Source organism: Spea bombifrons, chromosome 12 (genome assembly GCF_027358695.1).
Source record: "Spea bombifrons isolate aSpeBom1 chromosome 12, aSpeBom1.2.pri, whole genome shotgun sequence".
Classification (NCBI taxonomy): Eukaryota; Metazoa; Chordata; class Amphibia; order Anura; family Pelobatidae; genus Spea; species Spea bombifrons.
In genome coordinates, this window is record NC_071098.1 from 19,478,720 (window position 1) to 19,550,808 (window position 72,089).

General features: G+C 43.5%; 1 protein-coding gene across 1 annotated transcript; it reads left to right on the forward strand.

The window, feature by feature from the left end:
• Positions 1 to 21,276: 21,276 nt before the first annotated feature.
• C12H19orf85 (chromosome 12 C19orf85 homolog) lies at positions 21,277 to 29,451 on the forward strand. The gene is made up of 2 exons (XM_053452586.1): positions 21,277 to 21,487; positions 28,207 to 29,451. Exons 1-2 carry the CDS (start codon positions 21,288 to 21,290, stop codon positions 29,093 to 29,095), a joined length of 1,089 nt encoding a protein of 362 aa, XP_053308561.1. The 5' UTR covers positions 21,277 to 21,287; the 3' UTR covers positions 29,096 to 29,451.
• The last annotated feature ends 42,638 nt before the right edge of the window (positions 29,452 to 72,089 follow it).

A 72,089-nucleotide genomic window follows, 5' to 3' on the forward strand; every position in this document is an offset into this window, starting at 1 on the left:
AAAAAAAAGTTCAATAAGGCATACAGATGGATTTTGCTGTATTGACAACAATACGACAATATGTCACTCAAGTAAGAATGTTTGATGTAATTTGCCACATAAATATTTACTTTTCACCCTGCATCATCTGTGTGGATCAATCTGTGCTATGTTCCGATCTCCAAGTGGCCTCAGGTCATGAGAACTAACATCTCAAATACCAGAAGATCATGGATAGCATGCATGAAATAGATGATATTAAACAGAAACTTTGCTATATTGTTTCCTAAATGGACTGTTAAGCTTAGTGTATAGGAACTTTGGAAGCATGATGAAATACATTTTTGTAATTTAGGGAATAACTACAATTTGAAGCCACTGTTGCATTTTCTGTTAGTTTACACAGATGTCCTAGTAATTATTTACAGTATTTGCTTGATTATAAAATGATCCTGATAAGATAGCCCCCAAACTTTGGATCTTAATGAAAGAAACAAGAAAAGGCCTGGTTTAAAGGCAATCCTATCAAAACCACTGTTTTTTGTGCTCACACTCTCACTCATTTTCTCTCACTCTTAATATCTCCCTATCTTCTCCGTAGACTGCTTCTATGTCCTTATCTCCTTTCCCACAGCTCTACGTCTTCTGCCTCTTTTTGTTCTTCTGCCTTGTTTCTTTGCATCACCCTGGTATCAAGTCTGTTATTCAGATATTTTCAATAAAAGTGCACAACCTCACTCCCCCGATCGGAGGAACAGGTGAGAGGCGGTCATACTTCAAGAGGTTAGAATATTGCACATGGATTAGCAGAGGAAGAGAAGCATTTCTCCATCTGTCTGCATATTATTCTTGCCTTTTAGAGCACGGAACCACGGGAAAGCCCCCCTCCTGTTCATCCAATCATGGAATAGGGTGTGCCTGGAGGCTCAGCCCTTTGGCAGAAGTGCTCTAGGAAGCTGAGTTCATAGAGAGGGGGATGAAAAAAAGTGACAGGGTGAGAAATAGACAAAAGATAGAAGTGTGGAGTGTGGACAAGGTAGGGTGACATTCAGAGAGAGCGACAGAGATTGTGATTAAGAGTGTCAGAGAGTATTTAATATCAGGAGACAGAGCATCATAGTATGAGAGAGGACTGAAGAAAAGACAATCTCAATTATAAGACAAGGTCATATTTTTCACATGATTTTTATGGTTATTAGTGTGGAAAGTTACCGTATTTGCTCAATTATAAGATGACCCTGATTATAAGATGACTTATAATACCTGAATATAAGACTACCTTATAGGAAAAACATTTTACTAGTAAATATTAATCCACAAGTAAACTATTTTTTAATATTCAATAAAAACTATGATTGAGAAACATGCATTTCTGTTTTTATTTCCTTGTATCTGCCAACCTGCCCCCCAGTTATGCACATCTGCCCCCAGATATGCCTCATACCCCCTAAATGCCACTCTGCCCCCCAGATATGCCCTATATGCATTTATATGCCACTCTTCCCCCAGAAATGCCTTATACCCCTATATGCCACTCTACCCCCCAAATATGTCTTATACCCTCTATATGCCAATCTGCCTCCCTGATATGCCATTCTGCCCCTGATGTGCCTTATACCCCCTATATGCCACGCTGCCCCCCTGACTTACTAGTGCATCCCGAGCCTTGTCCCCTGTGCTTCAGACTCCTTGGTGTCTAGTGGGGGCAGCCGGTTGACATCTGTGTGATTTCCATAGACAACCTCCGCTGCTACCTGGTGCTTCCGCCAGGACTCCTGCCCCAGTGGAAGTGCTGGGCAGAAGCGGAGTTGTATGCGTGCATAGCGCAGACGTTCTCCAGCTGCCAGAGAGGAGGATCCAGGTCCCCTGCAGCTCTGCAGGAAATTCTCCTCTGTGACAGGCGGTGAATGTTTGCGCGATGCGCCCACACAACCTCCGCACCGGGTGCCGCTCATCAGGGGGGTGCCAACTTGCAACAGCTGTTGCCGCGGGAATCGCAAGGTTCAAGGATCTCCCTTGAACCCGGCTTAAAATCACTCAAGGGAGCCGGAGGTCTGTTAAAGACCTCCGATACCGCTCCCTTGCGATTCCCGCGGCAACAGCTGTTGTGCGCCGGGGTTTGTTGTCAGATCCCGGCGCACAGCACTGAAGCCGCGCCCACCGCTGTCCGTGCCCTCTGAACCCCGTGCCCTCGGAAGAAGACAGAAGAACTGAAGAAGAAGAGGAGCGAAGAGCAGGAAAAGGAGCTGTAAGGAGAAAAGAGGAAAGGTAGGAAAGCATACAGTGAGAGTGGATTGGTGTATGTGTGTGGATTGGTGTATGTGTGTGGATTGGTGTATGTGTGTGGATTGGTATGTATGTGGATTGGTATGTGTGTGGATTGGTATGTGTGTGGATTGGTGTATGTGTGTGGATTGGTATGTGTGTGGATTGGTATGTGTGTGGATTGGTATGTGTCACGGACTAGGTCCAAGCTGGTGACTGGAAGGACCCAGCGCGCCCGATGGTTGTTTGCAGGAGTCACGATGCAGCAGTGGAGACTGGGGCAGGGCCTGGTGCAGGGTGACCACACTCACCCAGGCGATGAGCACCTAGGAAGTGCAGCCAAACACCAGCGCCCTGATATGGCAGCAGATGGAGTCCAGAACAAAACGAATCCTGCAGGCACCCTGGAGCAGGCATGAAGCATAGCACACGGATCACGAGCAGGATGCTGCAGGCTGGGAGAATGAAAGCTAGGCAAAGGGTTAATGTAGCAGACACATAACACAGCAAGGGAAAGGGAGACCAGGCAAGAAACATGATATAGGATATACATGAGAAGTGGCTAGAAACAGGACATGAATAGCGTAAAGTATAAACAGGCACCGGACAAGGAATAAACATAACCTGACAAGACATACATGGTACAGGGCACAACAAAGGACAGGGAAGAAGGCAAGGAACACAGGGGAAGGAGTGAGGAGCCGGAACCCTCGGACGCTTCTTCCTTTAAGCAAGGATAGGAAATCTTAACTGGGACATGGGGAGAGGAGAGAGGAACCGGAATCCTCAGATGATTCAAGGAAGAAGGGCAAAGGTACATAAAAGACACACAAACATGAATACAGAAACTAGCCTAGGACTACAAGATAACTATTGGAGATTCCGTCACATGATATGGCCATAGTATGCTTAGCCCACCACTACGCCAAAGTACTCCAATGACGGTGGGTCCTAACGCTAATCCCTGCAGACAAGATACAAAACAAACCACACATGTAAACCAAACACAGCACAGAGACATACCTTAGACTGCAGACTGTAGACTGAGACAAACAGAACACAGGTGGGGCACACCTAATAAAGGAAGCAGAGCTGAAGCAAAGAGCCGGAGCAGAAGCAAGGAATGGAAAATAGAACAAAGCAAAAGGAAATCCAGGAATGGATCAAAGCAAAGCAGAGAAACTAAAGCAGAACAGATATGCAGCTCCGCAGCCAGGGCAGAACGTGACACAATCCCCCTCCGAAAGAGCGGCCTCTGGACGCGAACAGAAACATCAACAGAAGGAAGCCCAGCTCTCTAACGGAAGACTGAAGACACAAGGCAACCCAGGAACCAGCATACGGAGTCTGAAAAACGTAGGAGTCCTTCGATGACCAGCACTGCCGCTAGTAGACCAATCTCCTCCAAAAACAGGAATCAGAATGTCTGAACAGGAGTGAGGAAGTAGTCTCTAGCTGACATTTAGGTCCAGACGAAGGCAAAGTAGATAAGCCACTTGACAAGGCAGACACGGCAGGTAACCCACTTGCTGGGCAGACATGACAGGTAGCCCACTTGCTGGGCAGACATGACAGGTAGCCCACTTGCTGGGCAGACACGAAAGGCACGGGTTCAGGCATGGGTACGGGTTCAGGCACAGGCACGGGTTCAGGTTCAGACAACAGGTTGCCCACTTGCTGGGCAGACACGAAAGGCACGGGTTCAGGCATGGGTACGGGTTCAGGCACAGGCATGGGTTCAGGCACAGGTTCAGACAACAGGTTGCCCACTTGCAGGGCACACGGCAGGTTGCCCACTTGCAGGGTACTTGACCAGGGTAGCCCGGATTCAGGCACTCTTCCTGGGAGTCCACAGTGGGGCACTGACCGCAACTCAGGAAACCCTCTTTCAGGGTACACGGCAGGTTGCCCACTTACAGGGTACTCGACTTAGGAGTCCACTTACTGGGGCGCTGGCCGCAACTCAGGAAACCCTCTTTCAGGGTACACGGCAGGTTGCCCACTTACAGGGTACTCAACTTAGGAGTCCACTTACTGGGGCGTTGGCCGCAACTCAGGAACAAGGCAGGTACTGGAACAAGGCAGGTTTCTGGAACAAGGCAGGTACTGGAACAAGGCAGGTACTGGAACAAGGCAGGTACTGGAACAAGGCAGGTACTGGAACAAGGAGAAGCCCTCTTGCGGGGCACACGACTAGAAGCCCTCTTGCGGGGCACACGACTAGAAGCCCTCTTCCAGGGCACACGGCATGGCTAGAAGCCCTCTTGCAGGGCACACGACTAGAAGCCCTCTTGCGGGGCACACGACTAGAAGCCCTCTTGCGGGGCACACGACTAGAAGCCCTCTTGCGGGGCACACGACTAGAAGCCCTCTTGCGGGGCACACGACATGGCTAGAAGCCCTCTTTCAGGGCGGACGAGAACGGAGTACCACCGGGCCAGGCACGTGTACTGGATCAAGCATGGGTACAGGCATAAGCTCAGATACTATGTCATGCATGCGTACCGGCTCAGGCATGGGTACAGGAACGGAGGCCCACTGGAAGGGCGGACGAGAACGGAGTACCACCGGGCCAGGCACATGTACTGGTTCATGCAAGGGTACCGGCATAAGCTCAGGTAGTGGATCATGCATGCGTACAGGCTCAGGCACGGGTACGGGAACGGACACAGGCTCAGGCTCAGGCAAGCGGGTACGGAGGCCCACTGGAAGGGCTGACGGGTACGGAGGCCCACTGGAAGGGCTGACGGGTACGGAGGCCCACTGGAAGGGCTGACGGGTACGGAGGCCCACTGGAAGGGCAGACGCTGCAAACTCCACTCCGCGAACTCCTGACCATTTACCTGCGGCCATGTGTCACGGACTGGGTCCAAGCTGGTGGCTGGAAGGACCCAGCGCGCCCGATGGTTGTTTGCAGGAGTCACGATGCAGCAGTGGAGTCAGGGGCAGGGCCTGGTTGCAGGGTGACCACACTCACCCAGGCGATGAGCACCTAGGAAGTGCAGCCAAACACCAGCGCCCTGATATGGCAGCAGATGGAGTCCAGAACAAAACGAATCCTGCAGGCACCCTGGAGCAGGCATGAAGCATAGCACACGGATCACGAGCAGGATGCTGCCGGCTGGGAGAATGAAAGCTAGGCAAAGGGTTAATGTAGCAGACACATAACACAGCAAGGGAAAGGGAGACCAGGCAAGAAACATGATATAGGATATACATGAGAAGTGGCTAGAAACAGGACATGAATAGCGTAAAGTATAAACAGGCACCGGACAAGGAATAAACATAACCTGACAAGACATACATGGTACAGGGCACAACAAAGGACAGGGAAGAAGGCAAGGAACACAGGGGAAGGAGTGAGGAGCCGGAACCCTCGGACGCTTCTTCCTTTAAGCAAGGATAGGAAATCTTAACTGGGACATGGGGAGAGGAGAGAGGAACCGGAATCCTCAGATGATTCAAGGAAGAAGGGCAAAGGTACATAAAAGACACACAAACATGAATACAGAAACTAGCCTAGGACTACAAGATAACTATTGGAGATTCCGTCACATGATATGGCCATAGTATGCTTAGCCCACCACTACGCCAAAGTACTCCAATGACGGTGGGTCCTAACGCTAATCCCTGCAGACAAGATACAAAACAAACCACACATGTAAACCAAACACAGCACAGAGACATACCTTAGACTGCAGACTGTAGACTGAGACAAACAGAACACAGGTGGGGCACACCTAATAAAGGAAGCAGAGCTGAAGCAAAGAGCCGGAGCAGAAGCAAGGAATGGAAAATAGAACAAAGCAAAAGGAAATCCAGGAATGGATCAAAGCAAAGCAGAGAAACTAAAGCAGAACAGATATGCAGCTCCGCAGCCAGGGCAGAACGTGACAGTATGTGTGTGGATTGGTGTATGTGTGTGGATTGGTATGTGTGTGGATTGGTGTATGTGTGTGGATTGGTGTATGTGTGTGGATTGGTATATGTGTGGATTGGTATGTGTGTGGATTGGTATGTGTGTGTGGATTGGTATGTGTGTGTGGATTGGTATGTGTGTGTGTGGATTGGTGTATGTGTGTGGATTGGTGTATGTGTGTGGATTGGTGTATGTGTGTGGATTGGTATGTGTGTGGATATTGGTATGTGTGTGGATTGGTATATGTGTGGATTGGTATGTGTGTGGATTGGTATGTGTGTGTGGATTGGTGTATGTGTGTGGATTGGTGTATGTGTGTGGATTGGTGTATGTGTGTGGATTGGTATGTGTGTGTGGATTGGTGTATGTGTGTGGATTGGTGTATGTGTGTGGATTGGTGTATGTGTGTGGATTAGTATATGTGTGTGGATTGGTGTATGTGTGTGGATTGGTATGTGTGTGGATTGGTGTATGTGTGTGGATTGGTGTATGTGTGTGGATTGGTATGTGTGGATTGGTATGTGTGTGGATTAGTATATGTGTGTGGATTGGTATGCGTGTGGATTGGTATGCGTGTGGATTGGTAAATGCGGATTGGTAAGTGTGTGAGAGTGATGGGTGTTATGCTGTACCATTTCCAATGATTTTTTCATAATATAATTATGCTCTAAAGTACATCATAACTCCCATCACTCTATACTGTTCCATACAGTGGCAGAGCTGGGAGACAGAGGCCTTGCACCCCCACCGCAGGACTCCTGAAAGGTAAGTAGTTACTAAGCAGGTATGTTAAATAATTTGTTTTTGGTTTATTAAATACAATTATATATTGCAATTATACATTTTTGTAGTTTAAACTATAAATTGCGCAAAATTATGTTTTTTTGTCGAAGTGACACACCACGCGAGTTATGCTCGATTTTTTGCCGATTTTTGACACACTACGCCAAAAAGGTTGCCCATCACTAGTCTAGGGCATCACAAATACAAAGCGCCACGTGTTAAACCTAGGGGTAGGCAGAGTAAGTGAAGGATGTGTTTGAATGCATGTCTGGGTGTGATAGTGTATGTTTGTGGGTATGTTATTGTGCACATCTGTTTTTATGGGTATGTTAGTATGTTTCCAGGTGTGTTATGGTGGGCATGTGTCTAGGTATATTAGGGTGGGAATGTTTTGGGGTGTATTATTGTGTGGATATGTTCCTCTGTGCATGACGTATTAAGAGTCTTAGATGGTTCCTTCAATACATCATAGTAGTCTCTGTGGCCGTGTCCAGTGGGGTCCAACTGGGGTTTCTGTGGGAATTTTCTCCCATTCATCTAGTAGAACGTTTTATGAGCTGAAGGTGATATATACATTTTGGACAACACTATGCTTCTAACTTTGTGGGAACAGTTTTGGGGAAGGTCCTTTTCTATTCCATCATGACTGTGCCCCAGTGTACAAAACAAGGTCCATAAAGGCATGGTTGCAAAATTCCCCACAGAAACACTCCAAAATCTTGTGGAAATCGTTCCCAGAAGAGTGGAAGCCGTTATAGCTGCAAAGGGGGGCCAACTACATATTATTGTCTATGTATTTATAATGCAATGTCATAAAAGTCCCTGTTGGTGAAATGGTCAGGTATACCCTACCAGTAAAACTGCTATCCCCCCCCCCAGATTTTTAGGGGTTCCTATGCCCATGGGGAATACATTCATTTATTTCAATAGTTTTTTTACTGTAAGAATAAGAAAAGAATTGCAACAATCTGTACAGGCATATTCCATCAGTTCATCAATAAAGGGTACCATCAATTGGGACATATTATACATGTGTGCTATGTGCATTGACTTCAAATAATTGTCCCTACTTCCATCTTATTGTGAAGCCAATGTAAAACCAAAACATAAAACTAAAGAGCTCCAGGGTGATGCAGATTTTCTCAGTCACACAGTTGGCCAAAAGAACGTTGTACCAATACTCTAACCCCTCCCTCTGTTTCATTCTAAATGAAAGAATCCCAAAGGGAACAAGTGATTTTTATGTATATTTAAGAGTCCTTAAAAACGGAACCCATGAACTTGAAATTATGCACCCATGCACCCCACAATTGCTTAAACTCCTCTTTTTAGAAAGTGGTATGTTTCCATGATATGTTTTTTTAAATCTATATAAAGTCTATATAAGTAAGTCTATATAAATCAATACCAATATCTCATATTTTATATATATTTATATATATATATATATATTTTATTTTATTTTTTGAATGATACTTAGTGTTTGGCAGGTTCCAGGATTTAATTTGTTTATTTCTGAGCAGTTTTTCAGGGTCAGAACATACAGCACTAAAAGGCATAAACCAGATTGGCTTTCAAAAAATTTACCAAATGTATAGGGTTTATAGAAAAGATGGGAGGAGCTTGTTCTGAGCTTGTTCTGAGCTTGTTGAAGCATCATCGTTTTAGCAACATTTTGCCTGCCAGATACACGGGTTCTTACAAGCTGGGACACTGCATGTGGACATTCACAAGGTAAGAGAAAGCAAAATAATCCAACATTTATCATAGTACGGAAATAGATATTTAGCATTATCAAATCTATAAAGTCTTATTAAAATTGCCACATTTTTGAATAGTAAAATAAAACACAGAGACCACATCGTTATGGAAACAAATAACTTACTATATTCTGAAAATGAATGCCACGATGTAAATTACTTTTAAATATTGGAAGTAATATATTTGTAAATATCTGCTGCTATTGCCTGTATCTGGTTCTGAGCTTATTTTTATATTTAAATACTTATAGAACAAAAAAAACAAAGATTTTAGAAAACTAATGCCGCTTTCTATCTAGCTTGTCCCCTATTTATACTTATTTGTACTCATTCTTTTAAGCTTATAGACTCAGTGTTCTTTAGATCTCTTAAAGCCACTCATGGTTATCAAAGTGTTTATATTATTCTAGTAGCTGTTCTATATTAGGGACGTACATAACAGCATATTGGGATTTTGGGATGATGGGATGATTGGCTGCAATGCTCAGCACTCTCACTAGGTGTCAGTACACATTTTACACTCATGGTAAATCAAAGTATGTTCTTTTAGGTAATTCTTGATACTAAGTTGCAACGAATACATTGCAAAAAGAAGCTGCAAATGTTTAACTATTTACTTGCTGAAATATATACAGTTTTATAACTGAATTATAGTAAATTCTATAGAAATAATAGAAAAATGTTATGTAATCAAAATATTGATTTAATATGGTACATGTATGTGCAAACACCATATGTTACCTGTTTTGATTGGCACAATATGGGAATATATTTTTTAAACATGGGGATTATGGGTGGAATATTATAGTTACACATGCTAAGTAACACATTTGACCTGTTTCTTATAAGAATATGGCTATAAATATTTTTTACATGGGGATTATGGGTGGAATATCATAGTTTCTGATGCCAAAGAACACATTTGACCTGTTTCTAATAAGAATATGGGCATTTTATTATTTTTACATGGGGATTATGGGTGCTAAGTAACACATTTGACCCATTTCTGATAAGAATATGGAAATATTATGTTTACATGAGGATTATGGGTGCTAAGTAACACATTTGACCCATTTCTGATAAGAATATGGGTATTATATTTTTTTTTACATGGGGATTATGGGTGGAATATCATGGTTACAGATGCCAAGGAACAAATTTGACCTGTTTCTGATAAGAATATGGGAATTTTATTATTTTTACATGGTGATTATGGGTGGAATATTATAGTTACACATGCTAAGTAACATATCTGACCTTTTTCTGATAAGAATATGGAAATATTATTTTTTCACATGAGGGTTATGTGTGGAATATCATGGTTACAGATGCCAAGGAACAAATTTGACCTGTTTCTGATAGGAATATGGGAATATTATTTTTTTTACATGGGGATTATGGGTGGAATATTATAGTTACACACAGAGCCGGCCTTAGGTGTTCTGGCGCCCTGTGCGGACTACTCCTCTGGCGCCCACCCATCCCAAAAAAAGAAAGGAATAAAAACTTGTAACAAAACCCCAATCACTATATACTACGCCAAACATTGATGTGGTGTAGGCCTACCACTTCATTGTCTGGCTTAGTAGTAGGGATGCACCGAAACGAATTCTGGACTGAAATGGAAAGTGCAGCATTTACCTGGCCAAAACCGAATATGACCCCCCCACACCATAAAAAAATCTAACACTTTTATTTAAAGTAAGTAACACACCAAAATAGGACAAAACAATTAAATAACAATATTATATATATATATATATATATATATATATAAAATTAACAGCAATCACATTCCTATCATGCCCAGCCATACCCAGATTCCAGAATGTACTCGCAGACTTGGCATGATAGGAGTATGATTGCCCTATCTACCCCTTCTCACGCCCTTCTCCCTATCTACCCCCTTTCCCCTGTCTCACTCCCTTCTCCCTATCTACCCCTTCCTAACTATCTACCCTTTCCCTCTTTGAAGTTCACTTACCTTTCAGGAGTCCTGCGGTGGGGATGCAAGGCCTCTGCCTCCCAGCTCTGCCACTGTATGGAACAGTATTGAGTGATGGGAGTTATGATGTACTTTTAGAGCATAATTAGATCATGAAAAAGACATTGGAAATGGTACAGCATAACACCCATCACTCTCACACACTTAACAATCCACACATATACTAATCCACACGTATACCAATCCACACATATACCAATCCACACTAATCCACACGTATACCAATCCACATGTATACCAATCCACACGTATACACCAATCCACTAATCCACACATATATACCAATCCACACATATATACCAATCCACACACATACCAATCCACACATACTAATCCACACATACACCAATCCACACATATACCAATCCACACATATACCAATCCACACACATACCAATCCACACACATACCAATCCACACATACACTAATCCACACATACACTAATCCACACATATACCAATCCACACATATACCAATCCACACATATACACTAATCCACACATATATACCAATCCACACATACCAATCCACACATACTAATCCACACATATACCAATCCACACACATACCAATCCACACATACTAATCCACACATATACCAATCCACATATATACCAATCCACACATACACTAATCCACACATATACCAATCCACACATACACTAATCCACACATATACCAATCCACTCTCACTCTCACTGAATGCTTTCCTACCTTTCCTCTTTTCTCCTTACAGCTCCATTTCCTTCTCTTCGCTCCTCTTCTTCAGTTCTTCTATCTTCTTCCGGGTCAGAGGGCACGGACAGCGGTGGGCGCGGCTTCAGTGTTGTGCGCCGGGATCTGACAACAAACCCCGGCGCACAGCAGCTCTTGCCGCGCGGATCACAAGGGAGCGGTATTGGAGGTCTTTAACAGACCTCCGGCTCCCTTGAGTGATTTTAAGCCGGGTTCAAGGGAGATCCTTGAACCGGCTTAAAATCACTCAAGGGAGCCGGAGGTCTGTTAAAGACCTCCGATACCGCTCCCTTGCGAGCCTGCTCCTCCAGCGGCCCAGTGCTGACCGCCCCCCCCCCGCTAGGTACGCTACTGGCGGCGGCGGCGCCCCCTGGAGTGTGGCGCCCTGTGCGGTCGCACAGGTTGCACACCCCAAAGGCCGGCCCTGGTTACACATGCTAAGTAACATATTTGCCCTGTTTCTGATAAGAATATGGGTATAATATTTTGTTTGCATGGGGATTATGGGTGGAATAACATGGTTACAGATGCCAAAGAATACGTTTGCTCTGTTTCGGATAAGAATATGGGAATTTTATTATTTTTACATTGGGATTATGGGTGGTATATTATAGTTACACATGCCAAGGAACATATTTGACCCCTTTCTGATAAGGATATGGGTATAATCTTTTTTTACATGGTGATTATGGGTGTAATATTATAGTTACACATGCTAAATAACACATTTGACCTGTTTCTGATAAGAATATGACTATAAATATTTTTTACATGTGGATTATGGGTGGAATATCTTGGTTACAGATGCCAAAGAACACATTTGACCTGTTTCTGATAAGAATATGGGAATTTGATTATTTTTACATGGGGATTATGGGTGGCATATTATAGTTACACATGCTAAGGAATAGACTTGGGCACCAGGGGGCTCTTCGTGTTCGTCTTCATGCTCGTCTTCGGCAAAAAAAAAACTTCGTATTCCGCGAATATTCGCCTGGTCCTGTCTTCTCTTCGGGCGAATATTCGCGGACATTCTTCGTGTTCGGGTTTTCTTCGTTTTCCCCGGTTAAGGGGTTAAAACGGGGTTAAAGCCGCTCTGGCGCCAGGAGTTTAAATGTCCGTATGAGCAACTCTATTGGTCGTCAGCAGGGGGTTCATCTGCCATTGGTTGATGGTAGACGAGCCCCCTGCTGGCGACCAATAGGGTCGCTCGTACAGACTGTTAAACTCCTGGTGCCGTAATTGTCCGGCAGATCCCGCTGGTCTCCCTGTTCTATCTCCCTGTTCTATCATTTAATTAATTGAACAGGGAGGGAGACCAGTGGGATGTGCCGGGTAAGTTGCAGCATTGAGGTTTTAAAAGTCTGCACGAGCGACCAACAGAGTCGCTCGTGCAGACTTTTAAAACCCCAATGCTGCAACTTACCCGGCACATCCCACTGGTCTCCCTGTTCTATCAGTTAAATGTCCGTACGAACGACTTTATTGGTCGCTCGTACGGGCATTTAACTGATAGAACAGGGAGACCAGTGGGATCTGCAGGGTAAGTTGCAGCATTGGGATTCTAAAAGTCTTACGAGCGACTCTGTTGGTCGCTCGTACAGACTTTTAGGCTCCTGGTGCTGTAACTTACCCGGCACATCCCACTGGTCTCCCTGTTCTATCAGTTAAATGCCCGTACGAGCGACCAATAAAGTCGTTCGTACGGACATTTAACTGATAGAACAGGGAGACCAGTGGGATGTGCCGGGTAAGTTGCAGCATTGGGGTTTTAAAAGTCTGCACGAGCGACTCTGTTGGTCGCTCGTGCAGACTTTTAAAACCTCAATGCTGCAACTTACCCGGCACATCCCACTGGTCTCCCTCCCTGTTCAATTAATTAAATGTCCGTACGAGCGAACAATAAAGTCGCTCGTACGGACATTTAACTAATTGAACAGGATGGGAGACCAGTGGCATCGGCAGGGTAAGTTGCAGCATTGAGGTTTTAAAACCCCAATGCTGCAACTTGCCCTGCAGATGCCACTGGTCTTTAACTAATTGAACAGGGAGAGAGACCAGTGGCATCTGCAGGGTAAGTGCAACTTGACGGCACATCCCACTGGTCTCCCTCCCTGTTCAATTAATTAAATGTCCGTACGAGCGAACAATAAAGTCGCTCGTACGGACATTTAACTAATTGAACAGGGAGGGAGATCAGTGGCATCGGCAGGGTAAGTTGCAGCATTGGGGTTTTAAAACCTCAATGCTGCAACTTACCCGGCAGATCCCACTGGTCTCCCTCCCTGTTCAATTAATTAAATGTCCGTACGAGCGAACAATAAAGTCGCTCGTACGGACATTTAACTAATTGAACAGGGAGGGAGACCAGTGGCATCGGCAGGGTAAGTTGCAGCATTGAGGTTTTAAAACCCCAATGCTGCAACTTGCCCTGCAGATGCCACTGGTCTTTAACTAATTTAACAGGGAGGGAGACCAGTGGCATCTGCAGGGTAAGTTGCAGCATTGGGGTTTTAAAACCCCAATGCTGCAACTTACCCGGCACATCCCACTGGTCTCCCTCCCTGTTCAATTAATTAAATGTCCGTACGAGCGAACAATAAAGTCGCTCGTACGGACATTTAACTAATTGAACAGGGAGGGAGATCAGTGGCATCGGCAGGGTAAGTTGCAGCATTGGGGTTTTAAAACCTCAATGCTGCAATTTACCCGGCAGATCCCACTGGTCTCCCTCCCTGTTCAATTAGTTAGGGGTTAACTTTGTTTTTTAAAGGTTTTTTAAAGGTTTTCCATAGGTTAAAGGGCCGTGCAAGCGACTAATAGGCTCACTTGCACGGCCCTTTAACCTATGGATTTCTGCTCCCGTTAACCCCTTCGATGCTGTGTTAGATAACGCAGCATCGAAGGGGTTAACGGGAGCGGAAATCCATACGTTCGCTGTCAGGGGTTACAAAGACCGTGCGAGTGAGCCTATTGGCCACCTGCAGGGTCTTCCTCTGGCATCAACCAATTGGTTGATGCCAGAGGAGGTCCCTGTAGGCGACCAATAGGCTCATTCGCACTGCCCTGTAACCCGTGACGGCGACCCTGCGGATTTCCACTTCCGGGAACTGCCGCGATGCTGCGAAGCCGCGAAGACAAGGTAAGTTAGAAGGGGGGGGGAGAATGGTAGACGAAGACAATCACGAAGATCTTCGTGGTGTGTGTCTTCGTCTTCGCCTACGTTTTACCGCCGCCGTATTCTCTTTGGCGTGTCTTCGGAACTCTTCGTGTTCGTTTCCGTGTTCGCCCGAAGACGAATGCACAAGTCTACTAAGGAACGTATTTCAGTTGTTTCTGATTTTTTTACATGGGGATTTTGGGTGGAATATTATAGTTACACATGCTAAGGAACACATTTGACCTGTTTCTGATAAGAATATGGCTATAAATTTTTTTTATATATGGGGATTATGGGTGGAATATTATGGTAACACATGTTTAGTACCTTATTCGACAAGTTTCTGATAAGAATATGGGTAAAATAATTTTTCTGCATGGGGATTATGGGTGGAATATTATGGTTACACATGCCTAGTAATGTATTTCACTTGTTTCTGATAAGAACATTGGTATGATTACATTTTTCCATAGATATTATGGATAGAATGATATGATTGCACATGCCATGTAACATATTTGATCTATTTCTGTTAAGAAAATGGTTATAAATGTTTTTCTACATGGGGATTACGGGTGAAATGTCATGGTTACACACCCCTAGTAACATATTTGGTATATTTTTTCTACATAGGGATTATGGGAGGAATAGCATGGTTACACATGCCAAGGGACACATTTGACCTGTTTCTGACAAAAATGCAGTAAGCAGTTGGACGCAGCCCTCAACCTGTTTTTATACGGTCACAATTTGCAGAGGCCCTACTTATGTATATTGCTTTTTTAGCCCAAATATTTTTTAACGGAGGATGTATTTCAAAAATCAGTATAGATTACCAAGGCCATCATAACAACAGACACAATAAATGGTTTACAGAAAACACTTAATCAATTTATCATGCTTACTGAACAACTGTATAACAAATGTTAGACTTCCTTACAAGACAAGAGGGACGCTTCATATATTTAGGCTGGTATTGAGAATTTGAAATGGTTTATGCCAAATATGGCAAACAAAAAAGGAAAATACATTAGGTAAAATGTTGCGCTTTTTTTTGCCATACATATATTTATAACCATACTCTGATCAAATATGTTCCTATGAATGTGTAAGCATATTATTCCTCCCATAATCCCCATGTAGAAAATGATTATACCCACATTTTTGACAGAGGCAGGACAAATATGTCACTTAGCATGTGTAACCATGATATTCCACCCATAATCCCCATGTAAAAAATATCTATAACTATATTCCTAACAGAAACAGGTCAAATGTGTCCCTTGGCATGTGTAACCATGCTATTCCTCCCGTAATCCCTATGTAGAAAAAATATGCCAACATTCTTATAAGAAATGGGTCGAATATGTTACTAGGGGTGTGTAACCATGACATTTCACCCATAATCCCCATGTAGAAAAACATTTATAACCATTTTCATAACAGAAATAGATCAAATATGTTACATAGCACATTCAATCATATCATTCTATCCATAATATCTATGAAAAAAATCATACCCATTTTCTTATCAGAAACAAGTGAAATACATTACTAGGCATGTGTAACCAAAATATTCCACCCATAATCCCCATGTAGAAAAATGATTTTACCCATATTCTTATCAGAAACAGGTCAAATATGTTACTTAGCATGTGAAGCTATAATATTCCACCCATAATCCCCATGTAAAAAAAAGATTATACCCATATTCTTATCAGAAACAGGTCAAATATGTTACTTAGCATGTGTAACTATAATATTCCACCATAATCCCCATGTAAAAATAATAACATTCCCATATTCTTATCCGAAACAGGTCAAATATGTTACTTAGCATGTGTAACTATAATATTCCACCCATAATACCCATGTTTAAAAAATTTATTCCCAGACAGTGCCAATCAAAACAGGTAAAATATGTTTTTTGCACATACATGTACCATATTAAATCAATATTTTGATTACATAACAGTTTTCTATTATTTCTATAGAATTTACTATGATTCTGTTATAAAGATGTATATATTTGTGTAAGTAAATAGTTAAATATTTGCAGCTTCTTTGTGCAAGTATTTGTTGCAACTTTTTTGGTACCTCAAGTCTTGGAGCAATTTTGCCATTTTTGCGCTATTTGGGTTCAGCGATTATTCTTTTTTTCCCTGCGAATAGTGTACCCATGTAAACTATATATTGTTTTTTCAAGGAGAGATCGAGCTTTCTTTTGATACCATAGTTAGATGAATAGCTGAAAATTTTGACTGAGAAATTTAGTGAAAACTAGCGAAAATTTGAAAAAACACCTAATTTTTTTAATAACTTTTCCCTCTGAATCCTCACAGAATTAGGTGATGGAAAATCCCCTCCAAGTTTATCAATTAAGTTGTCCTGATTTCAGGAATACCTAATTTAAATAGATTTTCCAGAACTTATAGGGAACATACTATAAGGCAGGGCTTGACAAATTTGTTGTGAATCTAGGCGCCAGCTAAAAAAGTTAGAAGCCAGGATTTTTTTTTTAAACTATCAGTTGGTTAGGAGTGATCTGATCATCATCAGCCCACTTACTAAACTCACAGCATTTGACCTGGAAGCACCCTGGACTTTCAGGTCAGTGCTGTTTTTTGTTTATTATTTTTTAATAATGTTTAAATTAGTGCTGAAACAACGAATCGATAAAATCGATAATAATCGATAACGGAAATCGTTGTCGACGATTTCCGTTATCGATTAATCGAGTGATCGATTCGTTGTTGGAGCACTCGGCTCCTTTTACTTACCTCCGCGAGCGTTCCCCGCTTCTGCTACACGCTCTGCAGTCTCCGCCTTCTAGCTATGTGACGGATGTGACGCGTTCCGGAGGTAAGTATTCTTCATGTCTATGTGCACAGATCGCACAGAGCCACTCGCACAGAGCGGTTCGCTCTGTGCGAGTGGCTCCATTCGCACAGAGCGGTTCGCTCTGTGCGAGTGGCTCCATTCGCACAGAGCGGTTCGCTCTGTGCGAGTGGCTCCATTCGCACAGAGCGGTTCGCTCTGTGCGAGTGGCTCCATTCGCACAGAGCGGTTCGCTCTGTGCGAGTGGCTCCATTCGCACAGAGCGGTTCGCTCTGTGCGAGTGGCTCCATTCGCACAGAGCGGTTCGCGGGGGTGGGGGTCCACGGTGGGGTGGGGGTGGGGTTTCAGGGGATGCAGGGTGTGAGTGTGGGTGCAGGGCAGAGTGGGGGTGGGGGTGCAGGGCAGAGTGGGGGTGGGGGGTGCAGGGCAGGAGACTGGGTGCAGGGCAGAGTGGGGGTGGGGATGCAGGGTGTGAGTGTGGGTGCAGGGCAGAGTGGGAGACTGGGTGCAGGGCAGAGTGGGGGTGGGGATGCAGGGCAGGGTGTGAGTGTGGGTGCAGGGCAGAGTGGGTGCAGGGCAGAGTGGGTGCAGGGCAGAGTGGGTGCAGGGCAGAGTGTGAGTGTGGGGGCAGGGCTGGGTGCAGGGCAGAGTTGGAGACTGGGTGCAGGGGCACAGTGCAAAGTGCTGGGTGCAAAGTGCCAGTGCTGGGTACAAAGTGCCAGGGCTGGCTGCAAAGTGCCAGGGCTGGGTGCAAAGTGCTGGTGCAAAGTGCTGAGTGCTGTGTACAAAGTGCTTGCTGGGTGCAAAGTGCCAGGGCTGGGGCAAAGTGCTGGGTGCAAAGTGCCAGGGCTGGGGCAAAGTGCTGGGTGCAAAGTGCCAGGGCTGGGGCAAAGTGCTGGATACAAAGTGCTGGGTGCAAAGTGCTGAGTGCTGGGTGCAAAGTGCTGAGTGCTGGGTGCAAAGTGCCAGGGCTGGGTGCAAAGTGCCAGGGCTGGGGCAAAGTGCTGGGTGCAAAGTGCTGGGTGCAAAGTGCTGGGTGCAAAGTGCTGGGTGCAAAGTGCTGGGTGCAAAGTGCCAGGGCTGGGGCAAAGTTTCTTGAACAGTAATAGTCCACCTCTTTTCAGAATGTTTGGGGTTATTTTGTTTCATAAATATTGTGTTTGGGTTCTTGTACTTTGAAAATATTGTTTTTTATTACATCATAACAAAATAAGAATGTTAATGTAAATTTTAAGTTGTTTTTTAACATCCAGTTCATTAAATTATTTTAAATAAACGAAAAATTTGCATATTGTTTTTTTTTATCCGATTAATCGATTAATCGAAAAAATAATCGGCCAACTAATCGATTATTAAAATAATCGTTAGTTGCAGCCCTAGTTTAAATGTTAACCCCCGCATTGCCACGAATGTGTGGAATTGAAGGAGTTAATGCTGCACTGTCGCTCTCATGGAGCGATCAGGCAGCAGGGGGTGTTGGGGCTGGCCGAAGAACCCTCTTCCCCTGTCCCTGAAGCTGCCTCTGGCAGCTGGGAAGCAATTGCTGGTCTATAGACCAGCCATTGCAGGGAGGAGTCTCTGATGACTGCTGTAGGCTTCCATGCCTACAGGAATCAAAGGGCTTGTGGGGGCTCGTTTTTGCTGTTGCTGGTCTGCCTGGGCTTCCAGGCAGACCACCAGCAGCAGAGCCCCTTACAAAACGGGAATTAACCCCTAAATGCCGCGATCGCGGCATTGAAGGGGGTTAACGCTGCCCTGTCGCTCTCATGGAGCGATCAGGCAGCAGGGGGATGTTGTGTCAGGTCCCCACACTTGTGTGGAGACCCAATCAACACTGAACCCCCTTTCCTGAAGCTGCCTGTGGCAGCTGAAACGCTATTGCAGGTTTTCCTGCAATCGCGGTTTCAGCCTACAGGATCACTCCGTGGGAGTGATCTCAGGCTCGGGGGCGGGCTCTGAGTGGCTCCTGACTCCTGGGCAGACAGCAGCAGCAGCGCCCCCGCATGGTGACGCGGGGGCATTTTTTTTGTGGATGTAAAAGGCTGACAAACTCCTAGGAGCCTGGGATTTGTCGAGCCCTGCTATAAGGTGTACATTATTCGTAGAATTTTTATGCTTATGGCTTAACGGGTTTGGGGGTCGTGAACTTGCATAGAGATCGCAGACTTGCATAGAGATCGCAGCGTCTTTGCCTCATCGGAGGACAGGATATCACCTGCAGTGACGCAACCCGGAACGCGATCAATTGTGGTTGATGGGGTTTTTAGGGTTAATTTAGGGATAGTTGTGGTTGATGGGGTCTTTAGGGTTAATTTATGGGCAGTTGTGGTTGATGGGGTCTTTAGGGTTAAATTAGGGCAGTTGTGGATGATGGGGTTTTGAGGGTTAAATTAGGGGCAGTTGTGGTTGATGGGGTCTTGAGGGTTAATTTAGGGGCAGTTGTGGTTGATGGGGTCTTCAGGGTTAATTTAGGGACAGTTGTGGTTGATGGGGTGTTTAGGGGTTAATTTAGGGGCAGTTATAGTTAATGGGGTGTTTAGGGTTAATTTAGGGGCAGTTGTGGTCGATGAGGTCGTTAGGGTTAATTTTTGGGTAGTTGTGGTCGATGGGGTATTCTCTTCAGGGTTAATTTAATGCTGAGGACTGAGGTTTAATTTAATTAACTTAATAAGGTTAATTTAAGGTGCAGTTAGAGGTAAAGGGGAATCTAAATCCTGGGGCAGTGAAGATTAACCCTGTATTTATTTAAAAAAAGTATTGTGTCTGTGAACAAGTCTGCAAATCTTTGAGTGCACTATGGCATATCAGGGGGGTATACTGCATACCTGGGGAGGACGAAGTGACATATCTGGGGGTATAAGGCATATAGGGTTTATAAGGCATATGTGGGGAGGGTGGAGTGGCATGTCTGGGAGGCAGTATGGCATGTCTGGGAGGCAGTGTGGCACATCTGGGAGGCAGTGTGGCACATCTGGGAGGCAGTGTGGCAAGCCTGGGCTCAAATGTGCATAACTGGGGGGGGCAGGTTGGGAAATAAAAACAAGAAATGCATTTTTATCAAAGTTTTTTTTATTCTGCCATTTGTTTTTAACATCCTACGTTACTTTATTAAATTATTTTAAATAAATGAAAAATGTAAATTTTTTTTATCCGATTAATCGAAAAAATAATTGGCCAACTAATCGATTATGAAAATAATCGTTAGTTGCAGCCCTAGACTCTGTCTTGCTGTCCCGCCGGTCTCTACCTCTGTCCCGATTTGCTGGCAAGACCTGTGGGTGCAAAGTGGTGCTTTGGAAAGTTTTGTTGTTGCAAACAGGTACTGTAGGTGTAAGGGATGTGGGGGCAATAATGTGAGGAGGGCAGCAGAAATCAAGCAAAGGGCTCTGATATAGATAATGTATGTTACTGTGTGATATTACCTGGCTAGGGCATTGATATAGATAATTCATGTTACTGTGTGATATTACCTGGCTAGGGCTCCGATATATATGATAATGGTGGGAGGGTAAGAGTGGCATATGGTTAACCCCCCATATGCCACTCTTACCCTCCCACGACTTACCAGTGCTTCCCTAGACTTCTCCCCGTGCTTCAGATTCCTTGGTGTTTAGTGGTGGCAGCTGGTGAAGGTCTGCTCAATGTGCACAGACAACCTCCGCTGCTGCTGCCGGCACTTCCGCCGGGGCTTCTATTTATGATAGTTTGATAATATAGGTGATAGCAAAATGAAAATATTCAGCTATTTGTACATACACACTCACTTATATGTGAAAAAGAGAGAGATTACTGTTGTAACACATTTTATTTTTATTGTTTTGCAGTGTTCCAGAACAGTTAAGATGCCCCATCAAGAAACACCATTTGCACTTCATTTTTACCCACATCAGGAGTTGGGATACTATAATTATGGCCATGATCTGTTCACATTTATCACTGTGGCTTCCTCCCACATTATGCGCACCTTGCAAAGACCTAAAAAGAGTCGACCAACCAAGAGAAAAGTTAATCATCGCAGGTTCCTTCAAAACCAAATTTGCAGGTTAATATGTTTTTAATCAAGTAATATTGACAAAAAAACTTTTTTCTTAGAGCCACTTTAAAATAATTGGAATATAGCCACATATGGATTCATGTCAAATATTTTAATGCTCTAGTGTCACGTATATACACCGATCAGCCATAACATTATGACCACCTGATGAATATTGTGTAGGACCCTTTTTGCTGCAAAAACATCCCCGACCCGTCGAGACATGGACTCTGCTAGACCTCCGAAGGTGTACTTTGGTATCTGACATCAGGACATTAGCTGTAGATCCTTTAAGTCCTTTAAGTTGCGAGCTAGGGCCTCCGTGTATGCATCCTGGTGCCATGTGTTTTCCAGGAAAGCGACCACACACACCTGGCCATCCACATCATGAAAAATGAAGCATGATTCATCAGACCAGGCCACATCCACCTTACACAGCCCCATATGCAGCAAACTGTGATGCGCTGTGTGTTCTGATACCTTTCTTTCAGAACCAGAATTAACTTTTTCAGCAATTTGAGCTACACGGGCCAGCCTTCGTCCCCCCTAGGTGCATCAATGAGCCTTGGCCTCCCATGATCCTATCACACTGGTTCACCACTTTTCTTTCCTTTAACCACTTTTGATCGATACTAACTGCTGCAGACCAGCAGTTTTGGGGATGCTCCGACCAAGTCGTTTTGTCATCACAATTTGACCCTTGTTAAAGTTGCTTAGATCCTTACACTTTTCCATTTTTTCTGTTTCTAACACATCAACTTTGAGGACGAAATGTTCATTTGCTGCCTAATATATCCCACCCACTGAAAACACGATTACAAAAACCCAGTACAAACCCACCACAAAATTGCCATGGTGGCAATACAGCCTCTGCTTTCAAGATTGTGAATAACCCTGCTTCTGCCAGTGGGTTCTGTCAGTACCTACACAGTTTTTTTGGAAAATAAAGTGTTTCCAAGGTTTTCAGAAAGGCCCAAGGCTTGTTTATTGTGGCTATAGTACAGTCAAAACAAAACCAAAACACAAACCCCTTCCCTCTATGAGCACTTTGAGCACTAGCTACAGTTGAACAGCTCTTGTCCACATAATCCAATAGATTTACAAACGGCTAATTTTGTCATTCTCTCCCCCAAGCTACTAAAATCTATAATAGGCCCATTTAAAGGGAAAGTGGGCGGGGATCGGGGTGTGTCAAGACCCTGCAACCGGAAGGATTCAGGTACCAGGTATGGTAAACAGGCATCAGGTGAGCCTGAAAATGAAATGGAGAACACACCATAAATGGAGAACACATAAAGTATGCAGCCCCTTAGGCATCACTAACTGGCATCACTAACTGGGCTGTGTTTTCCCACTATGCAGGATAAAATTCTTTGACAGGTGAAGTCGCTTCAAGGATTTATTTACAAGATCATTGCCATGCAACCTGTAAACATAAGGTGTGTTAACACCGATAATAACACCAAAAAACCTAACCTAACCCCATAACCGAAAACCACCTAAGCATGCCAGGGCATCCCAGGGCCACACAAACACCATGTTATGGAAGGACATACCATGATGCCCCATTCACTCAAAATGTTCACAGCACCAGACCCAGCCATGACCATTCCACCAATCCTTACCACAAATGACCATACCGCCGCATAACCCCCTGGATACCTGGCAAGCTACCGCGATAATCCCATAATTTGGCCCCTTAAATCAGATGAGCTCCTTTCTCAGAAATGGCAAAATTTAAAAAAAACACCACATCCCAAATTAGAACACAGAGGGAGCATCGCCCCTCAAGAGCCACATGCCTCACCACTAGCCCTTGCTGCTTCCGCACAAAACTCGCCATTTGTTCAAAGCTCTGCTCCATTGCCCCATAATCCCTGACCTGAAGCAAGTGCATCCTAGGAATGATTTCTGACCACACCAATTTCACACCGGGGATTAGCTACAACAAACACAACACATCCTGTCTCATCCTCCAAACCAACCCCCATATTGCTCAACCATCAAGGACCACCAAAATATTGGACCTAACAACCAGCTGGAGAAACTCCACAACTGTAAATAACACCCCATCCCACAATATACCCCAAACTACTTCACAAGGACCTGGTCAATTGAGAAGCCTAGCTGGAGGCCTCTCTGTTGGGCCCAGAAAACATGGGAATGGCCAACAACTCATGCCATAAAGTATAAAAAAAAGGCCAACACAAACCCCGCCTGAAACAACACCACCTCCAATTCATCAACACACACCTCATCCAAAACACTGCACAACCGATGCAGGAGCCTGGCCGGCAAGGGATACCTGGAACCCGGCTCCCCCTCTTGATCCCCCAAACTGCCTAGCATGCCACAAAGTGTTTTGTCAAATCCATTCCTGCATCATAAAATTAAGAGGGACTCTACAGAACGTTCAACCAGTCACCGTCTCCCACCACGGACACTATCCAACCAGACTACCTCATTCTCTCCAGACATCAAAGACTTTACCCATCTTGCAAGCATATGGTCCCGAGATTCCACATCACCTACGGACAAGTCAAGTCTGCCACTGGCGGTGAGTGACGAAAATGCTTCCAATGAAACCAAGAGAAGGAATCGGCAATCACATTTAAATAACCAGGAAGAGTCATGGCTCTAAATTACACATTTAATTTCATGCATAACATGCTTCAATTTGCCCAATGCTCCCTACTTGCACTTGCTATTGTTAAACAACCAATAGGTCGTTTCCTCTGGAGACTGACCAAGCAGCTTGCCCTCCAAAAGGGCAATGCTTTCTGAACCATCAGTAACTTCAGCCAGAGAGGTAGCTCCATCTCGTCTCACCCTATACCGTGTGTGACGGAACCCATACCCCGATTTGACATCGAGACTCTGAGTGACAGCGTCGGAAATGTCCCGGGAATAGTCCGTGCAGTAGCTGGGTCAGAGTTCCATAGCTGCGGCTGGGTAAACTCTGGTCCTAAAGAAGAGTAATAAACCAGGGTTCCCAAATAAACTCACTCTCCTTGCCCACCACGAGCATAATTTAACCCCAAAAGATCGATGTGGTGGGACAACGGATTTCTGCAGTGACGCTGTTCCAGTTGTCGGCGGTCAAAGCTGAGGTTCATAGCTGCCATACAGTTCCATGAATTTGCCGCTATGTCCCCACCATATAGAGGCCCCATAGCTGGCTAGTTCATGGAAATCTGCTTAGGGCAGAACAAACAGGACACAGGACGACACAGGGACCCCTCCCAAACTCAAATCTACCCCCATGTGTCCTTAGCGTCAAGGTGACACGCTGGCTAGCTGCTAACTACCGACGAATATGGTACACCTCCCCGATTCCCTCCATCTAGCAAAACAGGGGGACTACTTCAGAAATCTTTTCCCTGATAACATACAACAGGATGCAGAAAGCACAAAGCCAAATGTTTTGGAGAGCTTCAATAATGACATTTCTTTTCCTCCTCCTCCTCCTTCTTGTCATAGTCCTTGTGATGACTCCTCCAGAGGAAGCAAGGAAAATAACTTGACATACCCACCCGTTCCATAACTTCTGCGTCACCTCAGATTTTAAGTGGACCTCAAAAGGCCCAGCAAAAAGAGACAAAAGCCATCTACTGTGCTGCCTTTGGTTTACCTGAAACCCCAAGAAACCCTGCCAGTGAACCACCCCCTTGACTGACCAAGCAACTGTGAATGTTTTGCATCAGCCACTCACCATCAGAGCCCCGGCCATACCAGACAACTGGGTATCGGCTCCACCGATGCTGAAAACTTGGGAGTGGCTTCCACGTTTCATCTTGAAACCCACTCCTTGGGCTGCACTGATGAGTCCACACAATGTTGACCTTGTGGGCATCAGTACTATTTGGGGTCTTAAATACAATGTGTTTAGGACCATAAAGGTATGGTTAATAAAAAAAAGGTAATTATGCTCTGTCACACAATTTATTGTCTAAGTCCTCCAAGTATTACTTGAGTGGTAATAGTTTTTCTGAGATACCGATCATTGTTCAATAACTGCCATGGAGAAATATAAAGCAGTTTGGTTCATTTCTGCTCTAAGGAGTCTTTCCCTTGTTTATCTAGCTTTGATTTAACAGCAGTCAGCAGTCAGGAAACTGGAGCAGGGTGAGATCAACGATCTCGCTCTAGCCAACCCAAAATTAAGAAAGAAAGGGTGAGTTATTTTCCTTCAGACCTCTGGTTGTTTGCTCCCTAGCACTGTGTGCCAGCGATTGATCCCGAGCGCTAGGATATGACCAGGGGAGGGCTGGCTGCCTACGGCCTGGGGGGCAAGTCTAGTCAAGTGGCCCATTGCGCCACCGAATCAGCCCACCATCTTTTCCTGATTTTCTAACACATGTTGATGTAATGTGATGGGATTGGGAGTACCTCAGTACACTAAAAAAAGTCATCATCCACGTGACGCCTGATGCCACAATTTAACACAACTAATCCTTTTTAATAAAATAGGCAGATTCAATCTTTTTAAACACAAAACCTTCAATTTTCTGCTCACTGATTTCTGGGCTTAGAAAATGTTGTCCTTTAAAGTTACTATAGTTCAATTTATTCCTACAGAAAGTAAAGTGCCAGGAAATACACACCAGGACAGGCTCTGCCGCACCGACACCCAAACACACACACCAGGACAGGCTCTGCCACACCAACACCCAAACACCCACACCAGAACAGGCTCTGCTACACCGACACCCAAACACACACACCAGGACAGGCTCTGCCACACCAACAGCCAAACACACACACCAGGACAGGCTCTGCCACACCGACACCCAAACACACACACCAGGACAGGCTCTGCCACACTAACAGCCAAACATACTTACACATCCATGCAATCACACACGTATTCATTCATTCATTCATTTATTATTCACAAACATTCATTCATATATTAATTTCCTCCTTTACAGATACTAATCATTTACAGATACTCATCCATCCACTCAATCACGGTTTGGATGTAATGAATGGAGTGGGAGGTTGTTTTGCTAGGGCAATGTGATGTAAGGGCTTTTCTTTACTAATATTAGTATTACTCTTATTTTTTATTTTATTTTTGTTTGCACTGTTCTCAATTCAAGTTTGATAGAAATCCCTTTAGGGCATCCATTTAATGTATTCCAGTGATGTCATCACCAAGCTCACTGTATTGTTTGTTTGTTTATTTATTTTATTTTAAATTTTTATTTATTTTGTTAAAAAAAGAAACATTGTTTCTCACTCTCTTCCCTACAACCCCCCCTCTGCACTGATTACACTGTGATAAGTAAGAAAAACTGCATAGACTTCCATAGGTGATTGCAATGCATGTGATTGGCCAGAAGGTCAGCAGTCAGGTATCCCAACAGGGTCTACACAGACCTAGGGGATATCCTTTTCTCCTGGAAATTTTCAGTTAACATCAACAAGTATGTCTCCCTAAAGGGAATGTCAGATAGCTTGATCAAGCATTCTGGTGCTTGGACCTGCTGACACAGAGGGTGCGAGTCTGATCTCCTGCATAGCAAGAAAGCCAGGACCAGTATGTCCTAAGGGGCTTCTTAATACAGCTTGTTAGGACGTACCAGTATGTCTATAGGGAACTGAAGGGTTGTTTTTTCAAGAGTGGGCCCACTGTTGATGGGCTTTTTGAATGTGCTCACTTTGCGTGTTAGTGTACAGTGTGGTATGTTGTGTATGGAATGTTAGTTTATAATGTTAGACTGTCAGAGTGTGTGTGGGAGTATCAGTATAGAGTGTATCAGTATACAGTACAGTGTGTCAGTGTATGGTGTTAGAATGTGTGTTTTAGTGTATGATGTTAGAGTGTATCAGCCAGGGAGGTGGTGCACAGAATGACATACAGAGCACTTAGCAGTGAAGAAGATGTACAGAGCCATTATTTCCTGCACTTGGGTGAGATGCAGTACCTGGCTCAGCTGCCCCTGCATATGAAATAACTGCTCTGCGCTCTTCTCTGTGTGTAGCTTCTTCACTGCTCAATGCTACTAGGGTTTAAAACATATAGTCATCTATGTAAGAGAATTGGGGGTAGCAAGAAAATGTTCTTGGTATAGGACCTTGACAGCAGTAATTTTAGCATGAATGACAGGTTTTAGTCGAGTCAACAGTGTTTCATCAACTCAATCTCCTCATGGAAAGGCTATGAGATGAAAATCTTTTTTACAGCATCTACCAGATCACTTCCACTGCTATGCACTACAGTTTGCTTTGTTTTTTAATGTTAACCAGGCACTGATTTGACTGCCTATTTCTTTTCATTGCTTGGAAGACTCTAAACCAGGAACATTAACCCCTTAAGGACAATGGACGGTCCCTAAACCCATTGAAAACAATGCATTTTGAGCCCGTACATGTACGTGCTTTGTCATTAAGGGGTTAAAGAAAATGTGCTATCTTAAAAAAGAGCATTACAGCACAGACTAAATCATAGCATGCCATAAGGGTAACTTATTCAATGTATATGTATTTCATTTTCTATTTAGTATTTTAATGTTATGGTCATGTACATGGATTCAAATTGCCCCTTAAAGTTTTAGTCACATACATAATACATATCTGAGCTAGTAGCACTCTAAGCTCGCACAAAAAAAAAAACATTTCTGTAGGGTTGGAAGGTTGGAATGCACAAGGCATTCAATCAAAGATGTGTATTTCTGTCAAAGGCCAAAAGTTTACCTTTATTCTCTTTTGTCATGTATTAACAGGAAATATGCCGTTATAGAAGCTGCAACACAAAAACTTGCTCACTCAATCTTATCTCAGGAGGCAGAATCAGAAAAACAACTGATATTATTAAACAAAACACCCTCAGTTGAAAATGGAATGAACTTTCCAAGGACTGTGGTAAAAAACAGTTGTTCATGCAATTTGATTAAGCTCTCAGCCAATCTTCCAAAAATGTCTGAAGTGAATCCTAATGCCAACACTTTTTTGGGCATAGCAGAAGCTTATCTCGTTCCAGATGGAGACTCTAGTAATAGTGTGGGCATAGAAACATTGGCTTATGTATCAGATGAGGTTAGTACAGTAGAGAGTATTTTTCATGACATTACAACCGAAGATGTAATATTATCTCCTTGTAGTTTATTGCGCAGTACTACTTGTTCTTTATACGAAATTCAGAGATCAGAGGAAGAAACTAATTTTAATCAAGCTATTTTTTTGCAGTCTGAATTATCAGATTGTAAAACCAATGCAGGTTACCGATTTCCAAAACCTACTGATGCAACATCCCAACCTGAACTTCAAATACCGAGACTTGTCAGACCAATCCACAATGTAAACACACAAGTTTATTCTAACTTTGGAAGTGATGCTGAGATTTGTATCACAATTCCCCAACATGTTAACCACATCAATAGGAAAGAAGACAGAATTCCTCAGACAAAAAGGACTTATGATATTAAAAGCCAAAAAACTGCTGGATTGCCAGAGGGAAGTTCTATGGATGAACTAAATGACTGCCAAGGTGGCTTTTCTGAAATATTAGATGGATCAGATTGGTCAGTTATTCAGGCACAATTAGGCATGGCTACATTTTATTCCCCGCTTGGAGACATGGCTATAGAGACCAAACAAGATTACACACAATGAAGACAAAATGGAACACAAGGATTTTAGCTGTATAGCCACAAAGGACTGAAATCTTGCAAGGTCTTAGGGAAAACAAAGTTGTTCAGTGTATTAAGCTTGTGATTTGGGCTGTAGTGAAAATAATTGTGTGTGACCTGGGGATGGGAGAATTTAGGATTGGGTCGTTCCTTAATCTTGTCCAACAATTTGTAACAATATCTGCAAACTTAAATGTTGTGGAAGAATATTGGGTAACAATGGCAAATAATAAAAAGACACATTGTTATTTTTTGTTTTCAATCTGCTTGCCAGTATATTTTCTCTTAAGATATGCATAGTGTCAATTCAATCACTAGAACGTTTACCCATACCATAATATTATATGATTTTATATTTTATGTTTATTTTTCCATTTTTTCATTATCATTACTTTCTATCCCACCAAGTGTGTCGTACATTAAGAATTCTCTAACTATGATACATCTGAATGAACAAATTAATAAATGGATAATTAAAGATTATTATTATTTTCTTTCAAAATTCTGTGGCAGGGAAAAAGGGAGTTTTTAGTTCCCTCTATAGGTTCCCTAAGCGAGATGCTTTACAGTTTATTTACAAGGAGTTTGTTAGATGACATATAGTGTAGTACATGGGAGGATCCAAAGCATAATCGTGGGAGGAGCACTCAATTTTAGTACAACCAGACACTAACACACGCACACTAAAACAGCCAGACACTCACACTTATACAACCATAAACATTTTCTCAAATGCACACAGACACTGACACTAACACAGACACTCAACACTAGCACACATGTACACACACTAACATAGCCACATGAACACAGATATTAACACTAACACACACACACACCAGGACACCAAAACTAACATGCATGCAAACACATACACAAACACACATTTACATACCCGCCCACACACACTTATATATCCAGACACACAGACACTCATACTGACATACTCAACAGAGACTCATATTAACAAACATTTGCACACACTAACATGCTCTTATGCACACACAGAAGCAGACACACACACTAACGTACTGTCAGCCACTCACCGGAGTACCCGAATGTCGGTCATCCGCTGCGTGCAGTCTGAAGCCGAGACTGGCGCACACAACACCTCGACCCCTTTTCTCTGCAGCCGGAGGCCCGATGACGATGACGTCACCTAGCCCGGGAACATTTAAAACCCATCTTACCCTGCAGTTTCTTGCTTGGTGTATTTCGTTCCTGTTTCGTGAGTTCCAGTTTCTTGTTATTGATCTTGGCTTGTTTTACGGATATTGCTACTATTCTGGTCCCCCTGACCTCAGCTTGTTTAACGGACATCGCTACTATTCTGGTGCCCCTGACCTCGGCTTGTTCCACAGATTTAGAACACGATTATATATACAGTGCTCTCTGGACTTTCTGTTGTTTAACCCCTCCCGGGTCAGTCTGCTTTACCCGGCTTACCGCAGGGCTAATATGACGTCATATTACGGCGCTCAGCAGTGAAGCAGCAGGCACCAGTGAGAGGCTTTTAAACACTGTCTTTTTTTTTTTTATGCGGAGGAGAGAGAGTGGCGCCTAGCAACTGCTCGGCGCCCCTCGTTCTCCCCCGCATCAAAAAAAAAAAAAAGACAGCGTTTAAAAGCTGCTTGCTGGTGCCCGCTGCTTCACTGCTGAGCGCCGAAATATGATGTCGTATTACGGCGCTCAGCAGTGAAGCAGCGGGCACCGCAGCAGTGCAGGAAGACAGAAGCCTCGTGCTCCCGTCGCTGGACCTCAAGGTGAGAGAACTACAAAGGGGGAGAGGGGTTAGAAAGTGATAAGGGAAGGAGAGAGGTTAGAAAGTGATAAGGGAAGGAGAGGGGGTAGATTTATATCTTAGATTTAGAATCTTAGAATAAGGAACGTACCAGAAGAGATTCCTTCGGGAAATTTAGAAGAATATCTAATTGAGTTTTTTGAGAGTATGAGCTTAAAATTCGAAAGAAAGGATCAAATTTTTGAAAGAATTTATCGTATTTTGAAACCAAAAGCTTTCTCATCCTCAGTTCCAAGAGATGTAACAGTAATATTTCAATTTCTCAAGAACAAAGAGATGGTTCTAAAAACGTCTTTCTCCAATTAACTGAGAATAGAAAAATTTTATAAATTGATGATATTCCCAGATTTATCAGTGTATACTCGCAAAAAGAGGAAGGAATTCTCTATAATTACTCAAGAACTGAGAGACTTCCCATAAGCCTTATTATATATAAAAACAATTCTAGATAATTTTTGATTTATTATTATTTTTTTTTTTTGCACATATACTCAGAAACACTTTAGAACTATTAGCACACATTAAGGTTAGTACACATATCCAGGGCCGGCCCAAGACTTAATGCCGCCTGGGGCGAAGTTTAAAATGCAGCCCCCCTGCCGACGCCGCGGGGGCGGCATTTTAAACTTCGCCGCCGCCATTATCTACCCTAACCCCCCCCGGAACTTACCTTTAAACAGTCCTGCGGCGAGTCTCCTTGCTCTGCCACGGTGCCGGCTTGTAATGCTGAGCGCCGTAAATTGACGTCACTTCCGGCGCTCAGCATTACAAGCCGGCACCGTGGCAGAGCACGGAGAGTCGCCGCAGAGGAGAGAGAGAGGGGCGCCGATCGGTTAAGCGAAAACCACTCGGCGCCCCTCTCTCTCCTCCGCTTAAAAAAAAAAGCGCTTGGGGCGGCAATTGCCCCAGTCGGCTCCATTGTAGGGCCGGCCCTGCACATATCCATTGTCTTCTGATGATGCACTTACACACTGAAATACTGAAATTTTGAATTAAATTAAATTTCACCTATTCACATAATTTGGATTGAGGATATATATTTAGTAATTAGGACATTATGGAATGCATAAATATAGTTTATACATTTAGATATATCCCTGAGGGGAGACACTATTTTTTTCTTGATCTTTTGACTTAATGAGAAATTATTTAATATAGCTAATATTTATGCTCCTAATGACAATTGCCGGTTCTGGTACGGCACGGAAAAACAAGTCGTTTACGACAAATGACGTGCCAGGACCGGCACGTCTTTAAACGGGTGCAGAAAGCGATCTACGTTCGCTTTCTGCACCCAAACGGTGTTGCTGTAATGCCTCGACCTCGAGGCATTCAGCAACGCCACGATCGGCACCAGGGGCCATGTTTGGCCCCTCCCCGGGGCGTCAACAACCCCCATACATTTTATGGCGGCGGACGCCCGTTTTAAAAGCGTTTAGGAGGCGATCAACGATCACCTCCTAAACTTAAATGGTGTCGCTGGAATGCCTCGATCAGGAGGCATCCAGCGACACCAAACACTTACCTCTGGATGGACTGTGACCGCTCCGGAGAGCGGTCACAGCCGCCACTACCAGTGATCTTCGCCATCAGCAAGATGGCGGCGGCCCGGGAAAAAAAATAATAAAGATGAAAAAGTTCGCTAGACGGTCTCCAGACCCTCTAGAGAACTCTGGCTCCACTTGCAGGTTGAATACAGGTACTGCATTCAACCATGCAAGTCAATGGAGCCCAGCTTTCTAATCACAGTGTGATTAGTAAAAATAAATTAAAAAATAAAATAAAATTAATAATAATTAGAAAAAAATAGTAAAAAAAAAACAGTAAAATGTAAAAATAATTTCCCACTGATGTCAGGGAACCTTCAAGTTGAAAAAAATTTGTTAAATTTTTTTTAAAAAAGGCAAAAAAAATAAAATATATAAGAAATATATTTTTGTGAGCAAGTCCTAAAATTAGCACATTAGCTTAAAACAATTCTCGCATGGAAAGAGTTAAAATACTGGCATATTAAATGCCCATGGGGTGTCTACTTTTAAAAAATGTATGATTTGATGGGACCTTTTGCCCCCAAACAGCCAGGCAAAATCATTCATGTGAGGTATCGATGTACTCAGGAGATGTTGCCGAACACATATTGGGGTGTTTTGTGATAGTGACATATACGAGAACCTTTTAATTCATACCTGAAGTAAAATGTGTGTGACAAAACGAATGCAAAGAAAATTACTACCATAAAGTTTGACAAAGGCTGATGGTAGAATTAGTGCTTGGAAAGAGTTAAAATACTAGCATTTGGAATACCCTGGGCTGTCTAGTTTTCAAAAATATATGACTTGATGGGGTAAATTGCATTGGCCAGCTTCAAAGATACCCGAAATGGCACATGGGGGGAAGAATTACCAGATTTGGAAAAAATGGCTTTGAAATAGCAAAACGCTACCTGTACTTATTGCCCCATAATGGGGAGAAAAAAGCAAAAAAAACATAAAAACATTGGGTATTTCTAAACTCAGGACAAATAGTAGAATCTATTTAGTAGGTTTTTTCATTACCTTTTATAGATGAGTAAAAGATTTTTCAACTAAAAGTTAGTCATTTTTTTCTAAATTTTTCACCATATTTTATACTTTTTTTAATAGTAAATAATATGATACAATCAAAACAATGTCATCTAAAGAAAGCCCTTCTTGTCCTGAAAAAAACAATATATAATGTGTGTGGGTTCAGTAAACGGGAAAGAAGAAAATTACAGCTAAACACGAGCAGCGCAGAAATGTTAAAACGGCCATTGTCACGAAGGGTACAAAAAGTAAAATCAGCCTTTGTCACGAAGGGGTTAAATAAGTTAGTAACTAAAATTGAAGAAATTAGACAGGGTCAACCGATACTTGAAGGAGATTTTAATATGGTAGTGGACACTAATTTGGACAAACAGCTTCCTATGGGAGCTAAATGCTCCGCGGACCTAATAAAGCAGGCAAAGAAATTTCAACAGCTATTAAAAGAATATGGTCTTTATGATATTTGGAGGGCATTTAGACCGGGAGAACAAGATTGTCGTATTCAAGAATTGACATGTTTTTGGGAGATCAGAATTTTATAAAAGACATAGATAAAATTTTTAATATAACGTGGTCGGACCATAATGCGGTAGTAATGTCAACTCATGGAATCAATTCTAAAATCTCTGGAAGAGACTGGAGATTGAATAATAATATCTTACAGAATGAGGCTAATCAGGAATATCTAGCAAATATGACAGATCTCTTCTTCAATGAGAATGACACACCAGAAATTTTGTTAATAAATATTTGGTGCGCTTATAAGTGTGTCATGCGGGGTCACCAAATAATGTTGAGTTCTAGGGAGAAAAATCAATCTACCCCTTCTTTATCAGATCTTTATCTAGATTTAAACCGACTTTCAAGGGAAAATAAACAACTCCCAACTAGAGAAACCACAGAGAAGTTTACAAATATTACAAATTTAATTAACGCCCACCATATGTCCAAAACAAAAGAAAATCTTAAGAAGTTAAACCAGCTGTGGTATTATAAGAATAATAAGACTGATAGACTCCTTACAGCAAAACTGAAGAAAAAAGTAGCGTCCCAACGAATTTATAAAATAACAGAAAAGGATTAGTCCTTTTATAAACCGCAGGATATAGGCGCTGCTTTCGGGAGATTCTATCAAGACCTATATAATATCCCAGATCAGACAGAAGGTCCCTCCATACAAAATTATTTAAAGAAATTTAATTTGCCTAAACTTTCTAAAGAACAGTTAGATGAATTAAATTCTCCATTTAATCTAGAAGAAGTAAGACTGATAATTGATAAATTGAGGAAGAATCTAGCCCCTGGCCCAGATGGTTTTACGAATTTATTTTTTAAAATATTAAAAACTAAATTGGCCCAGAGGCTATGTAAGATTTTTAATACAATAGGAAATCAGACACACTTTCTTCTGGAAATGATGCAAGCGAACATAGCCCCTATTTTAAAACAGGATAAGGATCCAGAAAAGATCTCTAATTATAGACCGATTTCTTTGACCAAAACAGATACTAAAATATATGCTTCACTGTTAGCAGCGAGATTAAAAAATATAATTCCTTTTCTAGTGAATAAAGATCAGGTAGGCTTTGTTGCTGGAAGATTTTCTAGCAGCAATATTAGACGTTTGATTCATATTCAGGATATAAATAAAAAGAGTGGTGAACCCTGTTTCTAGACGCTGAGAAAGCATTCGATAGGGTCAACTGGAAATTTATGAAAGCATCCTTAGAGAAATATGGATTTATCGGTGATGTATTACATAAGATAATGGCCTTATATGTTTCTCCTACGGTTAGGATTATTGGTCAAGGAATATCGTCCCAGTGGTTTCCGATTATGAATGGCACCAGGCAAGGGTGCCCTTTATCTCCTCTTTCATATATTCTTTCTCTGGAACCCCTCGCTCAAAACATAAGAAATCATCCCCTTATTACGGGATGTCTAAACGAGGGTAAGGAAAGTAAAATAATGTTACATGCTGACAATATTGTTATCACTGTACAGGATCCAGTCATTTCAGTAGAATATCTACTAAAAGAAATTGAATCATATGGTAATATTTCAAACTATAAATTAAATGTATCAAAAACAAGTGCAATACTAGGAAATCCATTAGATTCTATGATCCAGATCCTAAGAAATAAATATACATTTGCGTGGGTATCCAAGGAAATAAAGTATTTAGGGATAAAAATAACAGTAAACCCTAATAAATTAATAGAAACTAACTTCAAATATTATATTAGCTCACAATTTTAGAGATTTCTTGGTGGGGCAGGTTAAATAGTGTTAAATCCTATATACTTCCAAAATGGACCTACCTGTTCAGATTGGTACCTCTTTCATTTTCTAAATCTTGGCAAATGGAGGTACAAAGAATTTTTATTAAATTCATATGGGGGGTTAAAACCCCAAGAATCTCCATGAAGACACTAAAGAAAAATCGAAATCAGGGTGGAATAGCTTTGCCGTATATTAAAAAATATTACGATGCAGCTATGATTCACCATTGCTCAAAAAAAAAATAAGAAAAATAATTGTGGAAGGGCAAAGATGGCACCAGCAGGAGGTTTGAGCCTTGGGGACCAAGATGCCAAAGGCAGGGGGTATATGGGCCAGGCTGTTTGGGGACAAAGTTGACTTGTGCTGGGCTATTTGGGGACAAAGATGGCAAATCTTATGTGTGTTATTGTCACGGACTGGGTCCAAGCTGGTGGCTGGAAGGACCCAGCGCGCCCGATGGTTGTTTGCAGGAGTCACGATGCAGCAGTGGAGTCAGGGGCAGGGCCTGGTTGCAGGGTGACCACACTCGCCCAGGCGTTGAGCACCTAGGTTAGTGCAGCCAAACACCAGGGCCCTGATATGGCAGCAGATGAAGTCCAGAACAAAACGAATCCTGCAGGCACCCTGGAGCAGGCATGAAGCATAGCACACGGATCACGAGCAGGATGCTGCCGGCTGGGAGAATGAAAGCTAGGCAAAGGGTTAATGTAGCAGACACATAACACAGCAAGGGAAAGGGAGACCAGGCAAGAAACATGATATGAGATATACACGAGAAGTGGCTAGAAACATGACATGAATAGCGTAAAGTATAAACAGGCACAAGACAAGGAATAAACATAACCTGACAAGACATACATGGTACAGGGCACAACAAAGGACAGGGAAGAAGGCAAGGAACACAGGGGAAGGAGTGAGGAGCCGGAACCCTCGGACGCTTCTTCCTTTAAGCAAGGATAGGAAATCTTAACTGGGACATGGGGAGAGGAGAGAGGAACCGGAATCCTCAGATGATTCAAGGAAGAAGGGCAAAGGTACATAAAAGACACACAAACATGAATACAGAAACTAGCCTAGGACTACAAGATAACTATTGGAGATTTAGTCACATGATATGGCCATAGTATGCTTAGCCCACCACTACGCCAAAGTACTCCAATGACGGTGGGTCCTAACGCTAATCCCTGCAGACAAGATACAAAACAAACCACACATGTAAACCAAACAGCACAGAGACATACCTTAGACTGCAGACTGAGACAAACAGAACACAGGTGGGGCACACCTAATAAAGGAAGCAGAGCTGAAGCAAAGAGCCGGAGCAGAAGCAAGGAATGGAAAATAGAACAAAGCAAAAGGAAATCCAGGAATGGATCAAAGCAAAGCAGAGAAACTAAAGCAGAACAGATATGCAGCTCCGCAGCCAGGGCAGAACGTGACACAATCCCCCTCCGAAAGAGCGGCCTCTGGACGCGAACAGAAACATCAACAGAAGGAAGGCCCGCTCTCTAACGGAAGACTGAAGAAACAAGTCAACCCAGGAACCAGCATACGGAGTCTGAAAAACGTAGGAGTCCTTCGATGACCAGCACTGCCGCTAGTAGACCAATCTCCTCCAAAAACAGGAATCAGAATGTCTGAACAGGATTGAGGAAGTTGACTCTAGCTGACATTTAGTCCAAACGAAGGCAAAACAGATAAGCCACTTGACAAGGCAGACACGGCAGGTAACCCACTTGCTGGGCAGACATGACAGGTAGCCCACTTGCTGGGCAGACATGACAGGTAGCCCACTTGCTGGGCAGACACTAAAGGCACGAGTTCAGGCATGGGTACGGGTTCAGGCACAGGTTCAGGCACAGGCACGGGTACAGGCACAGGTTCAGACAACAGGTTGCCCACTTGCAGGGCACACGGCAGGTTGCCCACTTGCAGGGTACTCGACCAGGGTAGCCCGGATTCAGGCACTCTTCCTGGGAGTCCACAGTGGGGCACTGACCGCAACTCAGGAAACCCTCTTTCAGGGTACACGGCAGGTTGCCCACTTACAGGGTACTCGACTTAGGAGTCCACTTACTGGGGCGCTGGCCGCAACTCAGGAAACCCTCTTTCAGGGTACACGGCAGGTTGCCCACTTACAGGGTACTCAACTTAGGAGTCCACTTACTGGGGCGTTGGCCGCAACTCAGGAACAAGGCAGGTACTGGAACAAGGCAGGTTTCTGGAACAAGGCAGGTACTGGAACAAGGCAGGTACTGGAACAAGGCAGGTACTGGAACAAGGCAGGTACTGGAACAAGGAGAAGCCCTCTTGCGGGGCACACGACTAGAAGCCCTCTTGCGGGGCACACGACTAGAAGCCCTCTTCCAGGGCACACGGCATGGCTAGAAGCCCTCTTGCAGGGCACACGACTAGAAGCCCTCTTGCGGGGCACACGACTAGAAGCCCTCTTGCGGGGCACACGACTAGAAGCCCTCTTGCGGGGCACACGACTAGAAGCCCTCTTGCGGGGCACACGACATGGCTAGAAGCCCTCTTTCAGGGCGGACGAGAACGGAGTACCACCGGGCCAGGCACGTGTACTGGATCAAGCATGGGTACAGGCATAAGCTCAGATACTATGTCATGCATGCGTACCGGCTCAGGCATGGGTACAGGAACGGAGGCCCACTGGAAGGGCGGACGAGAACGGAGTACCACCGGGCCAGGCACATGTACTGGTTCATGCAAGGGTACCGGCATAAGCTCAGGTAGTGGATCATGCATGCGTACAGGCTCAGGCACGGGTACGGGAACGGACACAGGCTCAGGCTCAGGCAAGCGGGTACGGAGGCCCACTGGAAGGGCTGACGGGTACGGAGGCCCACTGGAAGGGCTGACGGGTACGGAGGCCCACTGGAAGGGCTGACGGGTACGGAGGCCCACTGGAAGGGCAGACGCTGCAAACTCCACTCCGCGAACTCCTGACCATTTACCTGCGGCCATGTGTCACGGACTGGGTCCAAGCTGGTGGCTGGAAGGACCCAGCGCGCCCGATGGTTGTTTGCAGGAGTCACGATGCAGCAGTGGAGTCAGGGGCAGGGCCTGGTTGCAGGGTGACCACACTCGCCCAGGCGTTGAGCACCTAGGTTAGTGCAGCCAAACACCAGGGCCCTGATATGGCAGCAGATGAAGTCCAGAACAAAACGAATCCTGCAGGCACCCTGGAGCAGGCATGAAGCATAGCACACGGATCACGAGCAGGATGCTGCCGGCTGGGAGAATGAAAGCTAGGCAAAGGGTTAATGTAGCAGACACATAACACAGCAAGGGAAAGGGAGACCAGGCAAGAAACATGATATGAGATATACACGAGAAGTGGCTAGAAACATGACATGAATAGCGTAAAGTATAAACAGGCACAAGACAAGGAATAAACATAACCTGACAAGACATACATGGTACAGGGCACAACAAAGGACAGGGAAGAAGGCAAGGAACACAGGGGAAGGAGTGAGGAGCCGGAACCCTCGGACGCTTCTTCCTTTAAGCAAGGATAGGAAATCTTAACTGGGACATGGGGAGAGGAGAGAGGAACCGGAATCCTCAGATGATTCAAGGAAGAAGGGCAAAGGTACATAAAAGACACACAAACATGAATACAGAAACTAGCCTAGGACTACAAGATAACTATTGGAGATTTAGTCACATGATATGGCCATAGTATGCTTAGCCCACCACTACGCCAAAGTACTCCAATGATGGTGGGTCCTAACGCTAATCCCTGCAGACAAGATACAAAACAAACCACACATGTAAACCAAACAGCACAGAGACATACCTTAGACTGCAGACTGAGACAAACAGAACACAGGTGGGGCACACCTAATAAAGGAAGCAGAGCTGAAGCAAAGAGCCGGAGCAGAAGCAAGGAATGGAAAATAGAACAAAGCAAAAGGAAATCCAGGAATGGATCAAAGCAAAGCAGAGAAACTAAAGCAGAACAGATATGCAGCTCCGCAGCCAGGGCAGAACGTGACAGTTATCTGGGTGCTGGCCAGGTTCTATTTGGGCAGTGTGGACGCCAGGGCTGACTTTGGGGTGTGCAACCTGTGATCTATGCCTGTAATTTAGGGGGTTTTAAATATACCTTTAAAGCTGAGTTTTTATGTGAATTCCAATTGATCTATACCTGCAAAGCTGGATTTGTGTGTTATTCTGGAGATCCATATCTGCTATGCTATGTTTCCATACATTATTTATGTATACCTGCAAATACAGAGTTAATATGTCTTATTCAGTTGATTAATACCTGCAATGCTGTTTCCATATATTTATTTGATCTATACCTGCGATGCTACGTTTCATATATTATTATTGTATACCTGCAAATACAGGATTTGTATGTCTGATTCTGTTTATTTGATATATACCTTCAGTGCTGAGATCACAAGTGAATTTCAATTGATCTGGGTTTGTGTGTTGATGCTATCGGCAGCAGGGACTAATATTTATATATATATATATATATATATATATATATATATATATATATATATAGGCAGCAGGGGCTAGTAAATGTACATTGTATTGGAAAGTGTCCGGAATGGAAGGAACAAATCTATAGAGGTACCTTGTACCAGCGTGTCAATATTTTATAGGGGCATTCTTGTAGTTTACTTGAGAGAGACCCCTTAAGTATAGCCAGAAGTGCCTTGTCCCAGTCCTGCGGAGAGGTGGATACGCCAAGGTCCCTCTCCCACAGGCTGATGTAAAAAGGTTTAGTGTTAGGTACGGAGTCTGGACTCCGTACCTAACACTAAACCTTTTTACATAGTAGGGCATATAAAGTCGAAAGTAAATGTGGAGGTTCAGCGGACAAGACGCATAAAGACTCAAAGCTGGTGAGTGGCCTGGTCAGAAGAGGTCACTGAGGAAGAGAGTAGGCAAAGTGTTTCAATTGATGCAGAAAAAAACGGTGGGCCGTAGTGACAACAGGAGTGGAAAATACCACCTCCGCGGAGACATTTAGAGTCCCGGAGAATACATGAAAATATCGCAGGAGGTTCCGCAAGAGGTAGCGAAGAGGCAAGGAGCGGTGTTGCAACCAACCCGGAGCGAACTCTGGATTAGGGATGAGGGGGAAAAAAGGGCTAGGAGTGGAGGACAAGACTCCCCCCTTCATGATATACCTGCAGACTCTGTACGTTGGGAGTACCGTGGTAAGGCCATCCAAGCGTAAGTGTGATCTGGAGCCAGAGGTCCACGGGAATATTTTGAGGGGCCATGTCAGGAGCGCTTCCTCTATTGTCAACCACTGTTTCGGGACCCCTATAGTCCACTCCACGACCCTCAGCAGGTGGGCAGCTCTTCAATAGAGTTCCAGATCCGGAACACCCATACCCCCTTTAACTTTATGGCGAATGAGATGTGAACGAGCCAACCTCGGTGTCTTAGAAGACCATATGTAGGAGGTAAAAATTTAGTGAAAAAAATTAGGGATGAAGATTGGCAGGGATTAAAATAAATACAAAAACCACAGAAGGATGTTCATTTTAAGAACAGCGATTCTGCCAAACCAAGAGATATATGTATATGCCTACCTGCGAAGGTCCGCTGAAACAGCGGCGAGAAGGGGGAGAAGGTTAAGGGAGAGTAGCCGCGAGGGATCAGCAGAAATCTTAAGGCCTAGGTAAATTAAAGGCCCATCGCAGATCCGGAATGGGAATTTACGGCCCAATTCCTGTATCTCCGCAGATGAGATATTACTACACAGGAGCTTCGACTTCTGGACAATAACTTTGTAGTTCGGGAGGCGCCCAAATAAGGTAAGTTCATTAAGCAAATGCTGTAGAGATTCAAGGGGGTTGGTGATAAAGCATAACATATCATCTGCGTAAAGGGCCACTTTGTGGTGGGTAGTAGCTACCGAGATCCCGGTCACTAAGGGGTTGGCTCGAAGTGCGGCTGCCAAAGGTTCAAGACCCAGAATAACCAGAAGCGGGGAGAGGGGGCAGTCCTGTCTAGCCCCTAGCCTCTCTGCCCAGGACAAAGCCTACTTGGTCAGCGTGGATAAGGCTTCAATCTGTTTGCAATAATTTTTGCTAATAATTTCACATCCGAATTAAGAAGGGAGATAGGGCGGTAGGTTCTGCAAGATTCTGGGTCTTTCCCAGGTTTCAGGATCACAGATATGTGGGCTGTATTAGTTTGGGGGGGTGAAACGGGTGCTGTCAGAGTCTTTGGGAAGAATTTGTCAAGATAAGCATCTAGCGTTTTAGCGTAGGCAGGGCATGTGTCACGGACAGAGGGCAGGGCATACAGTTTTTGGTAAAAAGCACGGAAACACTCCGCGATCTGTGGGGTGGAGCATACGGGTTTGCCCTTTGCATTGATCGTCCTAGGGATGAAGCTAACCGCCCTCTGGGAGTGCAGAGCGCGGGCCAGCAGCCTCCCCGGCTTATCTCCAAATTTAAAGAATTTGTTCTTGGTAAGGAGGAAATGGGGCTCGTTTATTAGTCATTGTCGTTAAAGAAGTCCGAAGATCTTCCAGTTGGGTCAGGATCGTCGGGTCTCTGGTAAGTTTATGGGAGTGTTCGAGGAGCGCAATCTTGTCAATTTGGTCCAGTGTCTCAGCAAGTGCCAATTTTTTAAGAAGAGAGCCAAATTGGACAAACTTCCCCCTAACCACTGCCTTATGGGCCTCCTACACAGTGGGAACAGGGACATCAGGGGTGCAATTTTCCTGGAAATAGTTTTTGAGAAGTTCAGCAATTTCGGAGGTAAAAGTTGGCCTAGAAAATATATTTTCATTAAGGCGCCTGATCCAGGGTCTAACCGGGAAGGAGGACAGTTTTAATGACATAAAGACTGGGGAGTGATCACTGAACGTGGTAGGGCCAATCGAGGAGGAGTGGAGCGTGGGAATGTGGTGGTGCAAAATAAAAAATGTATCAATGCGTGTGTAGCTATTATCAGTGGCGTCGCTACAGGAGGGCAAGGGGGGGCAATTGTCCCCCCCTTGCTAACAGCAATCACAGTCCCATAATGCCTAGGTTCCAGCATTTACTGGTTGGATGTGTAAGTGCTGGAACCTAGGCATGATGGGACTTTGATTGCTGTTAGCAATCACACTCCTATCATGCCAAGTCAGCCAGTACATGCTGAAACCTAGCTAGCTGTCCCCCTTGTGTATTGATGCTGCCAGCAGTATGGGGTCTGCACATCACTTACAGCCACCCTGTACCAGCATGTAGTGGCTGACTTGGCATGATAGGAGTGTGATTGCTAACAGCAATCACAGTCCCATCATGCCTAGGCTCCAGCATTTACTGGTTGGATGTGTAAGTGCTGGAACCTAGGCACAATGGGACTTTGATTGCTGTTAGCAATCACACTCCTATCATGCCAAGTCAGCCAGTACATGCTGAAATCTAGCTAGCTGCCCCCTTGTGTATTGATGCTGCCAGCAGTATGGGGTCTACACATCACTTACAGCCACCCTGTACCATCATGTACTGGCTGACCTGGCATGATAGGAGTGTGATTGCTAACAGCAATCACAGCAAGCACAGTCCCATCATGCCTAGGTACCAGCATTTACTGGTTGCCTGGGTAAGATAGGAGTGTGATTGCTGTGTGGACAGTGTGGACGCAACCTGTGATCTATGCCTGTAATTTAGGGGGTTTTAAATATACCTTTTAATGCCATGTTTTTATGTGAATTCCAATTGATCTATACCAGCAAAGCTGAGTTTTTGCGTTATTCTGTAGAGCCATATCTATATATTTCCATACATTATTTATGTATACCTGCAAATACAGTGTTTGTATGTCTTATTCAGTTGATATTAACCTGCAATGCTGTTTCCATGTATTTATTTGATCTATACCTGCAATGCTACGTTTCATATACTATTGTATACCTGCAAATACAGGATTTGTATGTCTGATTCTGTTTATTTGATATATACCTTCAGTGCTGAGATCACAAGTGAATATCAGCTGATCTATACATGTAAAGCTTGGTTTGTGTGTTAATGTGTTAATCTATACCTGCTATCGGCAACTGGGGCTAATATTAATATATATGGGCAGCAGGGGCATCAATACACAAGGGGCAAAAACACTAAGGGGGGTATAAACGACAATGCAGTGTGAAAAATCCTTCCTGATGTAGACGTCTGTGACGTAGATTGTGTCCTGCTGTTTGTGTGTTTTTGGTTATCAGTGTAGCAGAGCCTGTCCTCGGGTGTGTGTATAGGTGTTGGTGTGGCAGAGCCTGTCCTGATGTGTGTGGGTGTCTGTGTGGCAGAGCCTGTCCTGGTGTGTGTGTGTGTGTTTGGTTGTCGGTGTGGCAGAGCCTGTCCTGATGTGTGTGTCTGGGTGTTGGTGTGACAGAGCCTGTGTTGGTGTGTGTGTTTGGTCATTTGTTTCCTGGCACTTAACTTACAGTAGGAATTATTTAATTTATATCTATCCAGAGATAAAATGCCCTCCTGAAGTTGTAGTGACTTCAGGGGACAAAACGTTCAAGGCCCTGAAATCATTTAGTGGAAAAGTTATTTATTGTGTTATAATATTTATTTCAAGGATTAGTCACACTCAATTGTGGCTTCAGGCTTCCCATGTTGAATGATCAAGTATTATTTTAGCCCAATAACAAAAGTATAATTCCATAGCACATTACTTTTGGAAATTATGAATGCCCCCCCAGTTTGACTGTGGTATCTTGTGTGCCCCCCCCCCTATGTATTGTTTCTAGAGTCGCCACTGGCTATTATGCAACGGTGAATGATAGGTGTAGTCCTTGTCGCGAGGATTTATGCATCCATAAGTTGTGCTAAATGTAAGAGGCGTTTGACACGGTTTACGCGGCGTGTGATCTACCGGTAGAACTATCTAGATGAGGATTCAAAACCATATTCAAGTCACCCACCAGAATCGTGAGGCCTTCCTGAAATTCCATAAGCTTTTTAGTCGCGGACGACAGAAAGTGGGGTTACTGGCGGTTTGGGGCATACACATTTGCTAGAGTAATTTTATGCGTCCCTAAAAAACCTTTTATAAAAATGCAACGTCCGTCTGAGTCCTTCCAAACGGAAAGGTAAGTGTTTATGTAAGAAGATTGCCACACCTTTTGATTTGGAGTGTGGGTTACCGGCCAGAAAAATAGATGTGTATCTATGGTTCGTCAGTTTGGGTTCTGTGGAGTCACGAAAGTGTGTCTCCTGTAGGAAGGCGATACGTAGTTTCTGAAGGTGGAGGTCAAGTAAAAGTCTGGATCGCTTTTCTGGCACATTCAGTCCCCTGGTGTTCAGGGAGATAAATTTAATGGGTTCAAGAGTCATAAGGTGAGTCGGTAGAGCCAGGCCCGGACTGGCCATCAGGCACACCGGGCATTTGCCCGGTGGGCCGCGGCCGGGCCAGATTGATTTAGGGGCTAATGGAGCTGCAGCTCCAGGCCCCTACCTTAAAATAGGCCCAGTCAGGACCGGACTGACTGGGCCTATTCGGCCGTCCTTAATGCAGGGCAAAAGGGGCACCTGCCCCTTAAGCCCGCAGCAACTGCGACCGGGCCCGCAACTCTAGCAGCGGGCCCGCAACTTACCTGGCAGGCGCGCGAGCAGCGTCTCTTCTACCGCCAGGGGGACGCAGGACTCCAACAGAACCATGTGACGTACGCCACGTACGTCACATGACCCTGCTGCGCGTCTGCTTCCCCTGTGTAGATCTGCCGGCGTCTGCGAGCGGCGCGTACAGACAGTTCAGGTAAGGGGGTGAGGGAGGTTGTATGGAGTATGTGAGATTGAATGAAATAATTAATTAATGAGAGTATGTGAAGGAGTGAGTGAATGAATGTTTGTGAATGAGTATATGCAAATGAGTATCTGAATGAGGGAATTAATGAGTATCTGAATGAGGGAATTAATGAGTATCAATGTATGAATGAATATCTGAATGAGTGAATGATTATCTTTGAATTAGTGAAAAAATATTTGTGAACGAGTGAATGAATATGTGTGTGTGATAGCATGGATGCGTAAGGGGGGGCAAAGATGCAACAGGCAGGCTGTTTTGGTGGCAAAGATGCCACAGGCAGGCGGAGGGTGCGGGTGTCAGCATGGCAAAGCCTGTCCTGGTGTTTGTGATTGGGTGTCAGTGTGGCAAAGCCTGTCCTGGTGTTTGTGATTGGGTGTCAGTATGGCAGAGCCTGTCCTGTTGTGTGTGTCTGGGTGTCAGTGTGGCAGAGCATGTCCTGATGTGTGTGTGTGTGTCTGGGTGTCAGTGTGGCAGAGCCTGTCCTAGTGTGTGTGTGTTCGGGTGTCAGTGTGGCAGAGCCTGTCCTGGGGTGTGTGTTTGGGTGTTGGTGTGGCAGAGCCTGCCCTGGTGTGTGTAGGAACACAGTAAAGAACCCCAGCACTCCAATCAGCTTCCAATCCTTAGGTTACTTTTTTCCAAGAAAGCAAAACAAAAAAGCAACGTTTCGGCCAAACGTTGCTATTTTTGTTATGCTTTCTGTTTTTGTTTTGCCCTTTTTTCCTGCTAGCTCCCAGCTTCCTGGGAGTTGAGTGCTGAACCATTTCTTCTTTTTTTAACTGTCCTGGTGTATGTGTTTGGATGTCGGTGTGGCAGAGCCTGTCCTGGTGTGTGATTGGGTGTCGGTGTGGCAGAGCCTGTCCTGGTGTGTGTGTGTCTGGGTGTCGGTGTGGAAAAGCCTGTCCTGGTGTGTGTGTTTGGTTATCTGTTTCCTTAATTTACAGTAGGAACTATTTAATTTTTACTTATCCAGAGATAAAATGCCCTCCTGAATTTGTCGTGACTTCAAACATTCAAGGCCCTGAAATCATTTAGTGGAAAAGATATGGTATTGTGTTATTTACTCTATAATATTTATTTAAAGGATTAGTTGTACTAAATTGTGGCTTCAGGCTTCCCATGTTGAATGACCAAGTATGTGTATGTACATATATGTTTTTTCATAAAAATGGGCTGCTCAGTCTGAAATGCCCGGGCCTATTTTTTGTCCCAGTCCGGGCCTGGGTAGAGCTATGTGTAAGCAGACATGGTGTGGTCAGGGGCGGCCCTACAATAGAGCAGAGTGGGGCAATTGCCCCAGGCGGCACTTTTGAAGAGAGAACTTTGCCGCCCCAAGCGCTTTTTTTTTTTTTATTTATTTATTTTTTTAGCGGAGGAGAGAGAGGGGCGCAGAGTGGTTTTTGCTTACCAAGTTGTCAGTACCCACTCGGCGCCCCTCTCTCTGCTCTGTGAGCCCTCTAGCTCGGTGTCGGTGCCGGCTTGTAATGCTGAGCGCCAGAAGTGACGTTAATTTCCGGCGCTCAGCATTACAAGCCGGCAACGTGGCAGAACAGGGAGACGCTCCGCAGGACTGTTTAAGTACAAAGGGGGGGAATAGGGTAGATAATAGGGAGGGAGGGTAGATAATGGCATCGGTGAAGTTTAAAATGAGGCCCCCCCCCGCCGACGCCCCAGGCGGCATTATGTCTTGGGCCGGTCCTGGGTGTGGTAGATACAATTATACATTTCCCAGGCAGGCATAAAAGGACAAAAACATAACAAAATACAGAGAAAAAATGAATGGAACAAAAGTAAACTCTCAACAAACTATCGAGAGAGAGATGCCATAGCATCAACCAGAGAGCATGTTGTCCAGAGGACTAGACAGCAACCAAAGCACAGAGGCCCGTAGGGCTCCACGAGGTATGCTCCGGGGGGGAGAAATTGCTTGAGAGGTCGTACATACATATGTTTAATGGTGTGGTAAGAATGTTCTAGGCAACAGAACATAGTGTGCAAGGAGGAATTTCCATGAGGAGACAAGCTTATAAGGCAGTGTTAATGTAATGTGGGTGCGTGTGACATGAAGCTGCAAATAGGGCAGACCAGGGGCAGAAACGGAGCAGATAAACATAAAAAGAAAGAACCCCAGGAGAAACAAAAAAAGTAACAATCACTAAGGTATAGTGGACCGTAGCGTATGGTATGTGTATTCAAATGCCACAGTGCATAGAGCTGAAGTGTAAGTGTATGTAAGAGGAAAAATAAAAGCGGTAAAACTTCAAAAAGAACAGAAAGTAAGGCACATAACAGTTAAAGCTCACGTAAGTCCCGTCGTCCGAAGGCCATACATGATATAATGAAGCGGCCATAAGTCCCTTCGGAGGAAGGTGTGTGGTACGTGCATAGGAGAGGGAGCCAGTATCGAAACCGGAGCGGAACTGCTGGCGCTGTGTACTGGAGGGTAAGTAGTGCCCCCAGGTCGATAAGTATCACGGATGGGTTGTTTCCATAGGGCGCTGTACGGGATCTTCATTAGCAGTCATTAGCAAGGACTGAAGAAGAGAAATCATAAGGTCCCTGGGGGGGTGAAAATTATTGCTCCAATCCGCAATCCATCCTGGGTAAAAGAACCGCATAGCTAGTGGGGTGCAGGGTTACCACGAGTCCTCACGTTGTGAAGGTGTCTTCGTGGAGCGTTTTGTGCGAAGCTTGCGTTGAGGCAGCTGGGTCCAGAAGCCAGAGGAGTCGGTCAGTCTCGCCGCTGGGAGCGGAGAATTCATCCATTCCGGTATGGAGACCGGGGGAGATCTAAGGCTGTCAGGAATCCTTGGAGATCAGCCAGTTGTCGCAGTATATGAGTCTGATTACCGGTCCGGGCAATTAGCTGTAGCGAGAGGACGTAACAGGCTCCTTGTTTGTAGGGTGATCAGTGAGAGGTCTTGGAAGATACTGATTTTATCACCGTGGAAAGTAATGTCCCATTTAGCCCGGCACTGGCGCATGATTTGGTCTTTCACTTCTGCGGGCAACAGATAACATCCCGTGGCGGCATGTCTTCCGGGCCTCTCGGGCGTAGCGCCCTGTGGGCTCTATCAAAGATAATGGGAGTATCCTCGGGCACATCGAGGACATTGTTGAATAAGGCCTGAAGGGTGGAGGGTAAATCCGCGGCAAGGATGGTTTCGGGTAGGCCTCTCACACGAAGGTTGGACCTACGGCCCCTGTCGCACTAGGCGAGAAAGCATACCTTGATGTGTGGAATAGTGGTCCGTAAGGCTATCAACTGTAGCAGAAATCTTAGTGTGATCATCTTCCAGAGAGGCCACGCGGTCACCGAGATGTGATTTGATTTCTTTCAGGTCTTCCCGGAGACCCGACAAGGCAGAGTGGATAAGCCCGGCCATTTCCTTCTTAGTGGGTAAGTCTTTGATCGCATCTTGCCATGCCTGGTCGTGTTGTGGTAGTGAAGGAGCCAGGGAGCCCACAAGAGAAGGTGAGTCTAAGCGGGTGCTGCGTGGACTTGGTAGTGGCGACGCCGTCTTAGCACGCGGTGCCTCTGGTTCTCGGTCCGCAAAATTGTGGAAATAAATCCTCACCGAGGCCAGAGGAGGTTTCTAACGGTGCCCGGTGGATTTAGGCGTTGAAAACGTTTTGTGTGTCTTGCCCATGATCAGTTATTGGCACCCAAAATTCGGGAAAGTCAGGAAATTCCTCGGAGCTGTGAGGTTAGGCAACCATGTTCTTCAAGCGCCAGCCACACTCCCCCCATGATATGCCTTTTAACCCCCTTTATGCAACTCTGCCTCCAGAAATGCCTTTTAACCCCCTATATAAGGCATTTCTGGAGGCAGAATGGCATATAGGGGGTTAAAAGGCATATCATGGGACAGAGTGGCATATAGGGGGTATAAGGCATTTCTGAGGGCAGAGTGGCAAGCCTGGGGAAGATGTGCATAACTGGGGGGGGCAGGTTGGCAAATAAAAGGAAATAAAACAAAAAAAAAATTATTTTTCTCAATGGAAAAGGATCTTTACTTCTTCAATGAAATCTATAAATAGATAAAAGACCAAATGGCGCAATATCTTCCTGTGGATCGTAATAAGCAACGAAATGCACTTAAAGGATAGTAGACATAATCACAATGTTCTGCATAAACGTCTGGAAACAGGAGGGGAAAGAAACCCCAATACAGTCCTGAAGACGATACAGCAACTCTGTGTGCTCTCTCTCTCTCTCTCTCGACGCGTTTCGCCGCGTTGGCTTCCTCAGGAGAATTCTTTAAAATAAGTACTAAAATCTGCAATGGGTGTCTTTAAAAATATTCAGTGTGACACTGAATGAGAAAATATTCAGTGTGACGCTTCTTAATTGAAGAAATAAAGATCCTTTTCCACTGATATTACTGAAGAGCCTCATATATCGGCATCTTTTGTGAGCACAGTCACATCATTTTCTCAATTCAATTGGGTCAACGGAATTACACTATTGCAATTTATTTTGTTTTTTCCCCTACGTGTACATGCGCCCCTATATTGCCATATTGTTAGAATATTCTTTGTCTTGAATATCTAAACTTCTCCAGTGATCAAACAGCAATCAAGACCACAGCTTCTATGTCTTATTAATCAGGTTTATTCGATGACAAATTATCAATTCATACAATACCAATGCTGGAACAAATGTTGATAAAAGGTACTGTAGGCTAAGTATCTTGGTGAGATGAAGATGAGAGCGTGGAAAGAGCGTAGAAAGAGCGTAGAAAGAGACCTTGTCTTTGTAGTCATGCCAATTTATACCCCTTTACATTTGGTTAGGGTATACGTAAAGGAATCCTATTGGAACAGTCATATGATACACCGGCATCCCACAGAAGACCCTCTAAACTACGTCACTTAATTGATACCATATGTTCCTAGCACTCGAGTTGCATTCAGGCCTAAAATGTGCAGAACAAAATAAAAGTATAAAAATGATTTCTTACACATATCCATTTGTGAACATTGAGAAGAGTGTTTATTGGGTTGCTGTAGTGCTATCGGGGGAAGTATTTATTCATTTGATTTCAAGTATTGGCACGTGATTGGTGATTGTTTTTCTTTATTCTAGTCTTATATTCAGGCTTTTTCTTTTTTTCTTAAATTAATATGCCTGGGCATGCTCCTGATGAGGTTGTGGATGGTCTCCTGAGGGATGTCCTCCCAGACCTGGACTAAAGCATCCGCCAACTCTTGGACAGTCTGTGGTGCAACGTGGTGTTGGTGGATGGAGCGAAACATGATGTCCCAGATGTGCTCAATCGGATTCAGGTCTGGGGAACGGGCGGGCCAGTCCACAGTCCATTCCTCTTGCTGACACACTCCAGCCACATGAGGTCTAGCATTGTCATGCATTAGGAGGAACCCAGGGCCAACCGCACCAGCATATGGTCTCACAAGGGGTCTGAGGATCTCATCTCGGTACCTAATGGCAGTCAGGCTACCTCTGGCAAGCACATGGAGGGCTGTGTGGCCCCCCAAAGAAATGCCACCCCACACCATTACTGACCCACCACCAAACCGGTCATGCTGGAGGATGTTGCAGGCAGCAGAACGTTCTCCATGGCGTCTCCAGACTCTGTCACGTCTGTCACATGTGCTCAGTGTGAACCTGCTTTCATCGGTGAAGAGCACAGGGCGCCAGCACGGTGTTGGGCTGTAAGCACAACTCCCACCTGTGGACGTCGGGCCCTCATGGAGTCTGTTTCTGACCGTTTGAGTGGACACATGCACATTTGTGGCCTGCTGGAGGTCCTTTTGCATAGCTCTGGCAGGGCCCCTCCTGCTCTTCCTTTCACAAAGGCGGAGGTAGCGGTCCTGCTGCTGGGTTGTTGCCCTCCCACGGCCTCCTCCACGTATCCTGACCTCCACGTCTACTGGCCTGTCTCCTGGTAGCGCCTCCATGCTCTGGACACTACGGTGACAGACACAGCAAACCTTCTTGCCACAGTGCGCATTGATGTGCCATCCTGGATGAGCTGCACTACCTGAGCCACTTGTGTGGGTTGTAGACTCCGTCTCATGCTACCTCTAGAGTGAAAGCACCGCCAGCATTCAAAAGTGACCAAAACATCAGCCAGGAAGCATAGGAACCGAAAAGTGGTCTGTGGTCACCACCTGCAGAACCACTCCTTTATTGGGAGTGTCTTGCTAATTGCCTATAATTTCCGCTTGTTGTCTGTTCCATTTGCACAACAGCATGTGAAATTGATTGTCCATCAGTGTTGCTTCCTGAGTGGACAGTGTGATTTCACAGATGTGTGATTGACTTCGAGTTACATTGTGTTGTTTAAGTGTTCCCTTTATTATTTTGAGCAGTGTATTTGCTCGATTATAAGACAGGGTTTTTTCCAGAGCAAATGCTCTGAAAAATACCCCTCGTCTTATAATCGGGGTCGTCTTATAATCAGTTCTCAACTAGGTCTGACTATGAGACTAAGATCCAGATCCCCCGCAACGATGCAGGGGACCCGGATCATCCTGTCCCCCCCCTCCCCAACTTACCGGTACTTCTGAGTCCCCGGTGCTTAGTCCGGGCAGCGCGTAGAGCTCTACTCGATTTGCGTAGAGCTCTATACGCTGCCTGGACTAAGCACCGGGCAGCATGTAGAGCTCTACGCGATTCGCGTACACAACTTCCAATGTAGACGGGAGGAGGTGCAGTTGGCAGCGGCGGTTGTCTGCGTCCATCGAGCAGACCTTCCCCGGCTGTCAGAGAGCAGAGTTCCCCGTGATCTCTCACATAAATTAATATTCAGATTTTGGGTGATCGTCTTATAATCAGGGTCGTCTTATAATCGAGCAAATACGGTGTATGTATATATATATATATATATATATATATATATACCTCCAGAAATGCCTTTTAATCCCCTATATGCCACTCTGCCTCACACAGACACCCAAATACAAACACCAGGACACTTTCTGCCACACCAACATCCAAACACACACACACAAGGACAGGCTCTGCCACACCAACACCCAATCACACACACAGACAGGCTCTGCCACACCAACACCCAAACACACACACCAGGACAGGCTCTGCCATACCGACACACAAACACATACACCAAGACAGGCTCTGCCACACCAACACCCAAACACACACACACCAGGACAGGCTCTACCACACCATCACCCCTTGCCTCTTGTGATAACGCCTAGCCAGCACTATGTGTATTCATGCCCCCAGCCTGTCTCTCGCTTTAGTATTGATTTCTGTAATGGCCCCAGCTAGCCGCCCCCTTGAGTATTGATGCTGCCAGCACAGATAAAATGCTGCCCTGCAGTATAGGGGTGGATATCTGACTAATTGGTTCCCTTCCTTGAATCTATACAACCCCCATACTGCAGGGCAGCATTTTATCTGGGCTGGTCAGCAATACAGGAGACAAGTGGAGTTTGAAGGATACCTTTATTGGCTAACTGAGTAAATGTAGCTTGCAAGCTTTCAAGACCTCTCAGGTCCCTTCATCAGGCATGTTATACAACAATGTGAAAGACCTTTAAATATCAGTCAAATAACAAATTCCCTGAGGCCAGCATTTAAAGAGTTAAATGTAAGTATTACCGTATTTGCTCGATTATAAGACGACCCTGATTATAAGACGACCCCCCCAAAATCAAAATATTAATTTAGGAAAAAAAAACAAAAAGCCTGAATATAAGACTACCATATAGGAAAAAAGTTTTACTAGTAAATATTAATTCATGTAAACTAATTTTCATATTTAATAAAAGCTATGATTGAGAAAAATATTTTTTTTATTTCCTTTTATTTGCCAACCTGCCCCCCCCAGTAATGCACATCTGCCCCCAGGCTTGCCACTCTGCCTCCAGAAATGTCTTATACCCTCCTATATGCCACTGTGCCCCATGATATGCCTTTTAACCCCCTATACCGCGAGCAGCGTCTCTGCTATTAGCGGCAGGAGAACAGGAAGGTAGCACATAACTCCTCACATAATCATGTGAGGAGTTATGTGCTACCTTCCTGTTCTCCTGCCGCTAATAGCAGAGACGCTGCTCGCGATCAAAGCCCGGTAAGCAGCACGGCCCCAGCAGAATGAGGTCTGATTAGAAGACGACCTCGATTATAAGACGAGGGGTATTTTTCAGAGCATTTGCTCTGGAAAAAACCTCGTCTTATAATCGAACAAATACGGTAATTTAACCTCCCATATTTTTCTCTCCCTTTGAGTTTTGAACAGTCCCATTAATACAACCAGTCTGATGTCACTGCTGCTATGTCCATTTTGGCAAAGATGTTCTCCCACTGGTGTCTCTGCTCTCTTGTTGTTGATGTTGAATCTGTGTGAATTAAACCTTTCATGCAATAGCTGGCCTGTTTCACCCACATAGAGGGCTGTTGGACACTTTGCACACATAATAAGGTATACCACATTAGAAGATTTGCAGGAGAAGGCACCATTGATCTTATGGAGTGTATTTGAATTTGGTATATGCCACAGTGTGTGCATGTTTCCTTGTAGGCAGGGAAAAGTGTTTAAGATTGGGGGGCTGTCTGAAGGAAAGTAGGGGAGGCTGTCATCAGTGTGTAGTGTTGCAAGATATTTTGCGTAGAGCTTCTACCTGGAGGTGGTAAGTGACAACCAGAGGCACACGGGTTCCAGTACAATGTTCTTTGTACTTTAGTAATTTTTTTCTGGGAATGTTGGTGGCTTTCTGTATCTGGTTGTCAATGATCCTGGCATTGTAGCCCTGGTTCATAAAGTCTCTGGAGCTGTTGGTCGCGATCTGGCCTGGCTGTATATGAGTTTTTGTATGTTTAGGGTGGAAGCTGTTGTTTTTAGGTAAGTCGGTCTGTCTGTTGGTTTATGATACAGGGATGTGTGGATGGTATTGTTCTTAATGCTGATGGTGGTGTCCAGGAAGTTTATTTCTGTGGGTGAGTGGCTGATTGTGAGGTTGATGGTGGGGTGGAATGCGTTGTAGTTCTCATGGAAGGTGAGAAGTTCCTCTTTGCTGGCGGTCCAGATGATTAGAATATCATCTACATATCGAAGGTACACCAGGGGTTTTGTTTGGTATATTTCTTCTAATTTTGCCATAAAAAGGTTGGCGTATTGTGGCGTCAATCGAGTACCCATTGCAGTCCCAGTTTTCTGGATGTAGAGGTCCTGTCCAAACCTGAAATAGTTGTGGTTAAGTATAAATTGAATGAGCTGTGTAACAGATTCAGTGTCCATGTTCTGTCGGTTCAGGTATTCCTGGCATGCTGCTATGCTATCTCTGTGTGGGATGTTAGTATATAGGGATTCAACGTCCATGGTGGCTAGGAGAGTGTTCTGTGGGAGTGGGCCAAGGTCAGCCAGTTTGTTTAAGAGGTTTGTGGTGTCCTGAAGGAAGTTGGGTGTTTGTTGTGTTTACCAGATGAAGGGACCTGAGAGGTCTTGAAAGCTTGCAATCTATATTTACTCAGTTAGCCATTAAAGGTATAATTCAAACTCCACTTGTCTCCTGTAATTCTACGGCTAACACGGTACCAACTCTCATCTTTGGTCAGCAATATGTCAAAGTTATATCTGTTCTGGAAAACATAGCTGATGTGGTCACCCTAATGCCCTCACACCCTTGTGTATTGCCCCCAGCTTGCCCCACATTGTATATTTGTCCCACCACCCATACCCCCCTTTAGTATAGATTTATGTGATGCCCCCAGCCAGCACCTCCTTGTGAATTAATGCCCCCACGCCCTTGCATATTGCCCCCCCTTAGGTATCATGTCAGCTCTGGCACTCAGATTGCATCCACAGTACCTGCCCAACACCCAGATTGGAAGCATAGGACCAGCCATGTTTGCCCCCAAACAGCCTGCCTGTGGCATCCTAGCCTCAAACAGCCTCCCTGTGCCATGCCCCCCGACTTACACATCCATGCTATCACACACATATTCATTCATTTACTCATTCACAAACATTCATTCACTAATTCATTGACAGATACTCATTCCCTGATTCACAGGTACTCATTCATTCCCTCAATCACACATACTTCTGGATAAGTTAAAGACCATACCTGGGAACTCTTCGAGTTTGACCTGGAGATCTCCGGGTGAAGCACCGGTTCTCCGGGTCAAGATCCGAATCCGCCGGGTCGCGGGAGCTGGTTCTTGACACGCCCCGCTTCCCACCCATTTTCCCTTTAATTGGGGGTTGTTTCCCACTGACGTCAGCAAGAATGCCCCTGACGTCAGAGGGAACTCCCATCCACCTCAGCGGGACCTCCCATCGATGTCAGTGGATGTCAGTGGGCAGTCCTTGCCGCGTCCCGCAAGGTAGCCAGAGCTCAGAAGTTCCCAGGTATATTAAAGACACTATCATCAGAAGGATTCAATGAGGACCTTAATTATTCGTCCTTCTTAGGAGTCTACTTCAGTGATTGAATACCAATTTATTCTATTTCCCAGAACACAACATTTTTTAAGCATTTTAATAAATACAGTAATATTTTACCACAAACTTTTAAGTACATTTTACATAATTATATTCATAGGTTCACTTGTTAAATACACATATTTTCAAATATAAGCATAAAACTGTATCATGGTTATAATAACATTAGAAACAAAGAGGCTATTACATTAATCAGGCAATATGGATTCAGCTCACAAACATGCGTTGTTCCCCTACACTCTGTGAATCACTTCCTGTTGCCATTAACCACGGGTGTAGGAACCATGATGGACCGATAACATAGAAATCCCCCCCAGGGCGAGTGCACTCGAGTGCAGCTGTGAGGGTGCTCACAGCTGCCCGATCGGCAGCTGCAGCCTGCAGGACTGGTTAGGGAAATCCGTGATCTCCCCAACAAGTCCTGCAGGCTGCAGCTGCATTAAGGTCACACTCACCAGCTGTCTGTAACTGAGCGCACAGACTGCGAGCAGCAAAACACAAGCAAAGTTAGAACAGAAAGGAGGAAGCCGAAAGCAGAAAGGATGAAGCAGAAAGCAGAAAGGATGAAGCAGAAAGCAGAAAGGATGAAGCAGAAAGGAGGAAGGGAAAGCAGAAAGGAGGAAGAAAAGGTAAGATTTGTAGTTGATTATTGGGGGGGTCTGATATGGAGAACGAAGGTGGGTTGGGGGGGTCTGATGTGGAAAACAGAGGTTGTGGGGGGGGGTCTGATGTGGAGAACAAAGGTGGGTTGGGGGGATTTGATGTGGAGAATGAAGGTGGGTGGGGGGGGGTCTGATGTGGAGAACGAAGGTGGGGGGGTCTGATGGTAGATTTGTGTGTGCATATACATATGGTAAGGCATGTATATGGGCACTTGGGCAGGCATATGTGTGTGTGTATAGGGAAGCTGTGTATATGTGCGTGTATGTGCATACGTTTGTATGGGCAGTGTACATGTGCATACGTGTGTATGGGCAGTGTATATGTGTATGTCTGTATGGGCAGTGTATATGTGTATGTCTGTATGGGAAGTGTATATGTGTATGTCTGTATAGGAAGTGTATATGTGTATGTCTGTATGGGCATTGTATATGTGTATGTCTGTATAGGCAGTGTATATGTGTGTATATAAGGAGTGTATTTGTCTTATAGTGTATACTATGTAAGTATGTGCAAGGGCAGTGTATATTTATGGGGAGGCATGTGTGTGTGAGCAGATTATGTATGTTTGGGCAGGCATGTATAATTGTAGTGCATATGTGTGAGTACTGGCAAGTGTGTATCTGCAGGCAATTGCAGCGTATATGTGTTTTTGTGGGCAGGCATGCGTAAGAGCAGTGCATATGTGTGTTTGAGCAGGCATGTCGTACTTAAAGGGAAGATTATGATCCCCTGTAACACATGTTTAACCCATTGTGTGTGTTTATGTAAGTGTGTGCATGCGTGTGTATGTTATTCAAGTGTTTAAGTGTGTGGATATGTTCCTGTGTGCATGACGTGTTAGGAGTCTTAGATGGTTCCTTCAATACATCATAGTAGTCTCTGTGGCCGTGTCCAGGGGAATTTTCTCCCATTCATCCAGTAGAGCGTTTGTGAGCTGAATGCGTTAAACCAAGATATTTTGGACAACACTATGCTTCTAACTTTGTGGGAACAGTTTTGGGGATCATGACTGTGCCCCAGTGTGCAAAACAGCTACTTTGCACCATAACCACTACAGCGCGTTGGTTGTAGGGTCTTACTCTGCCTGCAGTTAATAAAATGTTTCTATAAGAGTTTTTAAGTGTTGTCTGCTCCCAGACCACAAAGGCGGAAAGGGTTAATTGCATCATTGCATTTCTGTAGGATCTTTTGTTAAAATTTTGGCAATTGTGCATTACTTAAAGTATTATTACCAGTTGTTCTAAGTGAAATAACTGAAATATAGGCTAAACTTTTGGTTAATTTTCTTTGACCTGTTTGTTTAATAAAGAGCTTCTCTGTGAAAACTGAACATGATACTTTTTTGTGAGGAAATTGTACACACACACCACACATACATTTATATAAAATGTGCCATGAACAATTCCCAGTTTACTGATCAAGAATATACCCTACCAGTAAAAATGCTATCCCCCCCCAGATTTTTAGGGGTTCTTACGCCCATGCCATTAACCTGCACCTCTGACAAAGCCACTTTTCCATGGCGAGATGTTGGGTTAGACAGAATTCCAGCATATTCCTCCATCTACTTATGTTAGGTTTTGGATTATATGCAGGCATTTATATGGTAGATGAAAGATAGGAATCAATTATTGGAAAATAAGGTGTCATATAATTGGTTATGTGGCCAGAGGGGTGTTTGCAAAAGACTCAGATTTAGTGGCAATGTACCGCTGTCAGGACTCGGGTAATCAGGTCGGGTAGGAGCCCATGTGCAGGGGATACTTGGGGTTCGGTCTGTAACCCAAGATGCATTATTATACAAACAAAGACACCACAAACAGAAATCTAGGTAATGCAATGTATTGCATGTATTATGACAGGACAAGCAAATAAGGGTGATACAGTCTGTTAGCAAGAAACTGGACGTATGGCGGGATAAATAAATACTGGTAATAAGTCTTTTGGCAGGGAGCCCACTTGGAAGGGCACCAAAGGCGGGGAGCCCACTTGATAAGGACACAAAGCAGGTAACCAGGTACAGAGATTTTTATTAGCTATATGCTACAGTACAATAAATAAATACTTTAAAACAGGTTAAAGGACATTTAAAATGATAAAATGAATTAAAACATTTTACATAAGATTAGAATAAATACACAAAACCAGTCTTTGGGACGTTCATGCAAGTAAAATGTTCCACATATTAAGGCACCAAAGTCTCTTTGCGTTCATTGAACCCATGCCTTTACAATCCTTTAAAAAAATGTGTGTACATACCACTTAAAGCCATTTTAAGACAAATGGAAGGGTCTATATATTCTTTATGAAACAGTAAAATAATTCTGGTCTTCCAAATTGCTACTTTTATACAATTTATCATAATCCATAAAACATGCGACTGGTCAGCTGTGGGACAGGTAAAAAGGCCATATAAAACAACTGTATATCTTAAAAACCAAAGGCCACAAATCCATTTTAAAAGTGGGCCTGCCTTTTCCCATATGTCCTGTGCATAAAAGCAGTTCCAAAACATATGCAACACTGTCTCATCTTGGGTACACTGATCCCTGGGGCACTTAGCGGTGGCACCAAAACCTCTCCTGTGCTGAAATTGCCTAGTAGGCAAACATTCGTGCACTACCTGCCACGCAAGATCCCTCTCAGAGTTGGCAAGAAAGTGGCGACATACATTCTGCCAAACTCTTCTGGACTCTGTGAGAGAGTATTGTGCCGCTTGCTCAGTTTCTTCCTTTGATAATATAGCAGTCAACTTCTTTGGATTTGTTAAAATATCCGGGCTAAAATATTGGAGGGTATACAATTGTATTGTTTCCTCTAAAAAGACATACTGCTTTGGCGGATTTAAAAGCACAGGAGAGTTAAGAGACAGCGAGTAAAAGTTATATTTCCTAAAAATATGACCAGCCGCGTAGTGTAAAAAAATAAACAAAAGTACATTCTTTGTAAAAGTTTTTAAAACATGTAGTAAAAAACTTTATATATAAAATACGCTTCACATCAGGCATCCCCTTACCACCATTCACGTTTTGTTTGCACGCTTTCTCTCTTTTAAGTTTCTCACTTCTGGAGTTCCAGAAAAACATGAAACAAACATGCATAATTTCTTTGCGTACAAGTCAGAAGGGGGAAATACCACTCCTAAATACATCATTATTGGTAAAAGTATTGCTTTGATGATTAATATTCTCCCTTCCATTGTCAGCTTTCAGGTTTGCCATAATTCTATTTTGCGGTTTAATTTTTCCAAAACAATATGCCATGATCTCTTGCCATTATTTGCATAACCAAAAACCACTCCCAGAATTTTAATACTGTCATTTTGGGTCTGGACAGAAGGTGTCTGACTTCCATCCCAATCGCTAATAGTGAAACAGTGACATTTGTTAAGATTCAGCTTAAAACCAGAGGCACAAGTTAAATATTAATTGTTCGAATAGCTCTTTTCAAGGACTCTGGGGTTGTGCAATACACACTAACATCATCCATGTAGCCCAGAGCCTTCACCTGTACCCCTGCCCCCCCCAGGATGGAGACATCCCGGATAAACTTATCCTTTTGTAGAAGGGCTAAAAGGGGCTCAATGGCACAGACAAAAAGAAGGGGTCCGAAAGCGGACATCCCTGCTTCACCCCGGATTTAAGAGAGACTTTCTGAGTTAAAAAGCCACTGAATAAAATTTCGCTAAAAGGCAACTCATATAAAACGTTAATACGCTGAATAAAATCATTGGTACAATGACAAGGCTTCTGTATTTGTTCCGCACTCTCATTGCCAATCTCATTGCCAATTCGCAGGAAAGACATCACTAGTCTCCAGAGAGCGATTGAACGATTTGTTTGGCAAGGCCGCAGAAGTCGACTCGCTACAACTACCCTCTACAGACCAAAATCAGACGGCGGGCTGTCCACCCCTCCGCTCTACCAATACTACGTCGCTGCACAACTGGCAATGCTGCTGTCTCTCTCAGTGGTCCATTCCACTCCCCGCTGGGTCCAACTGGAATCAGACCTCTGCTCCGGAGCTTGCCTGGGGTGCCTTATATGGCACTCCTCTCTCGACAAATCACTGACCTCTGTCGGCCCCACTCTGTCGCATTCCCTTCTCCTGTGGTACCACCTACGATATAGATTTCGACTTACCAGCCAAGGCTCTCGACTCATGCTGCTCTTCCAGAATCGGGATTTCCCCGCTGGGTGTCAAGTCCACCCATTCCAGTGGTGGATCTCGAAAGGCATTGTCACGATAGGGGACCTGCTCCTGAATGATCTTATCAACACCTAACATCTCGCTATGAGCTTCCTGCGGCGGAAACTTTCCAGTTTCACCAGCTCTCGCACTTTATCCACCCGGATCATATACCAACGTTTTATGAACAAGCCAGCTGACTTCCCCACAAACTGCGAGGTGCAATTTCTCATCGGTACACCCACATGTTGGGGATCAAGTTTCTGTCTTCGCCCCTGTTTGAACAGCGTTGGGAGACAGACCTGGGACAGTCCCTTGAGTCGGCAGACTGGGGAGAGATGTACGAAAACGTCTGGAAGGTTACTGCGTTCACACTAGTTCAGGAGAACTGCTATAATGTACTTTCGCGTTGGCACTTTACGCCCTCCAGACTCCATCGTATGTTCCCAACACACTCCCCTCTTTGCTTCAGGGGTTGCGATGAGGAGGGGACCTTTTTACACATATGGTGGACATGCCCTCAGGTTGCGTCTCTTTGGTCTTACTTCTTTGACAACTTGAGTGAAGCCCTTGGTGTACGTCTGCAACCCGACCCCTGGACAGCTCTTCTTTGCAGAAACTACCCATTGGACACTTTGGCCAAACTGGCTCACCGTTTAATCTTTTGAATTTGTACGGCTGCAAAAAACAGAAAGTTGCAGAATCTTGTAATACCTTTTTTATTGGACTAACAGTATTAAAATAATAGACAAGCTTTCGGTCCTCCCTTTATCAAGTCAAAAGCATTTCTGACCAAGCAAGTGAAAAAAACATGTTCTGATACAGGGTTAAAACAGGGGTTAAAACAACACGGTAGAGAATTTGCAGACAAAAAACTAAGAGGGTCGTAAATAGTAAACAAAAGCTGGTGAGTAGCAAACTACATACTGAAACAACACACACAGATAATGGAAGCAAACCATGCAACAAAGCCAGATGCAAACTTTGCCAACACATCTGTACCAGCAACACAGCCACCCACAACAACAAGACATACAATATTAAAGGATCATACTCATGCACTTCACAGAATGTTGTATACATGATTCAATGCACCAAATGTACAATAGGGTGTTACATCGGTGAAACCTGCCAGCAACTTAATAAAAGGATGAATCTGCACAGATACTCCATCAACCATCATGATGAAGAAAACCTTTGCACTCCAGTTGGGCACCACTTCACCCAAACCGGTCACTCCATACATGACCTTAAAATCAAAACACTGAGAGGTCATTTCAAAAACACCCAAGAAAGAAAGACATTTGAAGCCAAAATGATACATTTTTATGATTGTAAAAACAGAGGACTTAATGTGGATTTGAGCTTCTTAGCACACTATCAAAACTTCCTATAACCTGTGCCTTTTTATTTTTTTTTTTTTTTTTAATTTTTTTTTTTCTCTCTCTCTCTCCTACATGCTCACCCCTGCTCCCCCCTTGCCCTATCTGTGCAGTATATGCCACTATTTACTATTTACGACCCTCTTAGTTTTTTGTCTGCAAATTCTCTACCGTGTTGTTTTAACCCCTGTTTTAACCCTGTATCAGAACATGTACTGGTCAGTTTTAAACTGTGTTTTTCACTTGCTTGGTCAGAAATGCTTTTGACTTGATAAAGGGAGGACTCCCGAAAGCTTGTCTATTATTTTAATACTGTTAGTCCAATAAAAAAGGTATTACAAGATTCTGCAACTTTCTGTTTTTTGCATTCGTATACACTGGACTAATACGGCTACCCCAAACTACAGTACTATGGAATTTGTACGGCAGTTGCCAAGATTTGGAAGTCGGGAGCCCCTGCCATCCCTTTTATTGAAGCTAAAATTTGGGACATGCTCAAGTTAGAAAAAATCACCGCATATTTACATAACTCGTCACACCTCTTCTACCTCACATGGGGTCCTTGGCTGGAAAAATTTGTCACTTCTTTTTTTTTTCTTTTCCTCTCCTCTTCCCTTTTCACTCTCTATCTCTCTTTCCCCCTTTCTTTCTGTGCATCTGTAGCCTCTCTACAACTGCAGATTTCAATTGCTATATTATGCTCTGTGGCAGTACTGGATGCGGAAGGCATTATATTGGCTTCCTCATACCTGCTCTGTATTATGCAATCGCTGTTTATGTTTCTCATATCTCTCCGCTACATGATTGTCACAGTGTGAGCTCTGTATATTTTCACCATATGCCATGCGGTTGTTTACTTTTCCTGTCATCTAAATTGATGTATCTGCGTTTTACCAGTATGTTATGTCTCTGGTCACAGCTGCGATGGAAATCTTGCTTTGTCTTTCTGATATACAATAAAATAAAAATACTTCTTAAAAAAAAAAAAGGTGATATCTTTTATATCATATATACTATATATATTGCTTTTTCTATATAATGTTATTTATTTTTTATTTTTTTTTTTATTTTTTTGTCATAATATAAGACTTATCCACCGGTCTCAAGGCTTACCATTATTTCTAACAAGGTTTCCCATCTCTTCTCCTCCTTTCGGTTCATTTGAACCTAAGTATGTATCTTGATAATTTTGTTATCACCGGGATGCATTTGTTTAGTTTACTTATGTTATGTCGCACTTGCGGGTGCATTTCTGTTTTGCTTTTTTGCTCCTGTGATGGAGTACATTGGTTGAGTATTTTTTGTCAACTTGGTTTTTATGTATGTTCTAATATGATTTGTATTTTTGTAAATGTTTTTTATGATTTGCGAGATGGAGCTGGGGCTTTAGGTGGAAAAACAGAGGGGCTATATAGATTTTGCAGGTGGGCTAGGGCCGTTGTGACAGACCAGAAAAGTTTTTTTCTCTATTATCATTTAAATGGGTCTTAAATGTGTATCGGTCAACACTCAAGGTCTAAACTCGCCTGAAAAACGTAGTAGAGTCTATTCGTGTCTAAGGAAAGAAAGGATTGATGTAGCGTTTTTTCAAGAAACGCACTGGAGGACTATTGATAAATTAAGATGGGGGGGGGACTCTTTCCACATACCTTTCATGCTTCATTGCAAGATAAAAAAAAAAGAGGGGTAGCGATTTCCTTTTCAAATAATATTAGCATAGAAACAACATATATAGAAGAAGATGTAAATGCTTGTTACCTGATATGGGTGGGTACATTAAATAACATAAAATACACATTAGTTAATATTTATTTTCCTAATAAGGAGCCCCTTACACATCTTAAAACTATTTTGGATAAAGTTGAACAAATAAAAACAGGAATTCTTATTATTGCAGGGGATTTTAACTGCATATTAGACATAACAATGGATAAAGAAACTGGGAAGCATAAACAAATTAATAAAAATTTAAAAAAGAGATCTAATTCCTTTCGTAATATTATAGATAAAGCCAACCTTTATGATTTATGGAGAGTTAAGCATCCCTCACTAAGAGACTATTCTCATTATTCAAATGTACACAAGTCATTCTCTAGAATTGATATGGTCCTTGGTGACCTTAGAGCAATTAACCAAGTTGAACGGATTTTACTGAGGGAGAACATTTGGTCAGACCATAGCTTAATCTTATATCTTAAAGATATCTGGGGTCCAACTTCGTGTACGACATGGCGGTTAGATGATTCGCTTTTGTTTTCAGCAATAAATAGAGAACTTATTTCAAATATGAAAATTTTTTCAAGAAAACAAAGCAGGTCAAACATCCCAAGGGATACGATGGTGTACTTATAAGGCGGTCGCCAGGGGCTTCTTTATTAAGATCAAAAAAAATATGATAGCAAAATGGGAGAATTTGTTAAATGAGCTTTATGTGTCTTATTATAATTTGATGAAAGATTTTAAATCGGACCCTACACAAATCTGTATAAAAGATATTGCAAGTCTTAGAGATAAAATAAACCAGAAAGAACTGGAAAAGACTAGATATTGCATGGAAAAATTAAAATTAAAATTTTATCATAAAAGCAATAGACCGGATAAATTAATGACAAATCTACTTAAAAAACAAAGGGCCAAAGAAAGAATTACGAAGATTGTAACTCAAGGAAACATACGAATGTCTCCTGAAGATGTTGCAGAGGGGTTCAGACTATATTATAATTCACTATATAATATATCATCAGAAACTAATGAGTCAGAGGTAGAGATATATTTAAATTCGATACATTTTCCAGCTTTAAATCAAGAACAGAGAGAAACATTACTTAGACCGCTGCAAAGGGAAGAACTAAGTTCACTAATTGATAAATTGCAAAGAGCTAAAACACCTGGGCCGGATGGATTTACGAATCTGTTTTATAAGACCTTTAAAAAAGATATCATAGATCGAATGTTAGATATGTTTCATGAAATTACGACCACAGGCTCCTGTCCAAAAGAATTTCTACAGGCCAATATCCTACCAATATTAAAAAAAGATAAAAACTCTGAAGACATAAAAAATTACCGCCCCATATCATTAATAAATGTCGATACAAAGTTATTTTCGTCGCTACTTGCGGAACGATTAAAACCAATCTTGCAAACTCTGATCCATCCAGACCAGGTGGGCTTTGTGTCGGGCAGAGATTCGGCAAATAACATTAGATGTCTGGTGGATATATTGGACTATGTAGAAAAACACAGGTGCCCCCTTCTGTCCCTGTCATTAGATGCAGAAAAAGCATTTGACAGGGTCAGTTGGGGGTACCTTAAAGCAACTTTAAAACATGTCGGTCTTTCTGGTTGGATGTACACAGCCATTAATGCTTTATACTCTAATCCTAGTGCCCGGGTAGTGGGTTCTGGCCTTTGTTCTGACTGGTTCGACCTTCAGAATGGCACCCGTCAGGGGTGTCCTCTATCCCCTATTCTATACATTCTGTCTCTTGAGCCCCTTGCTATTCAGATAAGAAATAACTATAAAATTAAGGGCATTGAGATAGGTAACAACATATATAAACTTCTTCTTTATGCGGACGATGTGATTATTTTTTTATCTGGTCCATTGTCCTCACTTCCCATCTTTCTTTCCGAAATAGAAAAATACAGTAAGGTTTCGAACTATAAGTTAAATATGAATAAGTCCATCGCGCAAGTTAAAAATATGAAACCCCATCAAGTTCACAGACTTTCAATGAGTTACTCATTGAATATAAAGGCGAGTGAATTTGATTATTTAGGGATTTGTATTCCAGATAAATTGGAAGATCTAGTAACTAAAAACTATCTACGTATTTTAAAAACTTCTACTGAATTGATTAGAGAATGGCGGAAAACAGACCTCTCATGGTGGGGACGGGTCAACGCGTTAAAAGCCTACTTAACTCCGAAATGGACTTATTTGTTTCGGATGCTTCCTGCAAAAATCCCAAAGAATTGGTTGGAAATAATTCACACCTCTTTTATAAACTTTGTTTGGAAAGGGAAAATTCCTAGGATAAACTCTAAATTATTGGGTGCTAAACCCAAAAATGGGGGAATGGGATTCCCTTTGATCCAACAGATATATGATGCAAGCATTTTGTTACATATAACTAAAATATATCAACAGACCATTAAAAAAGAAAGATGGTATATAATAGAACAAAATGCCTTGGGAAACATTCATCTTAATAAATTAGTATGGTCTATAAAGGATAGTGACACAATAACTCAAATCCAAGGGAAAAACAGGGTTCTAGAGGGAATTATCCCAGAGTGGTTACGCATTAAAAAAAGATTAGGTATTAAAGGGAAATTGATAGATTCATTAAGTATAGACGTGTTAGAAAAAAGATCGATAACATCTCGCTTGCTCAATGGACAGATGCTGGTATACAATCAATATCTGAAATCATGATACAGGGACAACTGATTCCCTTACCAGATCTAGTAGAAAAACTGAAACCTTTTTCTCCATCCATATTTAATTACTTAAGGATTAAACATTGTATCAATAAACATGTAGTTTGCACACAGAGTGAAATCCATAAGAGAATTACATCTATTTTCAGCCCTACCAAACCTATAAAATTATTATCAAAATGTATAGAACTGATGAGAGTAATTGAGGGAGACTCACCCACCATTTTGGTAAAAGAAAGATGGGAAAAAGATAAATATGTATAAACAACTCCTTCCGAGAGTCCACGATCTTTCATTATTAGAGACTCATTATAAAGTCGTCAACAAATGGTATAGAGTCCCCACCAAGATTGCTCATATGTTTACAACGTGTTCAAATACTAATGTGCAGGTCAGAGGGCACCTAGGAAATAGTGATCACAATATAATACATTATAACTTGTCGTTCAATAAGGGAACTCTTAGAGGAGCCACAAGAGGAGCCACAAGAACTATGAACTTTAGGAAGGCAAAGTTTGATCAACTAAGAGAAGCCCTTAACACTGTAAATTGGGAAAATGTCCTCAAAAACAAAAGCACAGATACTAAATGGGAGATTTTTCAAAATATCTTAAATTCTCACTGTGAAAAGTACATACCGTATGGGAATAAAAGTGTCAGGAGCAAGAGAAAACCAATGTGGATAAATAAAAATGTAAAGGTGGCAATAAATGGCAAAAAAAAGGCATTTAAGCTACTAAAACAGGAAGGCAGTGAGGAAGCACTAAGAAGCTATCGGGAAAAAAATAAAATATGTAAAAATCAGATAAAAGCAGCAAAAGTGGCGACAGAAAGACTCATTGCCAAAGAGAGTAAAACAAACCCCAAAATGTTCTTTAACTATATAAATAGTAAAAAGGTTAAAAATGAAAGCGTCGGCCCCTTAAAAAGTAATGAGGGAGACGTTATAGACGGGGATCAGGAAAAAGCGAATCTATTAAATATATTCTTCTCTGCTGTATTCACAGAGGAAAATGAAATACCAGGTAATATACAGCAGGATGAGATAAATGCCCCAGTACATGTCGCCTGTCTAACCCAGGAAGAAGTACAGTGCCGCCTAAAAAAAATCAAAATAGACAAATCACCAGGTCCAGATGGCATTCACCCCCGCGTTCTAAGGGAGTTAAGTAATGTAATAGACAGACCCCTATTTCTAATATTCAAGGACTCTATAGTGACCGGGTCTGTTCCCCAGGACTGGCGCATTGCAAATGTTGTGCCAATATTCAAAAAGGGGACAAAAAGTGACCCGGGGAATTATAGGCCTGTTAGTTTAACTTCTGTTGTATGTAAACTGTTTGAGGGTTTCCTAAGAGATGCTATTTTGGAGTATCTCAATGAAAATAAATGTATGACTCCATATCAGCATGGGTTTACAAGGGATCGGTCCTGTCAAACTAACCTGATCAGCTTTTATGAGGAGGTGAGTTCTAGACTGGATCGGGGAGAATCGCTGGATGTCGTATATCTTGATTTTTCCAAAGCATTTGATACGGTGCCACATAAAAGGCTGGTACATAAAATGAGAATGCTTGGGCTGGGGGAGAATGTGTGTATGTGGGTAAGTAACTGGCTCAGTGATAGGAAACAGAGGGTGGTTATTAATGGTACATACTCTGAGTGGGTGACTGTTACTAGTGGGGTACCACAGGGGTCAGTTTTGGGTCCTATTCTTTTTAATATATTTATTAATGACCTTGTAGAGGGATTGTATAGTAAAGTATCAATCTTTGCAGACGATACTAAGCTCTGTAGCGTGGTTAACACAATAGAGGACACTGCACGATTACAAATGGATCTGCATAGGTTGGAGGCTTGGGCTGGGATGTGGCAGATGAGGTTCAACACAGATAAATGTAAGGTTATGCACATGGGGAAGAAAAATCCAGGCTGGGAATATGTATTAAATGGGAAAACACTGGGGACGACTGACATGGAAAAGGACTTAGGAGTCTTGGTTAACAGTAAATTTACCTGTAGCGACCAGTGTCGGGCAGCTGCTGCTAAGGCAAATAAAATCATGGGGTGCATCAAAAGGGGCATGGATGCCCACGACAAGGAAATAATTCTACCATTGTACAAGTCACTAGTCAGACCACACATGGAATACTGTGTACAGTACTGGGCACCAGTGTACAAGAAAGATATAGTGGAGCTGGAGAGGGTTCAAAGACGGGCAACCAGAGTAATAAGGGGAATGGAAGGACTGCAGTACCCAGAAAGATTATCAGAATTAGGGTTATTTAGTTTGGAAAAAAGACGGCTTAGGGGGGACTTAATAACTATGTATAAATATATAAGGGGGCAGTACAGAGATCACTCCCAGGACCTATTTATACCCAGGACGGTATCTATAACAAGGGGACATCCTCTACGGCTGGAGGAAAGAAGGTTTCTACACCAGCACAGACGGGGGTTCTTTACAGTAAGAGCGGTGAGACTATGGAACTCTCTGCCAGAGGAAGTGGTAATGGTAAACTCAATAAAAGAGTTTAAAAGGAGCCTGGACGTGTTTCTTGAAAGCAATAATATTACAAGTTATGGATAGTAGATTAATAGGGACAGAACGTTGATCCAGGGATTTATTCTGATTGCCATATTTGGAGTCGGGAAGGAATTTTCCCCCTGGTATGGGGCAATTGGCATCTGCTTCATAAGGGTTTTTTGCCTTCCTCTGGATCAACACGGTAGGGACACAATATGTATATAGGTTGAACTTGATGGACTTTGGTCTTTTTTCAACCTTATGAACTATGTTACTATGTTACTATGTTACTTGTTGGCGTTGCGGGCAGGGGGAGGGAACTTACCTACATATTTGGTGGTCCTGCCCAATAGTGTTTAAATTTTGGGCAGACATTCTAGTTTTTTTTAAAACGGTTGACGATATAAATTTGCCGAATTCACCCTTATCTCTTTTATTACATCAAGGTTGGCCCTTATTGTCTCCGACTCAGTTAAACCTAACGATACACACATGCTTGGCAGTCAAGAAATGTATCACTAGGGAATGGAAACAAGCTAGACATTTCGTCTGGTCTCATTTTGAGAAACAACTGTTGTATCAAATTACCATGGAAAGAGAAATTTCTCGAACTCTTTATATATCTTTAAAAAAATTCCGTCATTGGGATTTATGCTTTCAAAAAATCAATAGATCTAGATCTCAATTGGAAATTGGATTAGAAGTCCCTCTGAAGTTTTGGAAATATCCCGCCCTCGCCCCAGCTCCATCTCTTTGTTTAATATTTTGCGTAGCTTCCTTTTTTTTTTTTTTTTTTTTTTTTTTTTTTTCCTCTTTTCTCTGTGGTCCGCTGGTTACATAACTGAACGGGGATGACCAATTGATTGTTTTCCTCTCTATTTCACAAATGTTTTCCTCTATTTAGCTTGGGATCCCGACAGACAGTATACATTATTGTCTATTTTTTATTGTTTATCACAGAGATTGTTTTCCCGTGGTGTTTTATGTCATCTTTTCTATTTTTGTAAAAAAAAAAAAAAAAAAAAAAGGTGAGAATTAATCGAATGACAATGTTTATGTCTAAAGACAGAGGGCTTAGCTGTTCCAAATTTATACCTATACTATTTAGCAGCCAGAATATCACAGCTGAAATGTATCTGAAATTTATCTCAGTAAACGCACAAGGCCTAAATACGATTAATAAAAGATCTATAAGCATATAATTATTTAATAAGAAACCGTCTAGATATATGTACAGTGGATATGAAAAGTCTACACACCCCTGTTAAAATGCCAGGTTCTTGTAATTTTATGTAAATAATGTTTTATTTTATTGACACAGAAGGGGTACAACCATGCAAGGTAATACAGAAATCACATAAATGTCAATTAAGTGTTGTCACATAAAATCAACCACATCATCAAACACCAGCCAATGCGGCGTAGAATCATACATGGAAAATTAAATAAATGGTGACACACGAAATCAATCGCATCAACAGCTACAGGATAATATAGATGATACACGTACAAGAAAAATCACATAGATGTAGTCACATGAAGCAACCACATCGACAACATATGCAGTCAAATAAAATAAACCATACCAAAGATTAGGTAACACACAAGGGATAACACAAATCAAGTCTACCGACTCACATCGTCTCCAAGGGAGACCACCGCCCTCTTGGGCCGCGGCTAGGAAATAAGGGGGGAGCGGGGGTTAAATAATATTGAAAACGGGGGAGGGGGATGCAGAGGCAAAAAAGGGAGGGAGAGGCATAGGGGAAAGTGAGGAAGAAAGAGAGTCAAGAGTAAAAAAAGAAAATGGAGAAGCAAGAAGGAAAGGGAAGCAAGAATAGAGAGAAAAGGAGAGACAAACATAAATGAGGAGAACCACACATACAGCTGGAGAGAAAGAGATTAAAGACAGGATCGACTAAACAACATTACTTCAGGAGCTCAGCCAGAGTTGTGGACGACAGAAACAATATCCAGCATGCCCAGACCCCCGTATACGTCTCCAGAAGACAGATGGACCAACTCCTCCATGGCTCTCACCTCTTCCACTTGAGCTACCCAATTGACGGAGACACGGAGCTTCCATACGTTTCCAATATAAGGGGATCAAGGAACGTGCAGCGCTGAGAAGGTGCCGAATAACAGAGCGCTTCATGAATGAGAGAGGTCTGAGTGAAGAATGAAGGAAAAAACGGGAGTTATGGGTGAATTCCGCTAAGGGTAATAAGTCAACCCAATCGTCCTGATGGTGGTTGATAAAGATGGGTAGGTACTGTTTAAGATGTTGATTGGCCCTTTCGGCTCCCCGTTAGACTGTGGGTGATATGAAAAGAGAACGCCAGGGAGACACCCAAGGCTCTAGTAAACTCACGCCAGAAGCGTGCTATGAATTGGGTGCCACAGTCAGAGACCGTGATCCTTGGTGCGTGCTAACCCCGGGTGTCCTGCCGTTCTGGAACCATGAGACATACGAAGAACATGGGTTCTAAAGTGCGCGGGAACAAATAGCTTACCAGCTGGCAGGGAAGCTGGAGCTCGGGATTGTAGTAAAGAAATGCGTTCCAGTAAGGGGGTACGACAATGGAGACGCAGAGCAGCTAGGACCTTCGTAGCCGGTACAATAGATTCAGGCGCACGACTCTCCTCCTCTGGAAATGTATGCATACGACAGAGGGCATATGCTTTGACGTTCTTGGAACCGGGACGATAAGTCAAAATGAAAGGAAACCGGGAGAGAAATAAAGCCCATCTGGCCTGTCGAGGGTTAAGACACTTGGAGGTTTCCATATACTACAAGTTCTTGTGGTCCGTCAGAATCAATGTGGGAATCTGTACTCCCTCTAGAAGATGACGCCACTCCTCCAGTGCAAGGATGACGGCCAGGAG

What these genes read in the sequence shown, in the direction of transcription:
- C12H19orf85 (XM_053452586.1), top strand. Translation starts at nt 21,288, where the DNA reads ATGCCCCATCAAGAAACACCATTTGCACTTCATTTTTACCCACATCAG. An exon ending in CTTCAAAACCAAATTTGCAG is followed by an intron (nt 21,488 to 28,206) that starts GTTAATATGTTT and finishes ATGTATTAACAG; the next exon opens with GAAATATGCCGTTATAGAAG.